The sequence below is a fragment of the Corapipo altera genome, unplaced genomic scaffold (assembly GCF_003945725.1).
Source record: "Corapipo altera isolate COAL_440 unplaced genomic scaffold, ASM394572v1 64, whole genome shotgun sequence".
In the NCBI taxonomy this organism is placed as follows: Eukaryota; Metazoa; Chordata; class Aves; order Passeriformes; family Pipridae; genus Corapipo; species Corapipo altera.
This window is the reverse complement of record NW_020884893.1, coordinates 10001239-10070828: the sequence shown is the minus strand read 5'-3', so window position 1 is coordinate 10070828 and position 69590 is coordinate 10001239. Positions and strand designations below refer to the sequence as shown.

At 51.1% G+C, this 69590-nt stretch overlaps 3 protein-coding genes and 1 long non-coding RNA gene across 7 annotated transcripts in view; 2 read left to right on the top strand and 2 right to left on the bottom strand.

Moving 5' to 3' along the window:
- Positions 1–16148: 16148 nt before the first annotated feature.
- Positions 16149–16585, top strand: LOC113948297. Its single transcript, XR_003528086.1, has 2 exons — positions 16149–16303; positions 16401–16585. It is a non-coding gene; the product is annotated as an uncharacterized LOC113948297 (long non-coding RNA).
- Positions 16586–26349: 9764 nt separating this feature from the next.
- Positions 26350–36758, bottom strand: MAPRE1 (microtubule associated protein RP/EB family member 1). Of its 2 annotated transcripts, none has more exons than XM_027645908.1 (7): positions 36657–36758; positions 35839–35962; positions 33102–33247; positions 31315–31519; positions 30837–30946; positions 29996–30148; positions 26350–29621 (listed from the first exon to the last, which is right to left on the bottom strand). In XM_027645908.1, the coding sequence occupies exons 2-7, from the start codon at positions 35957–35959 to the stop codon at positions 29565–29567; spliced, it is 792 nt and encodes a 263-aa protein (XP_027501709.1). In that variant the 5' UTR covers positions 35960–35962; positions 36657–36758; the 3' UTR covers positions 26350–29564. The 2 variants fall into 2 exon arrangements, with proteins under 2 accessions (XP_027501709.1, XP_027501710.1); XM_027645909.1 differs by lacking the exon at positions 36657–36758 and adding an exon at positions 36175–36196.
- Positions 36759–39835: 3077 nt separating this feature from the next.
- DNMT3B (DNA methyltransferase 3 beta) lies at positions 39836–56576 on the bottom strand. Of its 3 annotated transcripts, none has more exons than XM_027645905.1 (19): positions 56472–56576; positions 52710–52848; positions 51926–52029; positions 50718–50798; positions 50053–50241; positions 48725–48883; positions 47818–47925; positions 46967–47108; positions 46463–46591; positions 45973–46017; positions 45528–45607; positions 45155–45267; positions 44587–44770; positions 44250–44334; positions 43604–43845; positions 43355–43445; positions 42963–43111; positions 42232–42317; positions 39836–41082 (listed from the first exon to the last, which is right to left on the bottom strand). In XM_027645905.1, exons 1-19 carry the CDS (start codon positions 56574–56576, stop codon positions 40941–40943), a joined length of 2373 nt encoding a protein of 790 aa, XP_027501706.1. In that variant the 3' UTR covers positions 39836–40940. The 3 variants fall into 3 exon arrangements, with proteins under 3 accessions (XP_027501706.1, XP_027501708.1, XP_027501707.1); XM_027645907.1 differs by lacking the exon at positions 56472–56576 and adding an exon at positions 53122–53215; XM_027645906.1 differs by lacking the exon at positions 50718–50798.
- Positions 56577–64674: 8098 nt separating this feature from the next.
- Positions 64675–69590, top strand: part of COMMD7 (COMM domain containing 7) — a 5743-nt gene continuing 827 nt past the window's right edge. The window contains exons 1-8 of the mRNA XM_027646343.1: positions 64675–64798; positions 66118–66171; positions 66252–66354; positions 67916–67972; positions 68052–68089; positions 68649–68739; positions 68863–68912; positions 69396–69444. Coding sequence (XP_027502144.1) covers positions 64715–64798; positions 66118–66171; positions 66252–66354; positions 67916–67972; positions 68052–68089; positions 68649–68739; positions 68863–68912; positions 69396–69444 — 526 coding nt within the window. The 5' untranslated portion in view covers positions 64675–64714. The remainder of the gene's footprint in view (positions 64799–66117; positions 66172–66251; positions 66355–67915; positions 67973–68051; positions 68090–68648; positions 68740–68862; positions 68913–69395; positions 69445–69590) is intronic.

The following is a 69590-nucleotide window of genomic DNA, read 5'->3' as shown; positions in this document are numbered from 1 at the left end:
TCTTCTGGAAGTGAAGATTTCAGGTTTTCTGTCTTATTCTCAGCTTTTAATAGAGACTTGACACGATCTCTTTGGACACATCATCAGCACAGGTGGCAGAATTAGTGCCCTGCTTTGTCCGGATGCTCCTCGGGGGATAAATTACAGTCCTGCAGGCAGGCAGGGTTTGGAGTCAGCATTATGGAAATAAATGCTTATATCCAGGAAGACACCAACTGCTCTAAAGAAAATGCAGCTGAAACTAGAGAGCTCATGTTAAACAAACCTTGCTGATGAGTTAATTATCCTGAGAGCAGTTATAGGTCTAATTCAGCCATGTGCCATTTCCCTTCCATGATCAGTCTAGTGTCAGTGTGTGGGTCCTGTCTCGAGCAGAAGCATCAAAACACCGAGGTGATGCTGAAAGGAGACAAAGAGGCATTGAAGAAAAAGCCTGGAGCAAGCTGGATGGTAAAGAACAGGGTCATGCCATTCAGGCAGGCAGCTGTCCTGCCTCTGACCCTGCTGGGCTCAGCATCCCAGTTCACACCTACAACTGGTGCAGACAATTGTGAGCACCCATCTCCTGTCCTGGGCACCGGGGAGGCACCAGTGCAGGCAGTGCTGGGGGCCCAGAGCTAACCTGGGGCCAGGCCTGGAGGGTCGTCCCCATGGGCTGGTGAAATACAACCATGTACCGCAGAGGAGAACAAAGGAGAGACCTCCGGGAACAGGGCGGGCGCAGGGAGTAGAGCGACCCTGCGGACACACCCAGCGCGGGACTCGAACCCGCGGCCCCCGGAGCTCAGGGCGCGGCTTGGGCTGTACCGCCCCCTGCTGGCGGCGGGCGGGACCGCCCGGGGACCCGGAGCCCGAGCCGGGACCGGGACCGGGACCCCCCCACGGGCCCCGGGGGCGATGGGAAGGGGCGCACGGGGTCAGGGCAGGGCGGCAGGAGGGCTCTGCTGAAGCAGTTGGGGGTTTTTGGAGCTGGGACGGAAAACGCGCCGGTTGGGAAGGTTCCACAGAAAATCAAAGCGCGCAGGGGATAATGCTACTTCAAGTGACTCTTGGTTGGGCAGATCCGTTCCTTTGCAACAAATGCAATAGAGACAAAATAGAGAGGGAACATCTAATTTCCCTTTCACTCTGAAGAGTGTTTTGACACGTACCTGACGTGTCAAGGAATGCAGACTCAGCCCAGCAGCCAGGGCCGAGTACTTCACACTGCAGTGTGACAGATACATGCTCAGAGTGATGGGGACAGACTTTTTAGCAGGACCTGTTGCAATAGGACAAGGGGTAACAGCTTTAAACTAAAAGAGGGAAGATTTAGACTAGAGATAAGGAAGAAGGTTTTTACAACGAGACTGGTAAGACACTGGCACAGGTTGCCCAGAGAAGATGTGCCTGCCCCATCCCTGAAAGTGTTCAAGGCCAGGTTGGAGTCAAAAATGTCCCTGCCCATGGCAGGGGAGTTGGACTAGATGACTTTGAAAGGTCCCTTCCAACCCAAACTGTTCTATGATTCTAAGTTATTAAAAAAAAAAAAAAAATTGGTTCAAGGCCAATTTCACTCATTGACACAGTAAAAACAAGACTTTGATAGCACAGATTGATCCATTAACAACATCCACTAATGAGCTCCTCAGCAGAGCTCCTCACATGCACAATGGGGTGCACTCACCAGCACAGACATGCCAAAGGCCCTGGACACCTGCGAGCACTGCAGGAAAGCACCTCACACCCCTCCCTTGCACAGCAGCAAGAAACGAGTCAGGGTTTAAAAACTCACTGCAATACCAATTAAAACCTCAATAAGGTTCCACGCTTGCTTTTGGCACCCCATCATTGAGCAAGAGAGACCCTTGTAAACATTTGAGGGCACAGGGGCTCACAACTGGAATTTGCGCGTGAAATCGCCGCCTGCTCTGCCGAGGTGTTTTAGCTGGATCGCCCCAATACCCAAACATTGAACCACACCATGCAGCCCTCCAAACTTCCTCCCAAATGAAGAATGGGATTATTCAAGGCGCCACCAGGCTCTGGTAATTTCCAGAGGCCTCTCCTGACTGAGGATGCTCAGACCGTAAATAATCACTGCACAGTTTTGCTGCCACTGATGTTTTCTTGCCCGAGGCAGCCACTCTCCATCCTGCCTCCGAGATAAGGCTGGGGAGTTTCACAGGGTTTGGGTGCTTTGAGTGGAATCTTCTCAACATCAAAGTCCCAGTAGGGTTTTTAGTGAGGCTTTAGAACGTGCCATACAGCACCCAGCATCAAAGCGACAGCGTCTGCAGGGACCTGCTGTTAACAAAGTCACCGACAGCATGGAAATACAGCTGAACTAAACAGCTTTATCACCAGCATTCTGAGCAACTTTTATGTACAGGAGATGAGCACCCTGGAGGTTTACTCCGAGCAGAGAGTCTGAATAAAAAAAACTGACTTCCCTATTTGCCATGTAAAATTAGCCAGATAGAAATGAGGACTTGAGAATCTTCGAGCTTGTGCTGCGCAGCTCGGTATAAATATTCTCATTGAATTATGACACTTCGCAGCCCTCACACACAGAATCAAGGTCATTGCCAGCAGTTGGCAGGAGAGCTCTGCTATTTCAGGATACAATTGGTTTTTCTTTTCCAGCAGAAGTTATTGTAAGCAGGGGCTAGCGGGGCTGTCAGGGGAGGGGCCGTGTTCGACATGGCCACGGGCAACAGCAGCACTGCTGCATGGAAAACACGGCTGTGCTGCTCAGGAAACAAACCCGTGCTGCTCAGGCTCAGCCTCTGGTAACACCAGCAACCTGCAAATCCTTCTCTCCTGTGGCTCATTCCTTCCCAGGAGGCCAGAGCACCTTGTTTCTCGCACCAAATTCTCCACGTGCCCCCCACAGCCGGCTCATGGTGGAACCCCAACACCAGGGGTGATGGTGCTGCCTTGGCTGAGTGACGGCGACGGGGAGGGCAGCGACTGCACCTCCACCACAGCCAAGAGCATGGGTTTGGCAGCCAAACCCAGCTCCCACAGAGGAGTCCAGCCCTGCTCCTGCAGCATGAGCTGGAACACTCTCCGCAGCACAAGCTGCTTTTCTGAGAGCTGGAGCAAATATACATTTTCCGCCAGTTACCTCTGTTTTTTAGAAAATAAGGAAGACAAGCAAGGGCAAAGCAACGTGGCTGTGACACAGTGGGATTCACAGCTCCCCTCTGCAGCACTCCACACCAAACAGAGGTGAAACACCTGCTGCCTCACCCAGGTGAGCGGGGATTAAGGACATAACACAGCAATACAGTGACAGCTTCAGAGCCACAGGATTCTAATTCATTTTTGCCAAGCCCTGATGCAAGGAGGAGATAAGACATCTTGAGACTAAATTTTCTGAGGAGAAAAGCAGAATCCTGATTAGATGTTTGTCCCTGTCAAAGAAAATGCATGCCCAGCCCCACACTGCAATGCTCTGCCTTCCCACCCCTTTCCCTATTTTCTTTTTTATTTTTAAAGTAACAGCCTCCAGCATCTTTTCAGAGCAGCAGGCACCTTCCCTGCAGATGCCGTGACCCCACTGCTGAACGTTACACTGCTTACATTTGTGCAAAGCAGCAGGTCTGAATTCAAAGGCTTTGGGCAGCCTCTCACCAGCCACCCTGCTTGGCCAACAGCAGATATCTGCTGTACACCAGGGCTGGGCAAGCACAGGGCTCCCAGCTGCCATGCAGATGAGAAAATCAAGTTAATATTATTAAGTTAATGCCAGCCCTGGGTGCCTCCACCAGTGATCAAAGACACCTTTGGATTCACCGGCACGCAGTGACTTGTAAAAGGCTGAGCTGAAACAGTATTTCATGGCTTGAATTGCTTCAAATCCCCCAGGAACAAGTGTCAGGGCTTTCAATAGCTATAGTGCTAATAATAAAACAGGGACCTCTTCCAGTATCACAGCACAAACAGTAGTTATTTCTCTCTCAAAGCTTTGATTCCTAAAACCCTTCTTACATTCAGTTTGACATCAAAACACCCATCTCATTCACTCAGGCTGTCACAGGAGAGTTGTGTGCCGCTATTAGAAATAGCCCTGAGGTGAATTAAGAACAGCCTGTAATGATGTTCCACTACAGCAACTTTATTTCTACCAAACCAAATAAATGAGCAATATTTTATCTGATGTGCTTTGGCTCAGCAGAGAGCGGCAGCTGCTCCCCATATGATTTATTGAATGGATGTTTTCTAAATAGCCAAAGCCGGGCTCTGAAGCCAGCCACAAAATTTCACATTCCCTAATAGCCGAGCAGAGATAGAAGAGGGACATTCAGGTTCTGGATAGTGGCAAGTTTGGGCATGAACCGTTTTATTTGCAATTTTCCCCCCTATAAACAGAATGTGCATGCAAGAAGCTGTATAAAAAAAACCAAACCAGCTATAAATATGGATGCTCAACAACTGGCAGCAATGATACAGGGCACAGACAAACCTCTCACTCTACAGCTGCAGAAGCAACACAGTCCAGCACAGTCAGGGGAGCTTTGGCTGTTCAGAGGCACCAAGTGCTGCCAGGAGAATGGGATAGAGGTAAGGAAAGGGTAGAGGGGGCAAGGAAAGATGGACCTTGGTGTGTCTTTGGGAGTGGTACAAGCAGCACATCCCAGCACTGCAGCCACACTGGGGTGAGGCACCGTCACCCCAGTGCAGAAGCCCTGGCACTGCAGTGAGATGAGCAGAGAGAGAAAGGAAATAAAGAAATCACATAAGCACCAGCCCTCCAGCAAGCAGGACTACAGCAGACACAGCTAAAGCGGGATTTGGGGCTTCTGGAAAACTGGCAAGAGGAAATGAATGTTCACATCAGCAATTAAAACGTGGGGTGTTCTGCCAAAGGACATCACCAAAGCCAAGAAGTTAATGAGATGCAAAACAGGTTGGGACATTCACACTAAGGACACAGGGAGGTGTTGCAGTGAGCAGTAACACACTTCATGGATAACACACTTCATGGATAACACACTTCATGGATAACACACTTCAATGGGCTCTGACTCCAGCTCCCAGAGACTCCAACACCAGAAGAGTGAGGGGAGGCAGGTGGGTGCTTTTACATGCCCTGCAAAGTGCTGGTGCCCCTGAAGGGCCCAACAGCAAGAGCTGCCAGCAAGGAGCAACAGTCCCAATGGATGGAGGTGATCTAATCAGGGTATTTTAATTCTTTTAATGCCAGAGCCAAGGGAAAAGCTGACAAGGGCAGAGCAAAATCCTGACTGGGCAGCAAGTGCCCGGCGTGGGCAGTGCTGGGATTCCTGAGAGAGGAAAAGTACCCCAATATTTATAGCCTGAGGAATGCCAAGCACTTGATTCCACACACTGGCTGAATGTTTGCTCTGGGAGCAGAACTGGGAGCGAGGGATGAGGGAGTGAAGGGCCTGCCAGGGTGATGGAGCAAGGGGTCCCCCAGACCATGGTGAAGAGACACCAGTCCCAGGAGTTCCCATCTGTGGAATTGCTGGTTAAAAACACCCAGGCTGGGGGAAAGCTCCAGAGCTCTGCTTTGTTGGTGTTAGTCAGCACGTCAGCCCTGTCTGATGAAACGTCAGGGAAGCCTTAAGGGAAAATAGATTAAAACCTTCACAAAAAACTCACAAAGGCTTGTCCTGATGCCAGTTCAAGTCCCTGTCAGCAGATTCCCAAACCAAAGCAGCCTTTGATGCCAGCTGGGCACACATTCCCCACAATATTTCACTCCAAGGCTATAAAAACAACAACAAAAAGAATTTCTCTGATACTTTGCCCTTGACTAATGTGCACTTACTGAAATAAATAACCACCTGGTCTTGCCATTGAAGAGCAGCACAAACATTGCCACAAGCAGATTATTGACCAGAAGTACAGAAGCCAAGTTATAAACAGGTTCATAATTCAATAAACAGAACTGTAAAGCATTTCCAAACAGACCATACAAACCTCACTCTACCTGCACTCCAACAAAGGAAGTCAAATACCTATTTATGAGATTCTAACTCCCTATTTTCTATGCCATTCAACACAAAGAAGGAAAAGAATCAAGATAAAGAGAAGGCATATTTTAGCTGCACAGGATTTATTCGTTCAATTTACATTTGAATCAATTATCCAGGCGAAGCCCGAACGCTGCCAACCGTGATTTAGGTGGCTGAACACACATCATAAATAGTGCAGCATTCAAGTCATATAATCCATGCCTGGCGTTCCTGGATCACTCCATGAGCAGGGAGAATATCCCAACCCGCAGCGTGCCGTTATTTCCGAGTAGCAGCGTGTGCTTGGCTCCAGCTCAGAACAGAACCTCCCAAACCTCTCTAACAAAGCCCTGGCTAACATCCAGCCTGGTGGATTAGGGATAAACCCCTGGAAGGTTGGGCCAAGCCCCCAGCTCGGACAGCTCTGAGCACCAGCTGGAGGGACAGGAGGGGCAGGGTAGGATCCCGCCTGGCTGAGCTGGACATTTGTCCCCCACTCAAGGAGCTCTGAGGTCATTGATGGCTCCTGGGGTGGAAGAGCCCCTTGCTCGTGCTGTGCCCACAGCAAACGGCCTCTTTTGGGTTGTGACAACTTACCCTGTGCCTCAGGATTTCCTTTTCCTGGTGGTTGTCACAGCACACAGGGCAGCTCTCTGAAAAAAAAAAGAAAAAACAGATGAAAAAAACTTCAACTAATTTCACAGCCACAGAGCGAATCCTCTCCCCTGCTCAGCTTTTCTCTAGTAGAACATATCTATGCTGCACTAGAGTTTAGCCTTGAACCAATTCAGGAAGGGAGACAAAGAATTATGGAGCCATGTATCCCATTAGCATCCAAATGCAGTTGTGGAGGCAAGGGGTTTTTCCAGAGATAAGGTGTTTTTGAAACAGTACCAGGAGGAGGAAAAATTTCTTTTATGAAACACATTTTTCACAGACCTGAAATCCGCAGCGTGTTATAAAACTGAATTTGTTGATGTTGGTTTTGCTTTACAGCATTAATCACTAAAGGCTTGCTCGGGTGGGCAGGAAAAATCCATTTCCCATTGTATTCACATCATTTTAGAAGCCTTTCAAGGCCCACATAAATGCAAGTAAACACCCCCAATTCTGGTTGGTCCTGCACTGGCTGGGAGCACTGGCCAGACAAGGAAGCACTTAAATTCTGACAGCTCCATCACCCAATACTTGGTTTAAATGCACATTCCCTGGATGCTGTTTTCTCTGGGACAGAGAACAAGATGAGATTCACCCTTTGTCCCAGCGGATTACCTATGCAGGGGGACAGCAAATGCCTGTGTGTGTCAGTCCTGGGATCCTGAGCACTGGGATTTTTCCAGCTTTGAGATTCCATGAATCAACCTCACACCCTTGGCCTGCCCTGTCTCTCCATTAAGGTTTCATGAGAACCAGTACACAAGGTGAAGGGAAGTGCCGGGAAGGTTCAGTGCAGATATCTGACAAATCTCTTTTGTATTTGCTAAAGCAGATGTGCAGTTACAACACAGGATTGTTACCCAGTGACAACATGTTCCTTTCAGTCAATTCTTAGTAAAATTACCTTATTTCAGTGTGAAGGAACAGATGGATTTGGTGCATAATCTGGAGATAAACAGACCCAGGTCAGGTGTAGGCAGAAACACGATTCAGAGCTTTGGAATTGTACTGTTCAGTCCCCCAGACAACCACATCTTCATACAATATATATACAAATATTGCTTTGGCATGTGAACAGCACAGCCTAGGAGCCAAACTGATGGTTGTGGATGTGTGAGGTTCGTTATGCCCAGCTTGCCTTTTAGGAATCAAAACAAATGCAGTGTGCAATTGCTCCAGCAAAAACAGACACTTGGACTGTTCCAGAAGGGGGAGAAAACACAAAACCCAACCAAACCAAAAAACAACAACAACAACAACAGAAACAAAATAAACCAACCAAACAAAAACAAAACAAACAAACAAAACACAAACAAACAAATAAACAAAACCAACCAAAAAATACCCCAAAAAACCCAACTCTTGGCTTGTATAATTTGGATTTTGAGTAAGGAGCAATCAGGAAAGAAAACATCCCTGTGGACTTGCAGCTGATTTCCAGAACAAAAGTTCCCAAGGGATCCTGAAGGAGGGTCATCTGAAAAACAGAAGATGACCTTCTAGGATAGTCACAAGAACACATTGCTGCAACCCTGCCCCCTGTCATCTAGTAGGAAAGGGATTTCTGCTAGGAAGGCTTTGCACATCATTGCCACGTTAGCAGGAGCTGGTGTGAAAGCTGTCCTGGCGCTGTCACAGCTCTGCCCCAGCCGCTCTCACGCAGCTGCTGCAGAAACTGTCAAGAAACTGTTGTGAAACTTCAGCCTCGCGACAGACACTGAGCTCACATTTACCTCCCGAGGCATTTTGGAGGAGTAATTACGGGTGGCTCGGGCACACGTGCCTTTCCCTTTCTCAAATGCAATTACAGCTGCAGAGAAACAGAAGGAGATTTATGGAGGAAACACCAGCAGAATCAATATATCAGCCCAGGTGGAAGAGCGTGATTTTGAGCTGCTGCTGAACTACACTAAACCACCTAAATTAACTTAATTAGGTGTCAAAACAAGTTTACCTGATATATAAAAGACATTTGTTTAAAAAAAAAAATAATCTCAGTACAATTTAAAAAAAGCAGGCTTGGCTCCCAATCAGCACAGCTCCTCTCCTGAACTTTTAAAGACTTCACGTGCCATGAGGCACAAGCCACCTCTTACAGCATTTTATAGCTCATCTCGAATTTATATTTCCATAACTGGGATCAGCAATTTAAAGACAAAAACAAATCAGAAACAACAGCCAACAACTGACTGTAGAGAAAACAGGGAGACAGTTTAGGATGAAAGCTGCTAACCTTTACATGCCTAAGCTTCAGTACTGCCACAATTAGCTGTTCACACATTTGACTGGAGACAGCCACGGCAGAAGACGTTTTATATCTATATATTTATATATATATATTTATAAAGCTTTGTCCATGCCCTCCTTCCTCCTTTCCTGTAAATTTTTCACTTCCCATACATTTAGGGCAGCATTTAAAAACAGAGTAACTTCTCCAAATAATCAGTGAACATTCCCACCATGGTACACTCTGTCCTGAAGCCTTTCACAGATGTGTGTGCAGCTGGAACAAGCACACTGCTAAGGGGGTGCCCACAGTGTTACAGCCCATAACAAACACCCAACAGCCCATAACAAACACCCAACAGATCGGGAAAGTACCAGGACACCTTCCCACCAACATCATCTGGGGCACAAGGACACTGAGAAGGAGCATCACTTAGAATTTCTACGGTACAGCAACTCCTATGCCCAGTGGAGAAGCAGCCTGAAACATGAGAATGTTATTGCATTCCAGGCTCAGAGATTTAAGCTTAAGTCAGGGAAAAAAACCCAGGCCTAATTGTTTTTCCTTTAGAGGTGGCAGGTTTTCACCCCTGCTGTCACACATCGTTTCAGAGATGCTGTTGTTCATTAGCAGAGCAGGACCGAGCAGAGATCTCCTCCTCCTGCAGAGCAGGAGGGCACAGAGGGGAACACAGACTGCTCGGGAGGGTTCAAGGTGTGATGCACCTACAGCTCACCCTCTTCCCACAGGGACCTGCCCTCTGCAGCCCCGGGGAGGTGACAAGCTCATGGCCAAGGAGGCAGACCAGGCTCCTGCCCTGTTTCAGCAGCGGGGCTCTGCAAAAGGAAGACGTGCTCCACGTCTACATCATGGAGCTGAGAGAGAAAAATCCCTTTTTCTGGTCCTCGTGGCCCCAGGGAAAGTCATTAGAAATGAGCTGTGCCTTGGTTTGTAACTCGAACGGGATGATGTTGTTGCTTAACCTGCTTCCACACTTGCATCAATACTGCTGCAGACAAAATGAAACTACTGTGGAACAAAACAAAGTATTAGCAGACAAGAGCAATTAGAGAAATAAGAGACCAGATCATCAGGAGACAATTGGAACCCAATTTAATGTTTTTAAGTGCTGCCTCAGGAGAGGGCAGCCTCAGCAAGCAGATGGACTCTACTCTTCCCCCATGAGTAGGGAGCACACAAACCACAACAAACTCCATTTCAAGGCTCTCCTGACCAGCCAAGATCACAGGCAAAGGCTGGTCCAAACCCTTGCCAAGAGCCTGCTGCCAAACCCAGGGTCCAGACCCAAGGAAATCCCAGCTACCAGCCTCACCACCAGCACTGCCAGTGCATGTTCCTCCTAAAGTCCATGCACAAGAGCCGGATCCCAGCTTTTCTCTAGAATAATCCACCCAACATCAGTGATTTCAGGGACTGAAACAGTTTACAAGGCCATTCCAAGTTGCTATTTGAAGTACAATTTTAAGCAGCATGAGTCTCTATTTTTCTACCTAACACACTCAGGTCTCTACAGGGAACACTCCTTTATGGAGGGTGGAAGCCAGAGGTCCTTCCCCCAGGCACCTACTGCAAAATGCAGCCCCGGCAGGAGCTGCTCAGACAGCAGCCACCTGACAGACATTCTGGGTGTGCCTCATAAAACCCACCCACCCTGCTCCTCTGGGCAGTTGTTACATCATGTTCTGTTATGATCCTCGGTTCCCCAAATCACGAAGGAAAGATCATTATGTACAAAACATTCATAACAAACACAGCCGACCCTGTAAAATACTAAGGACCTTGCCCTGCTGCTTTACTCTTACCTCTAATGATGAGAAAAATGTGCTCAGAGATGAGAAGGGGAGTGATGAGACCTGTACACAAACACCCCCACAGCACAAAAGCTGAGGAATGCAAGAGATCAGGAAAATGCCCCAAAATGTTAGGAAAAGTAGAATGCAAGGCCCATGAATTAATGGATTAATGCACCTTCCCAGAGGCATCTCTTGGGCCCCTCTTCCTCCAGGCAAACGAGGTCACCTGCAGATCTCCCTGGCTGCACCACCAAGCCAAAGTCCTGCCTTCTCCCAGTAAAATGAGCAAACAAGGATGAATTAATAAAACACCAAGGCACACTGTACAGTACACGGCATTGTTCCACCACTCGTGTTTACCTTCGTGTTCAACACACGCAGTAAAGCTCAGGCTTAGATTAGGAAAAGCAACATCAACATCTTCTTAAAAGCATTTATGGTCATGCCTTTATTTCCTTACTACCACACAGGTGAGTTGGACTCCCAGGGTGACACCTGCCCACCCAAAAGCTGTCCCTCTGTGCCTTGCTGGGGAAGCTGCTCCCCTTTCCCTTGCACTGCCCCTTCTCAAGCTGCAATCCAAGCCTTGCTGGTGATGTAGGGGAAGCTGCCACATGTTTTAGCTTTCCTAATTGTCCCCTACGGTCTACTAAGTGTAATTACCAAATAATGTCTGTTAACACAACTGTGTCCTTGGCAATTAGGGCCACCAGCCCCCCGGTGTCTCCTGCTGCAGGTCCCTGGCCACCCACCCTCATCATCTCACAGGCGTGAGCAGAACAGCACCAAACACTCCACCTTCCTCTAACCAGAGCTGCTGACAGGCCCTGGATTTTAGGCAATAAAAGTAACAAAGTGTTGGTGTTCTAAGGATCAAGTGCTCAGAGGAAGGATGATGAGCCTGTACAAATGGTGTGTTCGCACTTCACACCAGCTGCTGCCCTGTACAAATGTGTCTGGCGAGGTCTGTTCCCCACTGCCCTGAGTCTTACCTGTGGCCCCATCCTGCTCCACAGCCAGTGGCATAGGATGGAGCTGTGGCAGAACCACTCTCAACACCTGCAATGCCACAGGACCAAAAAGGAGGGGCAGAAAGCCAGAGAAGACTATAAAGGAGACATTTTAGCCATTTTTGATAAAAATAACAAAGCTCATGCATCCTTTTCTTGCTCTCACATCCCTGCTCTTTCCGGCAATCCTGTGCCTGCCCCCAACAGATTTCCCTCTCAGACTGGGGGCACTGACATGTCCACACAGTCTGTCAGCTCTGAGCAACCTGCTCAGCCAGTTCTCCATGAGCTCAGTTTTCATCCTTGGTGTTTTTAAATGATCTATTTCAAGAAACTTCTCTGCTTTCACTGGCAGTCCGGGCACACCCACACCAGGCACCTGAAAACCCAGCCAAGACAGGGCAAGGCTGGTGTGGCTCCTGCCCAATGGTTCTGGCATCCTGCAAGGGGAACATCCCCTGGGAATGGTCTGCTGGTGATGGAAGCTCCAGAAACCTGCCCCACCTGTGCCCTGGGCTCGGGAGCCAGGGCAGGGTACATTCACCAACAGTTACAATGATTGTAAACACGAAGATTGGTTTTAAATACTTCTGGTCAAAAATGACAATATGAGGTGACAAGAATTGCAGCATTTTCACACTGATTTTAATTGTATTTTGGCCAGGCTGAAGTTAATTTTTACTTGATATAACTCCATCATTTAAGTGTCTGCCCCTAAAATTATGCTGAACACAAGATTTGTTTGCTCAAGAGCACAGATTTCACAACATCTTAGGAGATCAAAAGCTATAGGCCAAAACAACTAACTCTTTGGAGACATGGCAATTAAAAATAAACAGAGATAAATATTTATGTGTTTCTTTTCTTTTTAAAACCTATTTTAAGATCTGTCAGGGACCCTTCAGAGAAAAGGGCTGCTCCTGCTCCTGCCTCATTTCAGTGCTTCCAGTTTCTGCACAAGCCCTGGATCTGCTGGCACCTCACCTGGGCTCCAGTCCTGCTCCTCAGCTCCCACAACTGGCCAAAGACTACGAGTGTTTAAGAATTAAACCCTTTTGGTAGGAGCCAGGCTTCCTCACACACTTTCAAATAAGAATATACGAAGTACAAACAAACCACGGGTTAATTATAAACCTGGTCATAGCAGCTAAGAAAACACTGGAAGGTAAATATCTGCTCAGGTGAGATTATTCTGCCACAGAACCAAGGTCCTCCTCCACAAAAGGCCAGCTCACATTAACAAGGGAGTATTCCATGGGGTTGTACCTGCCTATCTCCTTGAGAGCTTCTGCTGCCTGACACTGCAGCTGCTGCTGAAGTAATGATAAGCCTGAGACTTTTTATATACAAAATGTGAGATACGTTCTTCAAGTGACCCTCCAAGAGTTCAGGAGCTTTGAAGGGACCAGGAATGAAATCCAACCATAGGCAATCTGGATAAAATAAAATGAATTCACAAAGATTTTCACTAAGGACAAGCTCAATAATTTGACAATTCTTGTCGGTTTACCCTTTGTGACTTTAAGAAATCAAAAGGAAGTTACGGGGGGGGGGGGGGGGGGGGGGGGGGGGGAGTAAGAGAAAAAGGAAAAAAAAAGAAAAAAGGGGACTTTCATTGCTTCAGGGATATGGACAGCAATAACAAACCATTGTAGAGTTCAGCAGTTCACAGCAAATATTAGATCAAAATTTATGACTCAGGCACAGCGTGGATCAGCTGAGCATGGTCTTGTTTAGAGATTTATCTGATATAAAGTCAGGAACCTCCTGAACCATATTTCTGATTTCAGTGCAGGTGAGTACTGGAGTTTAGTTTCCTCCTGAAGATACTCTAATTCTCCTTAATGTCCAGGCAGGAAGATGCATCCATAGCCGTGGTCTGGGCACCTGCACTCCCCTGACCACGCTCTGCTCATGCTCCTGCCCAGGAGCCCTCCTTCCTCAAACACTGATGAAGCACAACTGCAGCCTTCCTCAGCACTGAGGATGAGGATGGTCATACCAGGATTTTGCTCACATTTCTGTTGCAAAATCACCTAGAAGGGAGAGCACAGTGACTCATGTACTGTCTGCTCTCCTTCCTCTGTGCCCAGCATGTGGGCGGCAAGCACAGGACCAACACTTCCCACCTTTTGTACTGCTGCTTCATCAGTCCTCAGATCTTTCTGCCAGTTTTGCTCGTTTTGTTTTTGCTAAAACTTAAAATTTTAGCAACAGCTCTCTGGGTCTTGAGAGAATCAGCTCTTATCTTGACATTTTCACCTTCTGCTGGTGAGGTTTTCTGCAAATGTCAGAAGCATCATCACATTCCTAAAGCTCCTACTCTTCAAATCACACCCCATGGACCATTACAGTCCTGCTTTTATCTGAAGTACATTCAACACGTTTGAAGTCTGACAGCACTTCTTGAGGGGCATTACTTCTTTTCAAGATTAAGCACAAGAGAATGTCATGCAAAGGCAGATTCTGTGGCAACTTTACTAAGATATAAAATAATCAGAATTAGAAAGTTACACTGCTGTCCAAGACAAGGCAGAGAGAGAAGCAAGGGCACCAGGAGGTGATGCTTCCTCATTTCTAAAAGAATCTGTTCCTTGGGAGCAGGATTCATGGAGAAGCAGCAAAGCTGCTTAGACACTGAGCAGAGTTTGGATCGAGCCTGATTTCACTCCAGCTCTTACCCAAAGCCCAGAACAATGCTGGCCTGATGTCCTTTGGCTTGGGCAGTGTCTTCTCCTTTGGGCTGTTCTATGGCAAGGAAAGCAGATGCCAAGTCTGCAGAAGGAAAACAGGAAATGGGATTCCCTCCAGCACCTTGAGGCGCCGCTGAAGCCTGGCTGTGTGAGCCCACCCAGCACATGTTCCTCCCATCAGCTGCACTCACAGCTCACACAAAAACTTTCTGTTTCTTTTGCATATTTCTCATGGATTCCTCTGGATTCTCAGTAACTGTCTGACCACTGGAAATAAGTCATGTTTCGCCATGAAAGCCTCTATTGTTTTTTCCTTCTATCTTTCAGCATACTGAATTAAATACCATTCATTGGCTCCAAGAGCACTGAGAGGAACAGCATCCACCACTAGAAGCACTTGGAAAAGTCAAATCACTTGTTTAGGGACACTCCTGGCAGGATGGGTGCCACGTTTCCATTGGAGTCAACTTCTAATGGTTCCACTGGGAACTGGACAGAGCCATCAGCTCAGCACAGAATAAGCTCCACATCCAAACAATTCATTAGAATACCAAGAAGATTAAACACCCCACCTACTTCCCTCAAAATCAACTGCTTTGAGAAACTTAGGGCAAAGAGCATGATGCATTTGCAAACAACCACCCCACTCAGGTGCTGGCAGTGCCTCTGGAAGCTGGAAGAGATTCTGAGCATCAACATGTAAATCAGAGCACTGAGTCATGATCAGAGCTTTAATCTAAATTTGTTCCGTTGATGTTGCAGGAGATTTGTTCCACATCAAGCTGTTTATGTTATGATGTGCAAGTGAGTAGATTTAGCTTGTGTTTCAGTCAGCTAGAAGTCAGAGTGTTTCTTAGAAACGTGGTCCATTTAATTCTGCTTGTTTTTTACTGCTGGAACACTATTAATATGCATACTGCCTTTATTTGGATAGCTTTCCCATCACTCTCCAACTACTTTGTAGTGGGCACTTCTCCAAAACTGTAATACCTCTGCAAATATTCACTGTGGTCCCAGCCCAGGGAAGGCCAGAGAGTGCCTGGACTGCAAAACTGTGATAAAGCAAGCATAATGTAGCAAAGCCCATCTCCATGTGTTAATTAGCACTGATGAGAAACAAATTTAACTTTTTTCAAATCTCCTAAGCAAGCGTAAGTGTAATTTGATGAGCTGGACAACGTGTAATTGGAGTGTCTGAATCAACCAAAGCCTTCACCAGAACTGGTGACATCCCAGCCCAGTGAGGGAGGGAGCAGGGACCTGTGCACACCCAGGTCTGGGACGAGTGTGTGCCATCAGAACTGGGGTGGTGTCACCACAGACCTGATTCCAACTGGAGATCAGCTCACCCCATGCTAACAAAGGATGCCTTGGCAGCCCTGACAGATCATGAGGCTGGGGCTCAGGTGAGCTGTTCCCAGGAGGAGAGGGGCCATCCAGATCCCATCAGCTACACACCAGCTCTTTATAACGTATGACTTCAGAACTATTCATTATTCAAATTCACAAATGTGGACAAGGAGCAAGCCCATCACTGGCTCTGGCTGGAGACAGGCTGTGATAACCATCAGACAGGTGCAGTAGCAGGATAACTGGATTAGGAGATCCGTAAATACAGCTTGTTGGGATTGAAGGCTGTTACAATTTTAAAGGAGAAAGGAAACAATGCCTTAAGGGCATCTGCAGTGCCATGAGAGGAGGGAAAAGCTGTTAAAGACGAGCACATTCCGAAATACTGGTCATGCAGAGTCTAAATCATTATCTCCTTGCAGGCACGCACTGAGAAGGATTTTTCCTCTCATCCATGTCCCTCTCCCACCAGGAAGGTGGGGCACATGAAGTTGCCTACTGTAGTGGAACCATCATCAACAACAGGACAATGATCCACCAACATATTCCTGCCAGGAATTATTTGCAGACAAAAATGATCCATCAGGTGCAGCCCAGAAAAATCACATTAACATGCAACAAAGACGTGGAATCAAGAGGCAGAAAAACTCTAATTGCATGAAGGCTGCTTAATTCTTTTTAAGGTTACAAGAGAAGCCCTGACAGAATACAGGCTCAATACAGCAGACTTTGCAGGAATTTTTATCAATCCTATCACAGTTCTGCCCTCCTACTGGAGCAGTACAGCCATGAATGCTGACCAGCATCAACCAGCTGATTAAGACACAAATCTCAATATTACTAATAAAACAGCAAGTGTCAGAAATAATAGCCACTATGAGCATGTACAGTTTCAGCTGCGGAATGGAGAAAAAAGAACTTTTATGGTGTCTTGCCAATAAATTCATCTCTGGGGAACTATCAAAACAGAGGATGCCTTTCTCTAAAGCAATCACTGATGGCCTACCAGCACAGAAAATATCCAGCTCTGCATGACAATGACAGTGGTGCGTGAGCCAGGCAGCAGATCCTCAGCCAAGGCTGTGTGGGACAGGTCTGTGTGTCTGACAGGCTGCAAGGAGGAGACAAATTCCAGGGCAACCAAAGAAGGCACAAAAGAGAAAGGTATAGAAAAATCAGAGAACATTAAAGAGGAGAGATTGGATTTAAAAGCAGCAGGACAAAGAAGGGAGGAGAAGAGAGACTTTTATAAAAGTATCCAAACTTCGAACCTCTGCAAAGGTCACAGGCAGAAATTCCTGACCTAAACAGATTTAGACATTATTGATTAGATCCATATCCAGGTAAAACAAGATTTCAGAAGAGCAAAGGCCATTGCTGGCCTTCATTCCATGCAAAGTCAGTGCTACATGCAAGTGCTATGCAAACCCTTTGCTCTGATCCCAGAAGGAAAACCAGAAAAACCCAGCACAGAGCTGGTCCCTTCACTCCTTTAGGAGGAATAAGGGAGGAAGAGGAAACCTCCTTTTGCAGTGGGAGGCAGTAGGATTTCGGAAGCTGTTAAAGACTGCAGGAAGGAAAGACAAAGATCCATGATCTCATGATCCATACAGAAAAGGCAGCAGTGAAAAAGACGTGGAAAGGGCAGCTCAGGAGAGGGACACAGTGTTGCTCTTCCCACAAGCAGGAAGAACTGGGAAGCACAAGTCAAGTGCAACTGCTCTTCATACAATCCCTCAGACAGCAGAGCAGCCAGGACTTGTATCTGACAAGTCAGTGATTTACAACCTAAAATCAGAGTCCTAATAGAAAAATAACATCCTGTCAGTGTAAGTGATGGTGCTTGCAGAGACCTGCCAGCCTCCTGGAGCAGCTGCTCACCATGACCTGCCAAGGAAGGGGAATGACCAGCAGAAAATGGGCTGTTCTGCCAGGAGGGATGGGGGATTTCACTGGTTTACTGTTCCTGGATATCCCCCTGAGCAGAGAGCTCAGACACCCAGCAGTGCTCTCCAGGTCAGCAGCACCTGGTATTCTGATGGAAGAAACACAGTTTTCTGCTAGAAACTAGAATATTGGTGAAAAATTAGGTGAATGCTGTGAGCACAAAAAGAGAAGGAAGCACAGGGCCAACTGATTAAACACCAAGATCAAAATTTGGCTTTTAAAAGGGGCCCAGACAAGAAGCTCACACCTTAGCAATGTACCAAAATGTCTGGAAATTAGTATCTCCCTGTACTAGAGAAAATTGCTTTGCAAACAGAAAAGGCATTTCTAAAAGAAACCTCTTTTGGCCTGATCTCCTCCATTCCCTTGCCATGGAGCACACAGGAGGGATGGCTGAGGAGCAGCTCTGACCCTGCAGCACCATCCCAGGTTTGCTCAGTTCCTGGGAAAATTAACACAAGCCAACCGTGGTTTGAAAGGATCCAGGCATGTGGATTAACAGCAGCAACAGGCCCCCAAAGAAACAGTTCAAACAACCAAATTCCAAATATTTGTAAGTAGTCAAGAATTTGCAAGCCTCTCATGGGCTGAAATTCTCTCATATGCAAAGCTTCTGTGCAAATAACAAAACAAACCCCCAAAATTCCGCAGAGATGACCCAGGTTAATCCCACCCTATAAATCCTTCCCTGAAAGCCGTACACAAACCCCAGGCTGGTCACAGCACAAAGCAAAGCCCAACATTACCACCTGGTGGAAATCCTCTTCTGCTACAGCCACAAGCAGAAAAAAACACTAAATTGATTCAGTTTTAGGCAGTGGCAGAGTGTTACACCAGCCTCGAGCTCAGTCCTGCACACCGAGGGACCACCAGCAGCTGTGGGTTTAAAACCCACAAGTTTGGCAGCACAGCAAAATTACCTTCTCTGGGAGAAAGGCAATGAGCCCACATGCAGAGCAGTCTCCACGTGCCCACACTGTTTCCCTTGATTTCATCTATAGATGCCAGAGAAGATGCCCGAGAAGGAATTTTTTTTTTTAGTAAGATAAGACAAAATTTACAGATTGATAAATTGTGACAGCCACAGAAGACTCAGTGTTACTCTAAACACCAGCATCAAACCCAGCCACTTAGGAGCCCAGGTGTCAGCAATGGGGATTTTGGACTCTTTGAAGCAATAATTTAATATTCACATCTTTTGTTATTGCCAAATTGTTTGAACCCCCTGTTGCAGAGAGCCCCAATTCCCAGACATTGTTCAGCCTGCATTGCTGAACAGCAGAGCACAGCCCAAAGAGGAAAAACAGGGAGGAAAGAGTGACTGCTGAGGTTGAGAAAAATAGCACAAACAATCCAGCTGTAGCCAAAAAAAAAATAAAAAAGAGGTCATATGTCCCTCAACTTTATAGCAGCCCAGATACAGAACCCTGTTCGGGCAATCTCCAGCCTGCTGAACAGTGACCACGGGGCTCTCTGCTGGACCCCATCAGCATTTGGGAGCTGGTGGATGGCTGCCAGGCTAAAGGCACCAGGAAAGCAGAGAAGAGGGATGGGAGAATGCAGAGCCAGAGAGGCAAAAAGTGAGAAACAGGAATGAGATGCAAATAGAGACACAAACAACGAGTGTGAACTCCGAAAAGAAAGAGGTGGGATGAAAAGGAAAAGGGAAATTTAAATGGTGGGAAAGTAGAGTAATATTTGTAAGAAAAGGCAGAGATATATAACTGGAAGGTAAATTGGAAAATTGAGGAAAGGGAATGACCAGGAAGACCAACGTGTGCAGGTGAGCAAGGTGACCTCATACATCCCTGCTGAATCAGCCCTTCCCCTGGGCTCCATCCTGCTCCACTCTTTTAGGAAGGCAGAGTCCATATGTACCTCTTCAGCACAACCCCCCCTTCTCTCTGACTGGAGACCCACAACCTCACCCTATCTCCCTGCAGACACCCACCCCTGCCCACACTCACCCTCACTGAACAGGCTTCCTCAGCTCCACTCAAACCCAGTGCGAGCCTGGGGCCAGTGGCAGCTCAGCCTCTCTGCCCCAACCCACCCTCCAAGCCAAGTGAAAAAACCAAACCACAAGCTATAACACACACACCCCTCAAATTTCCCAGCACCTGGAAGGGTGGTACGAGCAAGTTTTACTTGGAAGGAAGATAATATTAAAATGCCAGCAGCACAGCCTGTTACCATTGTGCAATGGAGAAATCCCAGAGCTGAAGCAGGGACCTGTCCTACCAGAGCCTGCCCTGTGTGATTTTAATGGGAGTGAGGGAAGTGCCCTGGCTTTTATCAGTGGCTGAGCAGGAGGCAACAAGCTGGAGCTCAGGAATGAACTTCATCTGGTGGCACCAGTTCCCAAGGAGTGCCTGCAAAAGAGGAAGGATCTCACTTAATGGCATTGTGGTTTGAGGCTCCATGTGTGTTACTGCAAATGCCTTGCTTTTGAGAGAAGAGAGGAGAAGAGGGTCCATTCAGTCTAGTCCACTGCTGCTCCTTCTTCAGGAGAGTCCAGTGGAGCACAGACAGCACAGTGTGAGTCTGAGGGGAAGCAGAAAACAAGAGGGAGTGGAAGAGACTGGACACAGACAGTGGAGAAAGGAAAACAACCATAAAAAGCCAAATGAGGATAGAGGAGATGGAGCATTTCTGTGCATAACTGTGGCTCAGGGCAGACTGAGCACTGAGGGTGCATCACTGGCACTGAGGAAAGGCCACGAGAGCATCTGAACTGCAAAAAGCGCAGCAACATCCCCCCAGGATTCTGCACTACAACCCAGTGAGCAAAGGCTGTGTGAGGATGCAGAGCCTCCCAGGGCAGGACTAGGCAGAGCCCAGAGCTAGAGAAGGATCACAACCAAGTCCCTGCTCTCCAAAGAGCTGGCCTGGGGGTGCAGCTACCATTCCCCAGGGACTCAGAAGGCACGGGAGCATCAGTAGCAAAGTACAATTCCCATTTTGATATGGGAAGGTACAAGGCAAGGAGAGGAGTAGAAGTGCCACTGATCCACTGTTATCAGTATTTATATTATGCCAGTAGCTTATGAGCAATAAAAATATCCAAGGACAATTTTATAGGCCAGATTCACTGCCCACTTGAGACACAGCCACAACAACAGTTTGCTGCTCTGTCTTGCACAGAAAGGATCTGAGGTCTTCCAAGTCCAGAGTTCTTGGAGAGAATCTCAGAGAGATTGTCTCCTGGCAGAAGACAAATGCATTGCTGGGAGACCTGGAAGAGATATACAAATGATTGAAAAATATATGTAAAATGGCAGAAGTGATGTTTAATTGTTTCCACATACCATTTAGCAGTGAGTAGTAAAAAAATTAAAGCATGACGAGGCCTTGCCAAACATGAATGAAAAATGAGTGGGGACCTGAAATAACCCACAGGTAAGAAATTAGCGATTACCTGGAACTTGCCATTGTGACCACGTTGCACACAGCAGCCACACTCAGTGCAAAGCTCAGTCCCGTGAACTGGAAGCAAAAGTTCCCCCCCCAGCAGGGAGCAGAATTGTCAGAGAGTGCTGGGAGCAGAGTTCCAAGGAGCTGCGAGCATCACTTTACACCAGGGAATGCAACCAGAGCTCAGGGCACTGGTTTACCCCCCTCAGGGACCCCTCTCACAGAAGTGAGGCTGACCCAAAGTCCTGGTGTGAAGGAGGCGTTTACCCCTTTGGAGCAGCGTCCTGCCCGTAACCCAAGGCCGTGGCACAGCTGTCCCTGCAGCGAGGGAAGGGATCCCCACACATTTGTTGTCACCGATATCAAGGAATTTGGTGCCAGGTCTGCGCCGAGAGATCCCGTGACACAGGACTAGTGACACACTGGTGGCACTGTGGCTTCACACGCCTTTAACCTCAGGCACCCACAGCCATTCAACAGGCACACGTGGTATTAGAGGTGCTGGTAACATCCCCAAATCACAAAACAACTAACAAAGGCAAAATTCCTGTGACTTCCAAGAAAAAGACGCTGTGCACAGCCCCAGAACAGGCAGCAATTTTGTAAATATCACAGAAGGGTTTCAGTTGGAAAGGACCTCAAAGCTCATCTCATTCCAACCCCCTCTGCCACAGGCAGGGACACCTTCCACTAGACCAGGTTGCTCCAAACCCCATCCAACCTGGCCTTGAACACTTCCAGGGATGGGGCATCCACAGCTTCTCTGGGCAATAATTCCATCCAGCAAGCTGACATTGCTCAGGCCCACGACTGTCAGTGCAGTCCTTGATTAATCTCCCCAAGATGCAGAGAAGAAACAGGTTGTTTTCAGAATTCAGGCAAAGGCTGCCACCATCTGCCTCTCTAGACTTCACTGTCACCCGAAGTGACAAACGGGCTTCCTCGGGCCTCTGCCCTTGGATGAGCTCCATCCCAAAAGAGCTCCAAGTCAAATGTTTTTCAGCCACAATAACCTTTAGAGACAAACAGAAAAACTCCATAAACCATGTTAGCCTACAGTGGAGTTGAGATCTTTATCCTTCTGCTAAATGTCCGTCAAACTTTTGCACTTCCATCAGAAATTCATCCTCTACTCCTGCCCTGTTGTATTAGAAAGGAAAAAATTATCTAATATGGAATTTAATTCCATGAGTTTTCACCACCATGGGTGTGGTCAGACTTCTTTTTGCAATAGCCTCTTACAATTTTAATCCCCTCCTCCAGCCTCAATTCAGTCTCTCTCCAGGTTGGATTTAAGCTCAGTTCTTTTAATCTTCCTGAATAGGCCATTTTACCTCTGTAAATCCAGAACCCATGGAGGAGAATAGCTGTCATAACTTATATCCTGCTCGCCTTTGTAACAGGCACAATCTACTACTTTCATGGTTTTACATACAATAGCCAAACCAGACTGATTAAACCCATAAGAGAACACATTTAAAGGAGCCATTTATCACCAAACCTATTACTTTATAGTAGACATTCTTAAATGAGAGACTGGTTTATTAAGCCAGTTCCATCAGGGAGGATGCTCATGTTTCCTATTTGATGGAAAAAATGAATGCTTAAGGAGCAGACACTTTTCAGGGCAGCACAGGAGAAACAGTTAATTGGAAGCAGCTCTGAACACAGGATTGGGCCTCAGAAATACCCTACAGTCAGATTACTTTTTGGGAGCATTCTGGAGAGCTTTCCAGCATGGGATCACTGAATTTGGGTCACACATAGTCCAGATCCTTCCTGCAGGACAGACAGTCATGTGCACAGTATCAAAGGGAGCAGAATTAATTACTGAGGTTCTGTGGAGCTGACAGAGAGGAGCTATGGAAGACGGCTGTGAAAATAAACACTGCCTACCACCAGTAACAAATGGTGTTCCCTTTCTTTCTTCCTTTTTTTTTTTTTAATAAATCAGGAAATTACTTTTGCAACTGCTACTCCTTCGCCCTCATCTCTCATCCCAGAGGACAGTGTCATTACCCAGGCTGTGAAGCATCACAGTCAATGTCAGCCTTCAGAATGTGTGTCATTGATATCTCTATTGTTAGTATTACCTATAATTTCTTTCATTGCCTGCAGAACTCACTCAAACCTGTGAAAACAAGCATTGCAAATTCAGGCCTAGACTCAACCAGGTAATTCATAACTGAGAAAAGAGATCATAAATATGGCAGGCTGTAATAGATGTATCAAAGGTGAAGCCCAAAAGAGCCCTGCAGCACACTTCCAGGGTTTCCAAACCAGTAAACACATTTATTGGAAGGCTGAATGGTGCAGTTCATGGCCATTACACACCTGGACAGGTATGGCATACAGTTATTTTTAAATTTGGACACGTTGCTTTCCAATTTGCACATATATCTGCAATGATTTTGCACACAGAACAAACCACTACTTAACTCTGAAGTGTTAAAATTGCGTTGTGATTATCCCTCCCTAATCAAAACTTTCCTAAATTTATCAAAAGGGAATCACAGGTTGCAGCTGTTTTCTTGCCTTACTACTGGAAACCTCCAGCATGATTGTTATTGCCTTTAAATATCGAATGTTTGAAGGAGGAAGCAAAAGAACATTTTTCATAAGAAGCACATCATAAACTAGGAGGTGATGGAATTCATTTCATCAAGTATTTCCAGAGATGTTTCCCAGCCAGTTTGTTTTGTTTACCTTAAGTGATCAGAAATAGTATCTTCCACTTGTTGGGCACGGGAGGTGTCTGTGAAAGGCCATCTTTGACATTTGTCTGACAATTTCCTATGCTGAAAAGCACTCTGATTCCCAAATGGACCACGTGGAGCTTTTGTGGCACAAGAATCATAACGAGGGAGGAACAGTTGCAGTACAGTCAATGCACTGGAAAAAGCCTAAGTTGTACCAGGGGAGGTTTAGGTTGGACAACAGGGAAAATTTCTTCCCTGAAAGGGCAGTCAAGCCCTGGCACAGACTACCCAGGACAGTGGTGGAGTCACTGTCCCTGGGGGGATTTAAAAAGACATGTGGCCCTTGGGGACTTGGTTTAGTGGTGGCCTTGGCAGTGCTGGGATTGGACTCGATCTTAGAACATATTTCCAACCTGAACAATTCTGTGATTTTACAGGTCACTATTTCTGGCACTCTCTCTGTAAGATATGGCCTCTGTTTGCAAAGTTTTACCACCCCTGGTAACCCCCTTACCAGCTCGTGTCAGTGCAAGCACAGTTTTGCAGAGATCAACCTTACCTGAAACAGGACGAAACCAGTTACCACCAGTTCCTCATGTCCCACCTTTCAGCACGGTGTCAGAGTAAGGTGGTTCTCACTTGCTGTGGTGCAACTCACCCTTGGAGCAGCACATTCCATCTGTTCCCACCTCCCTGTGCATCTGCAGCTCACGGGGTGACAGCCCCACCTCCCACCCCCTGTGTGGGGCTGCTGTGGGGGTTCACCATCATCCTGACAGCCACTATCACAAACCTCTGTGGTCATTTCCCTCCTCACTCTCCCAGAAAGCCCTTCCTTGAGAGACAAGCCAAGATTAAACACAGGTTTGTGTTCAGGTCTCGAAAATGGACTCACTTCCAACATCCCTCCTTTTAACCTCGTCTGTTCATCACTCCATAAATATCAACCTGCAAAGCTCTGGACATGTTGCAGTTTAGATCCATGCTATCCCCTCAGATTTAATGCCTCCCAAATGTCCATTCATCCTGATGCATCCCCTGGGGACAAAATCAGAGTCAGAGCTCTATGAGAAGATTGACAGGCAACCATTTTATGAAATATTTTTCAGAGAAAAATGTCCGCAAAACATCCGTTGGACTTTAAAACAAAAATTGCACCAGCTCATGTGTCCTACAGTTCTGACAGGTCAGACAAAAGCATTTTTAGACATATATGTATACATTATATAAAAATAATATAAATGCCTATAACTTAGTTATATTTAATATTATTGTATGTTGTCACACTGTAGAAATATTTCTACATCGCTTAAATAAATATTTATACATATAAAATACATATCAATGGTAAATATATTATTTAAAGGTCACAGTTCACAAAGCCAGCCAGCTGTGTTGAAAAAGAGAAAAGGGCAATTTTTACAGAGAGTGGCCTTTGCCCAGAGCTGTGTTGCCTTCTGGAAACTGCCTTTTTGGTCTTAGAAAGTTTCAGAAGTTTAGTTTAACTTTGTTCCTTATCAAAAAGAAAAGGAAAAGTAATACTTTCTTGGAAGATAAAGACTGTCTTAAATGATGGTTTAAATCTGAGCAACCTCAAAGGAGCGTTTTCTTCCAGAGAGCCTGATTCTTCAGCTTAACAGGTGTTACTCAACAGAGAAACCCCATTTGTTTTCCCTTTCTTTACCCTGTATCAAACCCAGCTACCTGCTCACACAGTCCTGCCAAATACTTGTGCACCCATCACTCCTCTTTAGCCACAGAGCAGTGCACTTTTCCTTCCCTTCCTTAGGGGTGTTCTCCCACATCAGGCACCTTCCCAGTTTTCCCTGTCCAATTCCACAGCATGACTTTGTTCTTATGCATTTATCCTTTATTACTGCGACCTTCTCAAATTTCTACTCCCACACTCACCTTCCACATTCTCTGGTCACACGTGTTTGACACTCCTCCTTCTGCTGACTCCACGCCCAGTAACTCTCCAAACAGGATTTCTGTGAGGAACACAACACCTCTTCCCAGGAGATCTCACCAGTTCATTCAGGTCTCCTTCCTGCAGTCACACCTCGGATTTTGCTCCCTGTGTTCCGAGCACCACCAGTGCCAGGGCTGCACCCACCCCCATCCGCTGCCATCTCACATTCCAGCTAACCAGAAGTGGTTATTATGAATCTGAAATGGTTCTGTCTCTCCTTGCTCTCTGCATTTAAAGATCAGTAATTCCTCAGCTGTCCTGACACAGCACAGGAGCCCAGACACAAATTCCCTCTCCTCTGCCAGTAACCTGGGATGGTCCCAGCCCTGGGTAACAGCCCACACTATTATCCTCTTTTCCTTGCACCAGTACAGGAATAGAGGCAGGGGCTGGGCACCACCAGACTGGCCTGGAATCTACAGTACAGCCCTCTGAGTTCACACACCAACTTGCAAAAAATACCTTTCCCTTGTGAGCAGCCTCATCCTTGGCAGGATGCTCCCAACTCCCACTTCTGAGCGTGTTCCTGAGGAAGAACATTCCACCAGACTATGAGATGACTGAGTGCTCAAGCAGCCACACTAAACAGCGATGTGATACGACAGCAAGGAAGTTTCTGGCCTTTATTTGAAGGCTTTTACCAGTTACAGTAAGAATTGTCATTGCAAACCAGGAATTTTTTAAAAAACGAATAATAAAAGTTAAAAAAAAAAAACCAAAAACATCCACGAGTCCACCTGCAAGTAAGACATGTTGGTACAGAAAGGAGATGTGCGCTTTTGCTTCTTCCATCCTGTTTGTTTTTCAAATAACTGATAAACTAAGATACTAGGAAAGGTTGGATGCTATTGGAATCATTCCAGCAGGTGAGCATTTAAAATTAACAGCATATACTGTACCAGGGTAACAGAGTAGCTACGTTAAGTCTATGGGTTTGAGTTGGGCTTACTGTAATTTGCTTCCCAAAAAAGGACATTAAAAAAACAGATTATGCCACAATATCTATAACAGAGCCATAAGTTGACTCTATGAGTTTGTCCCCATTCTATTTATAACTCATCTTGGTGGCAAAGAAGTGATGTAAGCAACTGGAAATCTGAGCAGTGTGTGACTGACCAGACTGCCACTGCAATTCAGCTTTATAATGCACGTCCAATATGTCCACACATCCATCAGCCTCCCAAGGCACACCAGCAGGAATTCTGACTCAGCATTCTCCTAGCAGAAAAGGCTGTTTACTTGCTTTGTCCGAAATCAACCCATTTGATGACCTGGGTGCTTCCCAGTTCCATGCACACAATCCTGTTAGAAAGAGATTTGAAGCAACCAGGTCCCAGTGCACAACTTCTGGCCTCTCAAAAGTCATCTTCACCTTCAGCCACATCCTGCTGCCATCTTTTGCTTTCAGTTGCTGGAATAATGGAGTATTTAGAGTCGAAAAAAATATGCTTCCGACTTCAAAGCAAGGAAGTAATGGTAAAGAAGATTTTATGTGCATCAAACCCCAGTTCTATGTCTGTGCTTGTGCAGTCCAGCCCCAGCTGTGCCACACCAGCAGGCAGTGCCAGCAGTGCCTGTTCTCCAGAGTAAGGCACCCACAGAGCCCTCAGGGGCAGGGAGGGTGCTCCCCAGCACAGGAGCAGCCCTGCAGGGATCACTTCCCATTCCAAGGTCAGATAAACCCCACGAGCACTTCTCTGCAGATGCTGGTCTGTGCACACAGCTGTGACAGGAGAATTGAAGCTCATCTATGAAACGCACTTCAAATCAAACAAATCAACTCAGTTTACAGTCAGTCTGCTCACAGAGCCTGTTGACAGAAACAATTAACATCTCATTTGTTTATAACTAATAAACCAGTGTTTTAGCAGTTTTAAAACACGTTAAACACACATATGTGGCAGCATTCCTGTTACACAGCCCCATTCCAACACCATGAGGAGGAGGAAGTCAACACCACACTCACATCCCATCCACTTGTGGGAGGGAAAAATAAAGAGGAGGGGGGAAGAAAAAAAAAAAAAAAAAAGAACTCAAGCAACCATTTCCCCCCAGCACACTCCAAAGAAAGTTCCAAGATTACTGTTACTGAGGTTAGCAATGCCTGGGGCTGGAGAATGGAAGCTGAAATTCCAGGTCCTGCAAGCTTCACCACAAAACTACCACGAGCTTCAGCTCTGCCTAATGGTATCTGAAAGCACGAGAGACTCCAGCAGACATGACACTCTTGAAATACAGAACTTTATTTAGAAACTGCTTAAAATAGAAAAACCCTGTCAAGAAAAATCCAAGTCAAATATGGTTTCTCAGTAAAATGGAGTTTTAGGGCAACAAAAGTCTAAAAGGCCACAAGAGAAATAGCACCACTGCAATTTTAAACAATGGCTAGATACTTGCATTTTTGGCATTCACTGAATTTGGGTTTTTCTCTGAACTTCACAAAGATTCATGCACTACACAATTACCATAAAATGCTCTCCTACACACATTTTAGGACAAGCTACCACCAGAAACAAATGAATACAAGCACAACAGGACTGATCAATCTCAGTAGTGAAGGGGGGTCAGAAGTCTTGCAGGATCTTGCCAAACACAACAGTAATGAGGGGCATGATAGCAAAAAAGGACAGTTAAGGAAAGTACTTTAAATATTAATATTTAAGTTAGTCTCAGTACTGTATTTTCTGCAATAACATTAGCTCTGTTAGCCAGCATCTTTTAGTTTTTACCCCAGAAGACTACTGAACTGGCAAGTATTATTAATATGCCCTGGTTTGAAGGGAAAAAGAAAGAAAACAGAAAAATATCATCCTCATATGCTCAATTCACTTTCATTCAAAGCCAGTTGCACAGTGCAAGTCCTGTTACAACTGTTGGGTGTGATCAGCATTCCTTGGGATGGGAAAGGGAAAAATGAGAGACCAGAAAGGACTCCAAAAGAAATGAAAATAAACAGAACAAACAGAAACAAGAGCCAGGAAGAAAAATCATTTCTGAAGGACATTTTAGGCAGTGAGACTGGATGCCCTTTGCTTTTGTTTTTCTTACAGAAAACACAGTACGTTTTGGCAAAGCCACAATGCCACAGAGAAAGGCTTCAGCACTCTTCAAGGTAATTTATGTGTCTCAGCTGTTCATACTCCCTCTAATCTTGTGACAGGCAACGTTAAGGCCCATTTCATCGAGAACTAATCACTTAGTAAGCAGCTTTACATAGGAATGGAGTTTTGTTTTAATAGCCCCTTTTGAGCACTTGCTGACACAGTGAGATTGCCGCGCAAGGCCTCTCGGACAGCAGTGAATGGAGTTAAACAAACGTCTACCCCAATATGAAGCACATAAAATCTCCCATCACATTACTTCAATTTGGCATATGGAAGCATATTTTAAATACTCTTAAGGCATTTATTATAATTTCTGTGCTGCAATTTCACATTAACTCAATCTTTTCTGTGAGTCAGAGTCTTTAATTTCTCTACTACACGCCACCTTAGATACAAAAAGAGTCTTCCCACAAACCAGTGTTTTACCAGCAAACCATTCTGCAACGAGTTCCAAATATTCAGCCTCTTGCTCCCTAAATATACCACCTCGATGTGAATACTGCTCTGCTACAGCGTGAGAAAGAGCTCCTAACTCAAACCCACTGTAAAAGTGAAACTTCCGCAAAGTGCACTTTAAGAAGAGGTACTTTTTGCTTATGAAAAGAAACCAGTGAGTCCTCTAAGAATAAAGTGGAGTATTTTACAGTTAAGCACATGATCTGGGGCAAAGAATTCTGATGTTGCTGCTCTGCTGGTACAGTATGTGGTCTGTTAATACTCTTCTTGTTCCTCCTGCGGTGCTCCTTCGTCAGGTATCACAAAGCCTTCCTGAAGGGGAAGAAAACAAGTGCTTTAATGAAAATCTGATGTCAAACCAGTTCCTAGCTACTCTGTGTGCCTTTTCCCCCCCCTTTTACTTCAGATAGTTACCCTTAAGTCACTATTTACAGTGTCAAGATGCATTACCAGAAGTATTTTCCTCACCTTTGATCTATTTGTTACACACTTCTCATGAAAGGCCAACCTTGTTTGCTGCCTGACTATAATTATGCTATCTGCTCCTTTATTACAGGAAAAAGCTAGGCCATAAACCTCATGGGGAAAAAAAAAACAGAACTAGAAGGAGCCCTGGAAAGCAAACCAGCTTCCAATTACAAGGGCAGGGTGGAACTGTGCAACCCAATTTATAACAGATTACTTACATCTGTGGCATAAAGAATTTCCACAATCCTCTGCAACACTGGATCATTCTCCCCTTCATTCTCCTGGCAGATCAATTCAATGTTCCTCAATTTGCCAAAGTAGAAGTCTCTCTCCTTCTCCAGATCTTCAACAGTAAGTTTCAATACATTGATCTGCCAAGGGGCATCAATAATAATTTATCCACCAGAGACAGAATTCAGTAGGATCTATGCAAAAGGCGGGTCCCCAAAGTTCTCAGAAGGGTGTTGATATGCAAAGCACTTCAGCAGTAACCAAGATATGAGGGGAGGGGGACTGTGAGAGGAGGAAAAGGGCTATTTCTCAAATTTTAATATTATAATATTGCCACAACAAACATCCAGTTCAACACATGCAACAACACTTGGAAATTCTAAAGGCTGATTCCATGAAATAGGTAAAGCACTGCCTGATCTGCAGTTCTCCTTGCTCACACATTCTTTCACGACAACTCTCCCGCTGACAGCAGTTTCAGTTGTGTTACACTCAGGGCTTCAGTGAAGGAGCAGCTGCTCATAGCTCTGTTGGAATGCTGGGAGAGCTGCAACACAGCTGTGGAAATACTTACCAACCATGCTATGTGTGACACGGCACACACTGGGGTTAAATGTCTGGGCACTCCTGTGCAGGAGGGGTTTCACTCCCATCAGGAGAGCAAGACATTTTAACAAAGGCTTCCAACTACGTGAGTTTAAATGAGCTGACTAGATTCAGACAGTTTTCTGCCATTTGCCCAACACAGACACTTCACACTGTTGGAGGAACAAACCTGCACACAACTCTGCCAAGCAGAGGTCACTGCCAGGGCTGTGCTGTACCCACCTGCTCGATCAGTCCGGCCGATTCATCGTCTCCTCCACCCTTTTTGACCATCCCAGACCCAGCTTTGGGAGCTGCTGGGGTCCTCTGTGCAACAATGGGCCTCTGTGGGGCTGCAAGATTAATTCACCAATTAACTCCAATTAATTCTCCCTCCTATAAAGGTACTATCTCCCCTCCAAACATGCTTAGGCATGCAAGAGAGTTTGAAGATATGTTCCTTCCTTAACTCCAAGTGACACGTGCTTTTTTTTTTGGCATGCCTTGGCACCAGTCCTTGCCATTTTCTCTTTTAGAGAAGACTGTTCTTTCTGTAGCCTCGACACCTGGGTACTACAGCAGCCTCAGTGTTTGAGCCTAACATCTCTGAAACAAGATGCAAAATACTCTAAAGCCCATACACTAATTTTAAATAGCAACCCAGTCTTCATTTCCCCAGAGTTTTTGATGATCTAGATAATCCTTTAACTAGTTTCTCTACCTGCACTGCCAGTTCCAAGAGATTTTCTGGGTTTGTTCATGACTGGAGCAACAAGATTTGGTGCTATTGTGTCTTGGCCTTGTCGAGCAGCAACAGGATCATACTCCTTCCCATCATAGTTTGCATCAAAAAATTTTTTGAACCACTGAACAAATTCAAAGTTGTCCTGAAATTTTCCTTTCACTAGTTTGTCCACAGGAATTATCTGAAGCAGGGAAAAAGGAAAAAAAAAAAAGTCAGACTCATATTAAGGGTAAAGAACCCCTGTACAAAGTTTTAAAATTAATGCACTCAGAAGACATACAAATCTAATTCTTGTCCAGTCTAGAGAAAATCCTCCTTGACCACAACTATGTCAAATAGTAGGATTTTTGCTAATAATTGGAATGAAAAACAAATCAAGCTCACTGTGAGAGTCCAAATAATTTTAAATAATTCTGCAGCAAGGTTTCTGCTACACCAAGCTCACACACAAATCTTCCTGTCCACGTGAAGCTGGTTCAGGCAGTGCTGAGTGTGATGAATATGAACTGCTGACCAAATCCACAGCCTGCCAACACACAGAACTGCTACAAGAGCAAAACATCACCTTTATAGCAGATTCCAGCTTCTCTGGAATGGGATGTGTAACTGAAGATTATTAAAAAGATGCAGCAAATGGTGAAGTCTTGTCTGTAGGTCACGAGCTGAGGTCCATGACCTGGTAGGGACCAGGAGCCACGACTGTTACATGACCACAGATTCATGGAATCATAGAATGGTTTGGTTTGGAAGGGACCTTAAAGCTCCTCTCATTCCAACCCCCTGCCATGGGCAGGGACACCTTCCACTAGCCCAGGTTGCTCAGAGCTCCATCCAACCTGACCTTAAACACTTCCAGGGATGAGGCAGCCACAGCTTCTCTGGGACACCTGTCCCAGTGCCTCAGTATCCTCACAGGGAAGAGTTTTTTCCATAATGACCACTTTCCAAATGACCATTCAGCATTTGGAAGCCACACTGGTTGTCCAGGTGTGGACAGACTGCACAAGTCACTGTCCCCAAGCAGAGACTGACTCTGTGTTGGAGCTGCTGCCAGCACACAACGAGTTGTCTTCTTAAAGAAGGAAAAAGCTTTAACACAGGATGTTCTACATCCTACCCAACACACTGCCTGTCACTATCACCTGGATAAATCCCCCTTCCATAAGCAGAACTGTCATTCGATCTGAACAAGCTTTTTCACAGATCTCATTTTCACTCGCTAAAAATCACAGGTTTTAATACCTGAAGGTATTTAAAAGCTGTGTAGATGTGGCCCTTGGGGACATGGTTTAGTGGTGGCCTTGGCAGTGCAGGGGGCACAGTCAGAATCAATGGTCTTAGAGGGCTTTTCCAACCTTAACAATTATATAGTTCTATATACTGTTAAAGAAGAACTTGAAATCCTTTGGACTATCACAGCAGTGGGTTATGGGAGCACACCTCATATAAACGTGGTCCAAAAAAGGAAGTTCAGGCAAACCTTATCCAATAGAAATTTCAATATTAGTCAACATAAGTTGCACAGAATTAAAATGGAAACATTCACCTCATCATTAAGAACTAGAAACCTGCCCTTGGCTGCAGTAAAGCAGATCATGTCCTAAATGAATTGAGGACCCCAATGCAAACCAAAAACAAAAGTTTTGAGATTTACAAACCAAAAGCAAATTCTGTTCCCAGATTTAGTCGACTCTAAATCTGAAAGTACATCCCATCTACACCAACATTAAGAGCACAGAGAAATCAGTTACAGCCCAGCTTACTTTGTCAACACCCATTCGTTTAAAACCTGCTTGTAGAACCTTGAAGTTTTGAATGTACTCATGTTCCAATTTTGCTTGAAACTTCACTTTCTTGAGTGCTACAGAACCTGGGAAGAGCATGTCCATGAACTGACAGTATGCAGCACCTGCCAAAAGGAAAAGAACACAAATCCTGGGATGAATTAAGTCAGCTCAGCTCACTCACCTTCACAAGTTAGATCAGCAAACTGACCTGACTCCTCAGCTACACAAGCCCTTAAAGGCAAAAAAGGCAAGAAAACAGGAACCTTCAGTCTCCTTTTTTGTGCAGCATGGCCACAGATAAGCTTATGGGAGCTGCAGAACCAAACTTTAGGGCTCATTACTTGAACTCTTATGAATAAGAGCAATCCTGCCTCCACAGTTCAAAGGTAAAAAGAAAAATCCAATGAGTAATTTGACTTGCCTTTCTTCGTGGATATCAGCACAGATCTGAGATGTTACATGTGTCCAACAGGCATGTAATCTCCTCTTAACAACACTAATAGCACTAAATCAGAAAATGCATTATTCTAAAAATCGCATTTCACCATTATCCAAATTTACTTCCTAGAAATAGAAGCTATACACAATTCAAGGTGCCCTCCAAGATAAAAGGCCAATTAAGCTGGATTATATTTAAAACAGGCCTTAATCAAAGAACTGAAATAAGATAGTGTTTCTATTAATTTTAAATCCTTCATGTCCTCTAATTCAGCTCTTGTTGTAATAAGAGCAAGAGAGGGATTCAGTTCAGCCACAAAGAGCAGATAATCACCTCCAAAAATCAGGTTTTGTAGAATATACACACACAGTAAAAAAAATTTTAAACTAGATCATCACTCTGAAGTGATGATGCACAAGCATGTGCCACTGAAAACACCAGCACAACATTTGGAGCATTATTCCCCCACCAGCATGAATTAATTAAGGAGTAATGGGAACCCTAACCTAAACCATCAAACAGCTACACACCAAGCTTTTGGGAGCTATCTGAAAACCAAGAAGTAACATATAACAGCATTGCCCCAAACTACTCTATTCATCTCAACCACATTCTATAATAGTTCACTTTCCATCAAGATATTTTGCAGGGGCTCCCACTTTCACCTGCTACCAGAAGACTGACATCATCCACTGATGCAAATTAAAGAAAAAAAAAAAAACCACACCAAAAAAAACAACTCTTGCTGTTTGCTCTCCACTGTCTCTCAGTTCACTTGCTGCAGAACTCCAATCCCAACTCAAACACAGAGGACTTGCCAGAAACCAGGGGTTTGCTCACTACTGGCAGTCTGAGAGATAAGCATGATCAAAAGAGGGATCACAGCGTAAGTCAAAGGTCATCTTTTGTGCATTTATGCAACCTCAAACTGTTGCTGTTACTACTGCCCTTGCCAAAGGCAGCAAAGCAAGCTTGGGAACTCCTGCTTCCACAGGACTATGACAGCAAAAGCCACTTCATACCTGCCGAGGCACAAAGCATTTCTGCAGACACAGGAAAGGGACGTTACTCAGCGTGTACATCAACAGCTCTCAGTCTTTCCCTCAAAACAGGTGAGCTGAAATTCTGCAGAGCCAGCACTAAATACCCTCACTTCAACACAGGGCTCTCCCAGCATTCAACACTCACACCAGTGCACAACCTCTCTGCTGTGCAAATCAACCCTGCACACAGCAGGCTTTTAACCTGCCCATCCGAAAGCAGACAGTGCTTATCACTTCCCTTCCTTCTGTGGGTGTAGATCTTTAGTTCCTTCACCCTCACAGGTTTTTTATCCATCATCAAACTAGACAAAAGCCACCACAAATACCTGTTCAGATGTCTATCTTGAGTCCTCTGCTACTCTGTAATCTTTGGGATTGTTTTTTCCACGCTGTATTGACAGTCCCAAACTTATTTTAAATTTGTTCCTCCTTTTATTCCACATCTCTCATCCCATGAGCAACACCTTAAGTCAAAGACACTGTATGAGCTACACTTCCACTTTTCACTGAGTGCCTGTTGCAGTCACCCAAATTATCTCCTACTCAGGCTGCATTTCTAGCCTTGGTTTTTTTCAGCTCTACTAACTACTATCTTTTATTCATTCCTACAAGCCTCCTCCTTCCACACTTCCCTCCCTACTATGACACTTGACTCCATTTCTGTACCACAACAACTTCCCCTTTTCTGCCTGTAACTGTACATGAGATTCAGCTGTGCTGAAGTCAGCTCAGGCCCAGCTAAGCTGGGCTGACACAGACTGACGTGCCCTGGGACCAGAAGGAGCTGTAAAAGTCCTGCAGGTGACCCCACAAGTCACCAGTTTGCCTTCCTCACACTCCAGTGCTCTTCTATAATTCACAATTGTCTTTGCTAGTTACACGTGTTAAGACTTACTCTACCCATTGAGACTCAATGCTTAATTCCTCATGGGAAAGCACCCTCTTCCTCAGTCTTTTTTTCACATTATTGCCCATTCCTTATGGCACCTATGCTGTAATGAGTCAGGAGAACATGCCTTTTCATTACACTGCCATTATTAACAACCACTTCAATAACACTCCAACCATAACTGGCTCATAACGCTGACCACGAATCTGTTCACACCAGGAACTAAGCCAGGAGCAGGGCTACAGCAGGGCAGCACAGAGAGCTCACACTGCACAGCTGCACCTCTGCAGAACCAGGGTGCACATCCCATTCGGGACTCTGCTTGGGACACCGACTCCTCACCTGAGCACAGCTGTTCGATCTTGGTCAGCGTCAGCTGCAGAGACTCATTGATCCACGCCAGCATGTCATGTCGGCTCAAGTTATCGCTGGTCACTGAAGTAGAATACACATTCACTGCCATTTTCTGAAAGACACAACCAGAGGTGTGAGTGCCGCAGACGCCGGTCCCCCCACGCTCAGGGGCTGCGTGGAGGTGGAGCCGCTTCCTTTCGAGCCTTCCCGACACGCCAGCCAGCGCATCGCGACGGAGCTGCCCGCTGCCTACAGCTGGGCGGACCCTCCCTCCCCACGGCCGCCCGGGGCTCGGCTCCGCGATTCCCCAGGAAAAATTCGCACCGGGGCGCTCACGTGGGAACCGCTGAAAAGGAATCACGGCCGCGGCAAGTCACTCATCCCCACTCTTCCCCCGCGCCCCCGGGAACGGCCGGAACACTTCCTGCCCGGCTCACGGTATCTCCCGCGGGATCAGCCCCGAGCGGCCGCTCCCCGCCCAGCCCCGCCGGCACAAAGCGGAGCCGCCGCCGCAGCTGCCGCCGGGCAGGGCCGCCGGCACCGCGGGGCGGGGCACGGCCCGCTCATACCCCCCCCACACATACCCCCCGACCCATCCTCACCGCCCCCCCCGCCGGGCGCTCCGCTCCGCCACCGCACCCCCGCCCGCCGAGGGGCGCGGCCCGGCCCTGCAGGCCTCGCGCCGGTCCCCTCACAGCGGCGGCGCCCCTCCGGGCCGCCCCTCCCCGTGCCCGCCGTGCCCCCCGGAGCGCGGGGTGTCCCCCCTCCCTCCTCCCGCGCGGCGGCCCCGGGCCCGGCCCCGGTACCTGCGCCGCGCTCGCCCCGTCGGCCCCGCGTTCAAACCGGCCCCGCCCGCCCTGACCGGGACCGCGTCACGCGCTCGCTGCGCGCCTGCGTCACGCGCGCGTCACGGCCCCGCGCGGGCAGCGCCGCGCGCCGGGACGGGCCGGCCAGAAGGGGAGGGAGGGCGGGGGCCGGTTGCTAAGGGGCGGGGCCAACGGCAGCGTTGCTACGGGGGGTAGGCCACGCCCATCCGCCCTGCCCCGCCCCGCGGGCTCGCCCGCCATTGGCGGAGCCGGTGGCCCCGCCCACACCGAGGGGTCCCGCGTGCCCGAGGGGTCGCGCGGGGATCGGGAACGAGGGAGCGGCGGGGGAATGTCGGGACCGACCCCCGGGGACAGCCGGGACCGACCACCCTGCACCGAGCCCCGGGGACAGCCGGGACCGACCACCTTGCACCGACCCCCGGGGACACCCGGGACCGACCACCCTGCACCGACCCCCGGGGACACCCGGGACCGACCACCCTGCACCAACCACCCCGCACCGAGCACTAGTTACCGACCTCCCGGTACAGCCAGCCCCGACGCTTCGGTACCGATCACTGGGTACCGAACCCCCAGCACCGACCCCCGGGTACAGCCAGGACCAACCACCACGTACCGACCACTGGCCACCGAACCCCCCCCCCCAGTACCGACCACCTGGCACCGACCACCGGGTACGAACCACCCGGTACAGCCAGGCCCAGACCCCAGCACAGCCCAGCCCGGACTGATGGGCTCTTGTATTTCAATCTGAAATTAAGGGCATTTTTTCTGAACTAGTACAATTCTGCAGTCCTGCTGCCACCGGTGCAATCCCTCTAGTGGATGGATGGCTTGAACTTGTAAGATACACATTTATTTTCAGTTATGTGGTAAAAGCTGAGATGTCAAGGAGAGGTAAATTATTATGCCTTGCTGATTTCATGACTGAGTCCTTACTGGTTCCCCAGATCTTTGGATAATGAGACAGATTTCAATTTTTTTTTTTTGAAAAATAACCCTAGTCTTAACAGCTATTGACTGACCATAACTATGTGTTGGTCAGAGCTGATGGGGCTTTGAACAACCTGGAGTAGTGGAAGGTGTCCCTGCCCATTAGGTTATATCCCTATTTGGGATAGACTACATCTTCACTGAGTGGCTGCAGTTGATTCCTAGCCCAGCCAGAGATCAGACTCCCCTCTACAGCCTGACCTCCACCACCCAGCACAGCCAGGGCTGGCCACCTTGGTGTCACTGGGTGTCACCTCAGCAGCAGTGGGGAAGGGGCATCCTGGCTCCCCAACTGTGCCCCTCCTCCTGCTGCAAACCCGCTTTTATTCACCCAGTAAAGACAGTCCCACCATACAGAAATACTCCTTTTTAATCAGACATGATAAATGGTAAACTATCGACATGGATCCCCTTTCTTTCCCACGTGGAAACCAGTGGAATCATGTGGACTAGGAAGAGTTGGGGGTTTCCACACTCTGGATACAAAAAAACATGTAAAATGTGTTCAAAACGATACATTTCTTTTATTTTTAGAAGATTGTACAAAAACCCGCAACATGTTCAACATTAAAAATCCTTAACCTAAAAAAATAGCACCAGGGAGTTAGAAACCTTTAAAAAGTATTAAAAAGGCATTTCTGAAATCCCCCTCCCTTAACAACATTTTATAAACACATAATAAAAGGCGGCTCTTAACAGGGAAAAACATTTCAAGGAAGACTTGTCTGCTACAATTCTCATCAAGTGAGCTTAATGCCAAGACAATTCTCATTCCTCTTTTATCTTTGTTTACTTTCCCCAAGTCCTTTTTTTTTTTCCCCCTCATCTATTTGTTTTCCTTTTGATCAGATAGGAAAGGATGTGAGATTTGGAGTATAAGATCAGGGATGCTGTGGAGTGAGGACACCGTGTTTGCCCAGTTTGGAAAAATCAAACCCATCAGAGGGGTCCAGAGCAGAGGATGTCTGTCACCCACAGGCCCCATGCTGGGCTCTGAACAGGGACTTCAAGGAGCTGGGATGAGGAATTAGTGTTGTGGCTGGGCTCCAGCTGGACACAAGGATCAGAGGTTGGCAAGGGGTTCAAAACCAGCCAGTGCAGCAGTGGCAATGCCAAGGCTTCCCAAACACCTTCAGCACACACAGAACCCACCCTGCCATCTTCCCAGCCCTGGGGCTGGTGACAAGACAGTGCTACATGTCCCCAGGAAGTGACATGGAGCAGCTCACTTGGCTTTCTCCAGCGTTTTCTTGACTAAGGTGTGGGGCTTGAATATATGTCATGGAGAATGAACCCCTCAAGGAAGACTTTAAGAGTAACCTCCAGGTTAAAACAGGAAAAAAAGCCTTTAAACTACCTGGGTTTCCTTTTCTGCCCATTCCCAAGTACAGCCTTGGGGTGGAGACCAAGAGAAAATGATCGTCAGAGCTGGGGTGGAAAGCTGCACATAAGGGTGGAAAATGAGAAGCTGCCATCCTCCACCAGCTGAGACAGGGGTGCCAGGGGGTCCCAGCGTGTCAGAGAGGTAGAAGGAGCTGGGAGAGAGGCTCTTACCTCCCACTGATGCTGTACAACACCTTGCAAGACAGCCTAGCACCAATCAGGGAGGTGGGTTGGCCCATGGTTTGGACCCAATTAATTGTGAGAAGGCACTGAAGGGGCTCTGCCAGAGCCAGGTGACCAGCAGAGGTAGGGGAGGACAGAGGAGAGGGGAATGTCACAAGCTGTTTCAGTGCATTGAAATGTGCATTGGAATTCAGAGTCTTTAGAGATGCCTGCTGAGGCAGCAGCCCAGTGGCTAAGGAAAACCTGGCAGGAACAGAGGCAGGCACCCACACCTCCCTGGATGCTGGCTTCATGGACAGCGGGAGAGTCAGTCTGGCAAAGTCGGGGAGCAGAGGAAGGCAATCAAAAGTGAGCACACTGGTGGCTGCAGGAGGTTCCAGTTCGTGTGCACATCCACGGGAGCCCCCAGGGCACTGCCAGGCTGGGGCTGGGCACACAAGCACCAGGAGCATCCCACCTCTGCCCAGGGATGCACAGGGAGATGAGTGCACAGAGGAGGAGAGGTACAGCCCTGCCTGCATCCCCCCAAAACCCCCCAGCAGTGGCAGTGCCCGCAGTGGGGGGACACACACAGCCCCCACACAGCTTTCTCACCCCTCAGGGTCCACTCCCCCTGCCCACAGTGCGGGCAAGAGCAGTGCTGCACTCCTGGACCTTGCATCCCCATAGGGGTCGGGTGGGATTTTCCCTATAAGGAACCCCCTGCCCCACAGCCAACACCCTGCCACTGCTGCTCAGGTTCATGACATGGTACATGACATTTGGGGGGCTGTGGTTTGAGGATGCCATTGACCACTACGCTGTCCTTCCTGCTGACATACCACATTCATTTGGGAAATGGATGCTCCAAGAACATCTTCCTTTACAGACACTGGAGACCAAATCCTCCCTGCTCCAATTACTGTGTAAGCTTTCAAGCCATTCAGCAGGATTTTAAAATGTAAGGAAAGGGTTTAGATGCTTTAAAAAGGAAGTAGTGAATATCTGTAAACTACAGCCAAACACATAAAACAGTATTTCTTCAGTTCTAGCTAGAAAAGTAATTCTATCACCTCACAGTTCAGTTTCAGCTACATTCAGGTCTAGGAATCTCCACATTCTTATGTAATGCCTTAAAAGCAGCAATAGACATTAAAACAACAAAAGTAAAGTTTATAAAAAAAATAAAAATAAAAAAAGATTTGGTTTCTGTATAATCTTGTGTTCAGTGTGTAACCTGAGCAGGGTCCCCTACACCTGCTGCTACGGTTTGGGGGTTTTTGGCAGTTGCTTCAAGAGGTTTTGTTTGTTTAGGAAAGGCATTAATTCACTGTAGTTCAGGTTTGCCTGCAGCTCCCTGGCAGCTGCCCCCACGCTGACTGCTCAGCAAGTGGTGACTTCCCAGCTCCAGGCTAAACCGGAATAGTTAATGCTGTGGAGGAGACTCCCCATCTCATCAGTGATGCATAGAGCTCCTGTGCTGGGTAATTAAAGCTCCTTGTCCATCATTTCCTACGAATCACTGCCCGTTAGTCCCTTTAAAGAAGTGACCCTGCCAGGTTCTTTGGTTACAGACGGCTCTCCCTGCAGGGCCAGGCTGCCGTCCCGCAGCACGTGGCCGGGGAGGGACGGGGGTCCCGGCAGTCTGGCAGCCGTGCCCGTCCCTCTCCCGCCACAGCAGCGGTGCTGTGCACCTTTACCAGAGAGACAGGGACGCTCGGCTTGCTATTCACAGGCAAAGTAATCCTTGAGTGGGGAGAAGAGGTGCCGGATGACCGGGACGCTCCACGATTTCTCCAGCACCTTCTGGTGAGCCCCGCGGCCGATGTTGGAGACGTCCGTGTAGTGGAGGGGGAAGCCGAAGATCCTGAGGAGTAGAGGCAGGAGATGGTGGGTGAGACAGAGCAGAAGCAGGAGCCCCTTTCGCTGGCCAGCCCTGCTCCTGAGCCACCAGAGACACAGAGCATCTGGAATCTCCTACGGGAAGGGCACTCTGCTCCCCACATGGCCTGAGCAGTGTCACCATTCTGAATGGGGACAGGCAGTGGCAGCCCACCTTTCCCTGTGCCCTTTGTAGCTTTTTTCTGGCAAGGCTTTTGGAGAAGCCCTGTGCCAGTGGTATCCTGCCTGCCTCTGCTCAGCAGCACCTTTGCAAGCACCACCTCAGGCTACTCCATGGAGATAGGAATGAGTAGCTCTGGGTAGCTCTGAGTCATGGGCCGGGCACTTCCCTTACAATCAGATGAAAGTCCAAGAGCCATTTCACATGACAAAGGCTCAGGAATTGTTATTTTACTTTCAAATGCCTTTAGCTCAGTGTTAACTCCAACAAATACTGGCAATTTAAATAAACAAATAAAAATATTTAACCCCAGTCTGTGTTTACTGGCCAAAGCATCCGCTAGGCAAAAACTTCAGGTTCTGTTACTAGGAGTATTTGGTGTGCAGGATTACTCCAATTGGATTTTATCTACTCAAAGTCCTTCTGTTGTTTTTTTGCCATGAATTCAGGGTGTGAATAGGGTTTGGAGGAGCACAGCACTACCATGCTTTGCATCAGCAGCTGCCTGCTGCAGTATGAGCTTCCCCACGCCACTACACCCAGCTGAGCCCCAGTGGCTGCTTGGTTCACCTCCAGCAAACCCCCCCATCATGGCACAGGGCACAGGGCTGCCATACAGCACCCCCACATCAGCCTGGGCCTTACACCAAGGCTGGGGCACATGCACACCCACCACACAGCACCCTGTGCAAGCCCCATCATTCTTCCTTCCACATGCCTCAGGTCCAGGGCACAGGACACTACTACACTTTTCCCACAGTCATTGCTCATTAGTAAGTGCATTAATTATCATGTGCACATCACTGCAGGGAAGCTGCCCCGTGCGGGAGCTGCGGCTCCTCACTCCCAGGAGCTGGGCTTTGAGCCAGGGAGGCAAAAAAACCCACGAGCAGCACAACCCAACAAAAACTACAGCGAGAGATTCAAGAGGACAGCAAAGGACTGATTGATTACCTGTCCATCCCCGGGAGGTTGCCCCAGAAGTAACGAGCTCGGTGGGCAGCCGATATCTTGATCGCATTAATCATAACTGGGTTACACTGGGGGCCAGAGAGGGGGGAAATAAACGTTAAAGGAGATGTGGGTTTAGTCCTCTCCTGCAGGAAAAGCCCTTCCCACTGCACTGCAGGGACTTAAAAGTCTCCAGCAAATCCTCCTGAGGATGTAGCCCCCACAAACCCTGTTCCACACCACAGCACATCTTGGTTGGCCACATGGGCTCCCAGGTCATGGCCATGGCCAGCAGCTAATAACCCTCTCAGGGTGCTCAGTGCTGGTTCCCCTGGGCCAGGATCAGAACTGTCAGCCTCTGATGGGGCTTTTACACCAGGGTCCCTGCTGACTCACAGCCTGTCCTGGCTACCACAGAGTTAAAAACCCTTCCCAGTCCCTGACCTCCCTCTCCCTGGAAATAACAGGCATTGCTCTGAACAGATGCTTTCTTCAAGGCTGGCATAACCCCTCCCCCGGAGGACTAGTGCTTGGGTTTGACCTGCTGAAAGCCAGAGGGGAGGATCCAGAGCCAAGACTAAACTTGATTCCTCGGCATGTGCACCAGGCAGGGGGTTTTCCAGCATTGAGGCCACAGGAAACCATAGCCAGACCCTCACAGCTGGCACACCCTGCACAGCCCAGCAAGTGTCACCTGCTGTGACGCCTTTCCTGCAGCCAGCAGCAATCCCTACCTCCAGAAACCGGGAAATGTCCCTCTTGTCATTGACCCTCATGGCCACCACATTCTCAAACATCCAGAAGAAGGGCCGCTCCTCGCCTTCCTTGGGACGGGCGTAGTTGAGCAGGTGGTAGAACTCGAAGAACAGCCTCCCGCTTCCTTCTGCAGGGAAAAAGCAGAGCAGCAGGTTGGGACCAGCTGAGGCACCGGGAATGGGGTGTCGGGGTGGGGCCTGGCTGCTCTCTCTACCACAGCAGGCATGGAAACAGCCCGTGCTCTGCAGGTGCCACAGGGAGCCACCACCAACACAGCCTGGGGCTGAAACACTTCCCTGGGCTGTAAGGTGGCTCCATGACCCAGGAACACCCCGGGGTACCTAGCTCAGCAGAGGTGAAGCAGCCTTACCAAAGAGTGCCTTCCTGGTTGGGTTGACAAGGGAGAGGTCGTCACAAGGGGTTCCGCCGATCACCAGGTCAAAAGGACCCCACTCTTCAATCTACAGGGAACAGACACACCAGCCCATTAGGAAATGCCACGGAAGTGCATCTCTCCTCCCCAGTGGGGTAGGGGACGAGCCCATCCCAGGGCTGGTGGGGTGAGACCCACACACCCACGGGGCCACATCCCCTGGCTCCCCACAGAAGTGGAGCTCACATTTCTCTTGGTTATGTTCCTGACATCATGCACATAGGTGATATTGCCCTCGGGCCGCCGCACGGTGCCCGGCGCGATGGGGTCGTCGCCGATCTCCGAGGCAATGTACTTCTCCACTTGGATGCCCAAGTCCTTCAGCACCATGTACCCTGCCAACGGACAGAGGTCTGAGGTCGCACTGCTCTCTTTGGCCTCCCGGTCTCCTTCGTCAGCAGAGCTTGATGTGGCTGCTCCTGGATGTCCTAGGTGGGGGCAGTCACACAAGACTTCAGGATGAGCAAACTTTTTTTTGACCCATTCCTCCAGTTTGCTCCCAGAAAGCAGAATGCCAGAGCTGAGTGAACTGAGCCAAACCAGTTGCCCTCAGGCATTTCACCAGAGGGCAAGTTGCTGTTCTCCCCACAGCTCTGGCTTCTCAGGGGAACCAGCCACCTGAACCTCTGTGAGCAAAACTCCCATGCCTCCCTCCCTCCTTCCATCCATCCTTCCCTTTCTCCTGCTCTCGACTCCTGCTGATGGGGATCCCTCCTATCTTCGCCCCCTTCTCCCCAACAAGCTTTCAGAGACAGATCTGAGTCCATGGAATGATTCATCTCTGCTGCCCAGTGCTGAAAAGCCATCAGGCAGTGCTTCCCTACAGCCTCACCTGTTGCTATCCCATCGAACAATGAGAGCACTCGGATTGGTCTCCTCTTTGCTGGTGGGACTGTTGGGTAGATTTTGGGTGCAGCCTGCAATGGAAACAGCCATGAAGCCCCAGCCCTGGCAGTGCTGCATCACCTTATGAGGCCAAACTTCAGCTCTGCAGGCATCACCTCTGCCTTCAGGAGGGCATCTGCAGGGCCAAGAGCCCAGCACCCTTGGAGAGGGTGAAGGAACAAGACCGAGGCAGAGGGAAGAGGAATTCCAAGCCACTTGCCCTGACCTTCATGACCCTCTTCCCCACACCCCAGCATGCCAGGCTCCCTGCCCACAGCCCTTACATATTCCTGTCCCTTGTCACTGGTGAAGAAGTCCAGCAGACGGGCGTTCCAGTCCTGCCGGCGCTGCAGCAGCCCGTAGTTCTGCTGGGGTGAGCACATGTAGCAGTTCCAGGGCTCCTGCACTTTTGCTTTGGCCGACGTCCCTCGCCCCACCAGCACATCCAGACACTCCACACAGAAGCACCTGCCCAAACCACAACACCTTGTGCTTGTCACCTCAGGGACCCCTCTGGGTCACCTCAGCCTCTCCTGGAATCTCCCCCGCCATGCACCAGAGCCCCTGCCCTGTTGTACAGGATATTTTTCCAGGCAGTACCTTGGTTTTTAGGGCTGCTAACACAAGCCAGTGACCCAAGGCATGGGTAAATCTCCTGCCAACCTCCCCAGGGCTTATTCAGGTGCTGCCTGGCTCAGCAGGGAGAAGTAGGCTGTGCTGGGACATGCTGCATGGCAGCCAGCTGGGGAGCAGCATAGCCCCTGCACCCAGGGTCATGCAGGACCCTGCTCCCCACAGCTCCCTGGAATGATGTCAGGGCCACAGCCCCAGGAGCAGAGACACGGGGCCCACCTGCAGCAGCTGGAATTGCTGCAGAGCAGCAGCTCCTTGCCCGCACAGCAGACAGCACAGTAGGACTGGTAACCATCTTCATCATACATGTAGAAGAACTCCAGGAATCTATCCTAGTGAAAGGACAGCCAGGAGGAGAGAAGGACAGAGAATCAGGAGCTGTGCTCAGAGGGTGAAGAGAGAATGCAGCTTTGGTCCATCCCTGGTACCCGCCCAGCACTCGGAGATGCACATCCTTGGTGTTTCAGGTGGCAAGAACATGCCAAGGGACAGCCCCGTGGAGGACACAGCATGGCCAGGACCTGGTACAGCCACTCCCTGTCCCAGCAACACTGGATGGATCCCGGCCCCATCCTCCAGCCCCAGCATTTACCCTGCACGTCTGGCAGAGGCCTCCTTTGAACAGTGGGTGGAAGGTGGCCGGGTTCCTCCTCCCGCAGGACAAACAGCTGTCTGTGGGACAGAGAGAGCTGTGTTCACCCAAGGCAGGGAGACGTCGGGGCAGGGAGTCCCCAAACCCCCAGAGGCTGGAGCCTCCCTTGGAACAGTGTCTGGAACAGCCTGCCCTTGGAACAGCATCCAAATGGGGTCTGCCCTTGGAACGGCATCCAGATGTGGCTGTGGCTCCCCATGGAGGATCTGCACAGCACCCTGTTCCCCTCAGCACAGGGGGACCCCCAGCACCCTGCAGTCACAGCGTTTTCCCCCCTCCTGGATGGTGCTGTTAAAAAGGAACCCACAACCCTTGCTGAGCACTGCCAGCCAGGATCCCACATCACCCCACACCTCTTCCCAAGGGAGACAGGACCAGTGATTACCTTCCAGCTTCCCGCTGTTGTTCGTAACTTCGGAAACCATTTGTTCTTTATAAAATTAAAAAAAAAAATTTATCATTCCTTACATTAGAAACTCTAAATGAATTCTGCTTACAGCTGCTTTTTTTCTTGCATTTAGAACTGCTCCAGCTTTGCTGAGCATCACACAGAGAAGGTTGGCCATGGGCATATTAGAAATTTTGGGGCAAAACCCACATCCTTTCACTGAAGGAGATATTAGAGCTCAGCACAGCAGCTCATGGATCATGTCCAAGCTGAGCCATTAGTGAAGCCCAGCCCCTATCTTGCAGCTGGGTTTGCTGGTGTCTAATAAGGCACAACTGAGCACCATGGGATCACAAAAGCTTCTGCCCTCAGGAACCAAGCTCATGGCCACCAGGGAAGAGCCAACCCCTTTCCCAGAATGGTTTTCCAGTGCTCTCAGGGTGCGCAGCCCAGGCCGAGCCACTCCCCAGCTCTCTCTGTTGGTTACCTCGGGTCTGGTCCTCTTCCATGCGCTGCTCCTTGCCATTGTTGCAGGGGTAGCTCTTCAGCCTCTTGGTGGGGGGATACTGTTCAAGGGACAGCACCTCCTCTGTCCCATTCCTCAGCACCCCATTTTCTGCAAGAGAAAGGCAGCTCCCTGGGCACGAGCCTCCAGCCCCAGGACCACCTCAGGGCAACGGGAGACATCTCCTGCCAAGCCCAGTTACAAGAAGAACCCTTCCTGGCCACCCGGGCTCCCCACTCATGGCACAAGGCTCAGCCAAGTCAGATTTCCAGGACCAAGGGCACAGAGAGTGCTTTGCTCTGGCTTTTTGCAAAGTCACTGTCAGGGACCCAGTGAGGAGCTCCAGGACCACTTTGGGACTGGAGTGGCATGGCCACGGCACAGGATGAGCAGGCTCAGCTGGGGCCAGATACTGGTGGCTGCTGACCACACCAGCCCCCTGCCAGTGCCATGCCAGCCCCCATCCAGCTGATGCCACTGCCTCACCTGAGGTTTTGGGTGGCTGCAGTCCCTTGAGCCCCAGGGGTTTGAAGCCAGTGATTGCCCAGTCAATCATCGGCTTCAGCTGCTCCTCCAGCGAGTCCCTGGGGCCAGTTGTAAACGTCTTCCCTGACCGGCTCCGGGCAACCTGCCGAGAATGGACAGCATGGGATAGGGTGACAGGGTGGTCTCTGTCTGGGAAGCAGCCACACCCCTGTCAGGGCCACAGCCCCAGGCCCCCTCCCCATCCGACACACACGGGTGTGGGGTTTGGTGGCCCTGGGATGGCAGCAGCTGATGGATTCCTGCTCTGGGTGTGCCCTCGGCTGTGCTCTGGTGCCCCCATCCCTGCAATGAGCCCATCCATCCTTCACCAGCCTCAGTGGAGCCAGGAGCATGGACAGCACAGCTCCAGCTTTTGCCCAGACTCTTGCTCCCTGGCAAGCGACAGGAAGGCAGAAGAGGTGCCTGTGGATCTGCAGCCCTTAATCCCGGTGTGTGATGCACCCCCTGGATGTGGACTGGACACATAGGGTGCTCAGCACCACCTTGACTCCAAAGGGCACCTGGCACTAGCCCGGGACACCTCAGGCCAGCCTGGCACTGCCCTGCTGCTGTGATGCTCCTGTGTCTGAGACAGTGCAGGGAGCCTGGCCTGGGGATCTGGAGCAGCAAACCCTGGAGCAGGAGCAGTTACCCCTGAACCCCGATGATAAGCAGAGTTTGGCCCCAAAGCTGCACTTGCAAATCATCCTAGCAGAGAAAGGACTATTTTCCTGAGCCCCATCCTGCTGCTTTCAAGTCCAGCTGGTTTAGCTGGCACCTCACCCACCCACCCACCCACCCCTGGTGGTTACCTCCAGGGCATGGTATATGGCACGGCGGTAGGACACCAGCTTATTGAACGTGGAAGAATTGAAATGCTGCCTAAAGGCCATCAGTCCCACCAGCTTGTCCGCAGAAACCTGTGAGAGAGTGACAAGAGCTCACCAGCGAGACAGGACAGGAATGTCCTGCCCAGCCACTTCCCCTCCGGCACCACATTCCCAGCCCCGACCCTGCGGCACTGCAGCCAGGGGAGGAAGCCCAGCGGCAGCATGACAAGGACGGGTGGGTTGCACCCTCTGCTGGCACTGTGACACCAGGCACTGTGACACCAGCACGGCACTTCCCTCCCTCCCGCCTGCAGCATGGGAGGGGTTGGATATCCTGGTTGCATATTAGAAAAAGGTTTTTCACTCAGAGGGTGGTCAGGCACTGGAACTGGGTCCCCAGGGAAGTGGTCACGGCATCAGCCTGCCAGAGCTCGAGAAGCAGTGTTGGACAACACTCCTGGGCACATAATGGGATTTCGGGGTTGTCCTGAGCAGGGTCAGGAGTTGCACTCAACGATCCCCATGGGTCCCTTCCAACTTAGGATATTCTGAATCTGTGTGGGGGGTGATGGGTCTCTGATGGGACATCCTTAACCAGGCAGGGCTCCTGGGCAGCCCTGGAGCGCAAGACCTGGACAAAACCCTGCGTAGGGGCCAGGCATGTGTTCCCACTGCTGGATACTGTCACCGACCTACAGTGTCCAATTATTAGTTACAGACACCAGAGCCATGAGAGCCTGCCAAGGCCTGGCTATTGAACACCAGGGGCCTGCCCAGGGAGGCTGCAGGGAGCACACACCCCACAGGCAGCCCCAGGAGCGGGGCAAAAATGTGCAGGGGAGGGGGTTTGGGGCTGGGCACAGCAGGCAGGGGCAGATAACAGGCTTACCTCAGAGAACTTTCCATCTCCAAACCACTGCACCCACCGCATGCCTGACACAGCCTGGCGCTTGGCCGTGGCTTTGTGGGAGACAACAATTGCAGGCCACCAGGAGAAACCTTTGATCTTCCCCCAGACGAGCTCCCCAATTCCAAAGTCCTTCCCATCCTGAAAGCAAGAGATGACAACACAGATCTGCCAAAAAGCACAAACGCCCTATTTTATCTGGGCAGCTCTGCAGGAGAGCCCTGGAGCACAGGGGATGGACCCAGAGCGCCTTGAGGAGCTGCTCTGCCACGTGTGTCACACACTTAGACGTCTGTGCAGACAGGCTGCACCCCCTCCTTCAAGCACATGGCCCAGCACCTCCTGGCAGCACTGGCTCCCAGCCCTGCACCATGCCAGAGCTCAGTGGGGAGGTCTGTGTGTGCCAGCCCCACGCTGAGCCCATGCCTGGCACACGGCATGGTGCGTGCTCTGTCCTGCACAGCCCTCCTGGCACCAGGCCCTGTGCATGTCCACTCCTGCCTGCCCTCCCAGGGTCTCTGCAAACACTGGGAAGCCTTGCCCCGAGATTGCTCCCTGGGTGCCCCGAGGTTCCTCCTTGGCACAGGGCAGCCCGTTCACAGGGCTCACAGCTCAGCCCACCTGGCTGCAGCCCAGGGAGAGGGTTCCCACCCACCCATCCCTCTTGTTCCCACTGGGGAGAGCAGGAAACAGGGCAGAGTGAAAACAGGGAGATGAAAAAGAACCAAGAATTTTGATGTGACCCATTGAGGGCCAAGCTGGGTGCTTTACATGGGGAGGGCACCTCGCACAGAGCGGAGTCACCTCCGCCTGCAGAGCCCTTCTTTCCAGCTTTGTTCTGCAATTAGGCTCCTAATTATGCAGCAAGATGCAATTGCCCAATTCCTGCAAGTCTGGGGCCTTGCCCTGTGGCCTGCAGGCACTGAATCCCGCTCTGCAGCCCCAGCAGCTTCAGTTCTCTCCAGCATCCCCAACAGAAATGTTTTCTGCACATGCAACTGCCTGTCTCAGCGGGGCACAGCACGGCAGGGCACATGCCACGCATGCGTGTCTCGGGGGCCTGTGTGTGGCACTGGAGGCAGCTTGCCAGGACTGATCCCTAAAGTGTCCCTCGGCAGTAAGCTGCCCCCACAGCCTGAGACATCACACCCCAGGCACACAGGGAAGGGCAGGCAGGGAAGGGGAGACAGGAGAAGCAGCAGTGAGGTTTCCAGAGGTTCCCCACGCCTGCAGGCTTGGGACAAGCCAGGGAGGTTCATCCGAGCCCCACACCACCGTGGATCCAAGAGCAGAGTTCAGCCCCTCCGTACCTGGTATTCCAGCGCCATCCCCACATCTCTGCTCTCTGACTCCTCAGCCCCCAGCTCGGCAGAGCCATTCTGCCCCTCCTGGGAGCTGCTGCCAGAGAGTGTGCTGCTGCTCTGGGATGAGTCCCGGGAGTCATCCTCTGTCAGGTCGATGGTCAGCGGTGTGGACACGGCTGAGCGACGCCTGGAGCCCTGCATGGCAAAGGGAGAGAAGGTCAGTGCTGCAAGGAGAGGGGCAGTGGGGAACAGAGACCTGCTCCACATCATCCCCCAACCTCACAGTCAGGACTGGAGAAGGGGAGCCAGCGATTGAGGGCACTGCTGCTGCCACAAGCAGAGAGGAGAGCCCTTAACAGGAGATTCTGCAGGAGAACTGCTCGGCTTTTACTTGTCAGACCCAAAGCAAATGGCACACCACTGCTCTCTCCCCTTTTACTGTCCCAAATCCACTCCAGAGTGTTCAACCCACCCAAATCATAGAAAGGGCAAGAAACAGCAAACTCACTCCAATCTACACAGGGGAAACTGAGGCTCTGAGAGTCTGCACCATGTCCAAAGCTGCTTGGCCAGGGTGCAACAGGAGTGCAGGTCTCTGGAGCCCCAGGGAAGCCCCAAGGAAGCCCCAGGGAAGCCCCAGGGAAGCCCCAGGCAGACCCGCAGACCCTCACCCGCACAGGAGTTCGCAGGTCCCTGAGAGCTTCCACACTGCTTCGATCCTTGATCCTCGTCACGTGCCGGGCCTGCCCTGCCTGGAAGATGAGGTGGACTGTGGGCTTCTGCCTGAGGCTGCTCTCCCACCCAGCACTGCCCCGGGGCTGCACCTGCCACCAGAACAGAGAGGTGCCATGGCAGGGGTGCCCTCCCCATGCAGGACACGGACAGCCTGTGCTTCACGAGGCCGAGCACCAGCGGCACTGGAGCCCTGGGGAGGGCAAGAGGAGAGCAGACGGCTGCTGGAGGCACCTTGTGCTGAGCCCCTCTGGGCAACCATGCACTCCACAGAGTCTCTGCAGGGTTCAGGAGCACCCATTGCTGCAGCCCTGCATCCGGCGTGACTGACAGCAGCAGGAGCCACAGCCATGAGCACTGCATGCCAGGAGAGCCACAGGCCCCAGCAGAGCACCCCTCAGACCCACTCACATACCCATGGATGCTTTCACACACCCGTGAGTGCTTCCTCTCACAGCTGGCCCTGCAGCAGAACCCTGCAGCACCCTGCAGCAGCCCTTCCCCAGCAGTCACAGACACAGTCCAGCCCAGGCATGTTTCCTGCATCCGGCATAACGAGGCTCAAAATTAAACGAGATTTTGCAGCGAAGAGCCCCTGAACCAAACACAGTGGGAAAGCTGAATTTTCACCCACTGGATTTATGGCTCTTTCTTTTGGAAGCTGCCTCATCTCAGGCAGATCTCCAACCTTGGGGTTTGTTTCTAACTCAAAACAATAAAGCAAGAAGGCAAAAATGCTTCCAGATCCTGGAGGTTTGTCAACCTAGTCAACAAAAGAGGGTGGGTAAAACTGGGGTGCAGCCCCGAGGCAGCTAAAAGCAGCCCAGCCCAAGAGAGGGAGACACGAGATGGTTCAGTCCATCAATACAGACAAGACTTTTCAAAGAAAACATCAGCATAATAATTATGATAATTATTAGGCTGCTGCAACACATAGTGGGCATCACTCACACCACCCCCTCCTGCTGCTGTGGTCTCATGTAAATCAGGAATTTAAAAATTACAATTTACACTGGTAAATGAGTGCTGCATCCACCACTGGACTGTTCCCCCAGCACAAGAACAGCTCAGAGGGAAAGAGATGAGGATTCTGGCACTGGATGCCCCCACAGACAGTCCCTGAAGAGCAGCCTAGGTGATATCTTACCTTCTGCACCCCTGCCAGGCCAAGTGGCCAGGCCAGGTCCTCCTTGGAGAGGTCTCCATTGCTGTCCTTGTTCTGCAGAGGCAACAGCGCGAGGTCCATGGGATCTGTGCAGGGACAAGGCAGAGCAGCTTTAGGCTCTGCAAGCCCTCCTGGCTGTGTCCCCACATGCCTCTGCATGTCCCACTGCTCTCAAGAGCATGTCGTGATTTGGAGAGACAGAAATCTCATCTTGGAGAATTGTGGCCAGGAGCAGAGACAAGTGGTGTTCCCAGGGCTCCCCATCGTGGCACCACACCCCCGGATCACCCATCTGTCCCCAAAACTGGGAGGGACTAGCAGCAAGTGTGGTGACATTCTTATCTACTTCTTAGTTCCTGAAAGCTCAGCTATTCAGGGCTTGTCACCAGGTCATTTAAAACAGGACCTTGTTTACCCAAGAGGTGGGATTTGGAAAGCCCAGACTGGAGCATCTCAGGAGCAGTGGCACCCCTCAGGCTGGTGGGGCTCCCCCTCTTCCCTTGCTCCAGGGGATTCAACTATCAAGGGGCAGAGCCAGCCTCCCTCTGTGGCACCCATTTCCACAACCAGGTCATGGCCTGGATGGGCTACAAGACTGCAGAAACCCAGTGGACTCACATCATGAAGGGACCCTGGCCATGGCTGCAGCACTGCAGCCACCCCCCCAGCCACAATGCCTCATACAGTGGCTGGGAGATCCCAAACCCTGTTTATCCTTGCACATCCCAGGCAGGGTGCATTCTGGGCACACCATGGTGACCCTCACCTGGAGTACTGGGCTTCCCATTCGCCTCCAGTACAACGCTGGGCGTAGCAGGATTGGTGCAGTCCCCGTTGAGGAGGATCAGCTTTGCCCTGCAGTCTGCCTCATCCTGCCCGTGGCTCTTGTCCTGTTTCATGGTCGCCTGTGGAAGCCAGAGTGGAAAGGAAATTCAGCCATGAAGGAAGATTCAAGGAGGGCAAAGCAGACAGTGTGAGCTCCTTGAGCCAGCCACAACTTCACACCCTTAGCAACGGGGTCTGACTGGAGACGCATCTAGAGGGGTCCTGGGAGCTAAATAGCACTTGGACAAAACCTCCCCACAAATGTGGTGGCCTTAAAAGATCCACCAGCTCCAGCTAACAGAGGCTCCAGACACAACTCGCTCATCTTTAGGGAACACGAGGTTTTTCCCCACCATCCATATGCTGTGGAACACTCCTGGGCTCGGTGCTGCCCAGCCCCACCTCGCTCTGCTGGACCCAGTCTGGAGGGGAGCTGCACTTCCCTGCCACCCTTCAGAAACCAGGGGACAGCCCACCCCAGGGGACAGCCCACCCCAGGGGCACCATTACAGCTGCCCAGGTGTGGGTGGGCTGTGCCAGCAGCAGCAGGACAGGCAGGCAGCCCGCCCGCCATGAGGGGCAAAGTCCTGGAGCCTGCAGCCAGTTAAACTCCCCCAAAGGGAGAAAACTCCTCCTGCCCCCCACTCCTGGCCTCAGCTTCCCTGCCCCAGGGCGAGGGGGCAGGGCAGGGGGCTGTGCAGCAGCACCCCCTGCCCTGGTGTCCCCCTGCAGAGCTGGGGCTCCCCTTGCCTGAGCTCAGACGCCTCCGCCTTCCCTTGGGTGCCCTCCCCGGATCCTGTTTTTGGAAGTGGAAGGTCTGGCTCTCCTAGAGGCACCGGGATGCCGTGAACAACACTGCCTCATTGCTGGGCTATGGGTCTGTGCTGCAACTTGCCCCTTCGGCAGCACAGTCATTTCAGGAGCATGCAATGCAAGAGCTGAGGAGCGCACAGGGCTTTGCCCACCTACAGCCCTGTAAGGAAGCCAAAGCAACACCCCCCCCAGCCTCAGAGAGACTCCAGCTCCAGCCCACCACCCCTTTTGCGTCACTCTCACTCCACATTGCCTCCAACCACTGCCCTAACAATTGAGATTACTGCTTTGAAATCATCTGTCAGCACCTCTGGCTAACAAAGACCAGTTGGGGTTTGATGTTTTGGATGCCGAGGGCAGAGTTAGAAAACCTGCAACACCCAGACATGAAGGAAAACAGGTGTCTGGCGCCCATCTCCCCAGGCAGAGTCCCCCATGAGCGTCCTGCCTCCCCCCTCAACCAAGGGAGAAGGAGAGAAATTGCACCAGACAGAGTCTGAAGCTGCATAACCCCCTAACAGCTGCATGGGGGATTTCTGTGTGCAGAAATCCCACTGCTGCAGCACATCTGCTCCCAGACCCGGCAAACAATTCCTGGGAGCTGCCCAGACTCGCTGCCTGCCCCCAGTCCAGGTGGACGGTCCCACATGGCCCCGGATGCAGCAATCCACCCCAGCACAGCACAGCCGGGTCAGCTCCTCCTGGTCTGCTCTCCTTTCCCAGCCCACAGACGCTGCAGAGCAGCAGCAGCCACAGCCAGGGATGATGCTGCCACCAAAACCAGCAAATCTCATCAAACAGTAGTGAATCACCCTTGGGAATCCCTACAGGGAGGTGTGAGAGGATATGCTGCTCTCCCAGCATGAGGGTGACCCAGAGGGGACAGGCAGATGAGGCAGCATGAGGCAGGTAAGATTCAGGGAGGGTAGGCAAGGCCACTGCCCAGCCCTGCCAAACATCTGCAGCTACAAAACCCCAGAGGACCCCTGCATTCAGTCCTGTGTCAGGAGCCTGAGCCCAGGAAGTTCAAACCCGCACCTCAAAATGTCTTTTCCTCTCTCAGCTCCGGGGCTGCCCGATGCCCAGCATGGCCAGGGCTCGCCAGGCCACCAGGTGAGGGTGTCCTGCCAGCCCCTTGCCAGGGAGGCAGCAGGGAAGGGTGACACAGTGGCCAGGTTTCCCCTGGAATATGACACAACCAGGACTGAGCACCCAACACATCAAGCTCGGCTTTGCCACGTGCTCAGGGAGCTCCCACATTGTCTTTGTTCCCATTATAAAGTGGGGGAAAAGGAGTTATCCCTTTGGAAGGAACTGCCCCCTGGCAGAGCAGAGACCCACAGGCCACAGCTCTGCAGGTCCATGGCACCGGGCTGGAGGCTCTGCTGTGAGCAGAGGCAGGTCAGCTCACTGTTTGCTGCTGTGTTCTCTCCAGCTGCACCGCCCAAGATCACTCGAGGACATCCCCATCACCATCCTCTGACGGGAAAGGGAACAGCACACCACAGCCCAAGCTGCTCGTTAAAAGTCTGGCTTTCCCAAAATCCCACACCTATGCAGCAGGACTGTAACTCCCATCCTTTCTCCTCCTACTGCTGCCGTTCGCACCAAGCACTGAAGCCTCACGCCCAAGCCCGTCCTGCCGCTCACAGCCCACCCCAGGTCCCCCCACAGGAGCCACGTCCTCCTAAGCTCACCCACTCCTGCTTGGAAGGCTCGGTTCTTTGTCCTCACCTCCCCTTGCAGAAACACACCAACATGTGCACGCAGGGCATTACGAAAATAATAAGAAACAGAGCACTGCCCTCACATGTGCTGCCTCACGGGAGGAGGAGACCAGCCCTGCAGTGTTTGCATTGCCCGGCGCCCTGCAAACACACCGGGTGCTCCACGGCCATGCGCTCCAGATGGGAACCCACGAGGAGGAAAACAACGCAGAATTCCAGAGTTGCCGAAAGCTCCCCAAGAGCCTGGCGCCAGCGGCAGCCCCGGCACTGCCTGGTGACCAGGACGTGCCCTGCAGCCAAATCCCACCGAGGAGACAATGAACCCGCTGACTCTGGAGCCCGCCCTCATTTTGCAATACCAGTTTCTTTAAGATTTGCCAAACTGGTTAAAGACCATGCCACAGTATTAACTGCTTAGAGAGAATTCTGGTCCCTGTCTGGCCATGCTTGCCAGAGACCCTGGAGCAGGCAGAGCAGTCAGAGTGGGCACGACAGCTGGACTCACCTGGCAGAGAGGGCAGGGTGGGCAGGGAAGGCAGAGCTCACCTGGCCGGACTGTGCTCTGGACTGGACCCCTGCCCCTGCTCCCGGGGCTGCTCCCCCAGCCTGGCCCAGGCTGGTTTCAGTTTTCCTTGCTGGGAAAACAGGCTGCCCTGTTATCAGGTGCGTGTCCCCAGGAGGTGGGGAGGTTGCGGACTTTGCCTCCAGACAGGGGCATGCATATCAAAAGGCTGGAGGGAAGCTTTGCCGATGGCTGGGATGGAGCCATCGCCCAAGCCCTGTTTGAATAACAAAAAGAAATAAAGGACCCTAATGGCCGGGCTGGCTCTGGGCTGCGGCGCACACTAATGGCCTTTAAGTCTCCCCAAACCGAACATTTCCCTCTAATCCTGGAAAGAAAGGAGTTGCTGGGTTGGCAGTTCCGTAAGAAAGGCGCCCATTTCGCAGATGTGCTTGCTGGGAAGGGCAAGGGGCGAAGGGCAGGCTCCCCCTGCCCGCTTCCTGTGCCTGGCCCCTCCGCTCTCCCGCTCCGGCACTTCCCTCCATTTCCCCCGGTTTCCTCCTGCCCCGTTCCGCTCCCCCCGCAGCCCTCGGCGCCCACCCCGGCTCTCCCCGCTGCCTTTCAGCAAAGCTGGGCTAAAGAAAAGAAACAAAACACAAACCAGCCCCTCCTCTCCCAGTGCAGACCAGGCTGGAGACGTCTCCGGGGCAGCCACCATCCCCGCCAGCCGCTGCTCCAGCCGCTCCCGGCTCTTTACCATGCTCATCCCGGTGGGATCCCGCCGGGCCGGGCCCCTCCCGAGCCCCCCGGCGTGGGGCAGGGGCTGCCTTCGGGCAGGGCTGGGGGTTGCAGGCAGGGAGCTGAGGGCAGGGCTGGCACCTTTTGGGGGCTGTGGGGGCTCCGGCGCTCAGGTGGGTCCCTCTCAGCAGTGGCAGGTCCTCTGTCCGGAGCGGTCACTGCTTCATCTTCCCCCTGCACAAGAGGACGTAAAGCCATGACAATGACACCTCGCTGTCCCCATCGCCCCTCCACCCGGCCCCGCACAGCCCCAGAGCCGGGGCTGGGATACCCGGGCTCACTCCCCCACAGTTCATTAAAAATTCTCTGGAAACTAGAAACTTAGGCAGGAGAGGCGAGTCCTGCTCCGGGCAGCACGTTCCAGCCGCCCCGCTTTTTCCCTGTCCCGTTTCGAAGGAGGTCGGTGTAGGACCACTGCTCGCCCCACTTGCCATGGAATCCCCCCGTTCCCCTCTCCCGGCTTCCCGGTATTTGTGCCCCACGTTTGGGCCACTCCGAAGTTCATTCCTCCTTCTCCGATGCTCTACTGCCCCCCGGACTCCCCCCCGGGCTCTACAGGAGGCGGATGCCAGCAGAGCCCTCCGATCGGTACCTGCCCCGGCCGTCCCGTCCCTCCGGCCCGGCCCCGGGGAGGCTTCGCGCCTGAGGCTCCGCCGGGATGTTTTCCTGCCAACAGAGAAGGAAGATGGGCTGTCAGATCCCCGACCGAGAATCGAAAACAAAGGTGTTCGGCCCGACCAGCAGCGCCACCGCGTCCCGGTACCCCCGGCAGCTCCCCCAGAGCCCCCGGCCTGGAGGCGGCGCTGCCCGGGGCCGCTGAGGCGAGGAGGGGGACCCCGGCCCCCCCGAACCATCCCCGCCCCGCAGCCATCACTCGCCGTGTCAGCGAGGGGACCCTCCCGCCCCAGCCTCTGGCTCGGCCCCGGCCCGGCCCCGCGGGTCGCTGGGGGTCCCGCACCGGCCCCGCTGTGACAGTCCCGGGACGCGCCCCCGGGGCTCGCGGCGCCGCTGCGGGAAACTCCGAAAGTTGCGACGGGACCGGAGGGGTGGGCGGGACCAGGGGGACCATGCCCGGGGCTGTAGGAGCACCGCTCCCCTCAACTCGCCCCGGAGCCGAGCGCCGGCAACAAGTGGCGGCAGGACCCACCGCCCCCCGCCCGCTGCCCGAGCTCCCGGGGCGGGGCCGCGAGCCCTCGGCTACCGGGCACCGGGGCCGCCGGACCGGCCGGGGCGCTCCCGCCGCCGCGCTCCGGTGCGCCCGGTGCCGAGTCCCCGCCCGCCCCATTGTCCCCCACCGCCTCCGCGCACAACAAAGCCGCCCACGAGGATGTTCCGCGGCTCCAGCTCCGACCCCCCGGTCCCCCCGGTCCAGCGCTCACCTGCGCCGCGGCGGGACGCGCCGTCCAGCGGGGCCGCGCCGCCGCTCGCCGCCTCCCGCGCCCCGGCCGGCCCCCGACAGCCCCGCGCTCCGGTTACATGGCGCTTTAACCCTGCCCGTGCTGGGCAGCCCCTCCTCCTCCTCCTCCTCCTTCGCCGCCCCACGGCGGGGGAGGGGAGCGCGGGGCCCGCACCGCAACCGCACCCGCCCGGCCCCCCGCGCCCCCCGGGCCCGCAGCCCTCGAGGTCCCGCATTCCTTCAGGGCCCGCATCCCCCGGGGCGCCGTATCCTCCTCCCGCCACTCCGCACCCTCAGCGTCCCGGTGTGTCCCCTCCACTGCCCCGCATTATCCGGGACTCCTCATCGCCCAGTGCCCCACATCCCCCCATGCTCCCAGTTCCCCTCATACCCTCCCCGGTGCCCTGCATCTCCTCCCCGAGGCTCAGCATCCCTCTCCCGGGGCTCCACACCCTTCTGATGTCTCACACCATACCCTGGTACCCGCCGGTGTCCCGGTGTGGCCCCCACTGCCCGGCATCCCCCTAAACTTCAGTATTCCTCCGGGGCTTGGTCCTCGGAGCCCCCCGCAGATCAGCCCCCGAGGCAGAGGAGACACCCCCCCTCCCCGGAGAGACAAGGGGAACGCCGGGGCCGGGCAGAGCCCTCACCCACCCAGCCACCCCTCTGCCCACCAGTTTCCAGCAGCGCCATGCCCTGCACAGCCCCGTGCAGCACAACCCCGCGCAGCCCAGCGTGGGCAGACAAAGCCTCACAAGTTTTACACTCAGTTTTTGTTTGTTCTTCCCCTTTCCCGTCCAGAGGGGAGACACTTGCGGGGCTGTGCCGGGGCCAGGGACACAGCCCGCGCCTCTCCTGCCCCAGACAAAGCATCCGGAGTCCACGTGGGGTATAATCTTCTCTGCTCGTTTGTTATTACTTCTAGATCCAGCAGAAGAGTATATACCAGTAAGGAAAGGAATATGATTATCCTGGTGTGACAGAAATGAGCTTTCAAGGTCAGGAGGAAAACTTAGTTAACCAAAGTGTGTGAAATCTGCAGGAAGCATGTGGACCAGCCCCAGGCCTGTGCAGCAGGTTCCCCCAACCCACCCCTCCATCCCTGCAGAACACAAGCATGAAAAATTTGGCAGCAAAGGCAAAAAAAATTCTGCAAATGAACAGGAGGAGCTGAGAAACCTGCTCTGGATGAGCCCTTGGGAACACTGGACATCACCGTTCAAACAAACATGTATTGCATAAACCTAAAGGCAATTCGCAGCTCAGGGGAGGAGATTAAAACAAACAGACAGATTTTACTCCTGTTTCTTTTTCCAGATTTGGGAAAGGGAAATGCTTTTTTGAGCTGTGCTCATTAGAGTTTCCAGGGCACTGTGAGGCTGGAATCAGCCCTTCCAGCATCCATGGGCTCCTCTCCCTTTCTGCGGAAACCTTCCTGCTGCTGTTGGCCTCGCTGACCTGCCATCAATCTCCTGCCGGCTGAAACGCCCTCTTTCCCTCTCTGCCCCTCAGTTATCATTTAATTCAGGAGAGGATGGCTGTGCAAACTGCTTGTGGGAAAGGCCTGGTACCAGACAAAGCAGCTCTGGCAGAGGATGAGACAAACCCTGATTCTTTCCCTGTCTCTGCTAAACACACCACAGAGAGATGCTGTGAGTTTATTTCTTAACAATCAAGTGAATTTGTATGTCATTTCCTGGGAAACAAGGTACCTCTACAGAGGATTTTATATCCAGGCTCCTGCCAGACATTCCCAGTATCCCACACCAGGCTCTCAGCAGCTCCTGCTGAGCCAGGGCTGGCAGCAGCAGCCTCTGCCAGGTGAATACCAAAGCAGCTCCCTTACTGCTCCCCACCAGCCCTATGGCTCTCCAGCACGGACTAGGAATGGGACATGGCCATGGCGGCAAAGCCCCTCTGCTCCATCACTGGAGCAGCTGCAAAGAGCTGGGCAGCATGGCCAGGGCTCATGTGAACATGGAGGGAGAGGTGGGGAGTCCCTCCCTACCCCTGGGCTTAGGTGGCATGTCCTCTGCACATCACATCCCTCCCCATGACGGAGGAACTCCCACCAGCAGCAAGGCTGGGCTGCCCAGCTTCTGCAGGAAATCATTCCAGCAGGAACCATTCCCCCATCTGGCTGGCATCTCAAATCCATGGAGCTGGACTGACCAGCTGAAGAAGCCATTCCCTGTCACTATCACACAGTTGGGATTGGCAACACTCATTCACATCAGAAATGACTCCTCATCTTTCACATGCTTCCCAGCGACCATGCCAGCCCTTCCATGCAACCCTCAATCCTCCTCCTCACCAAAGGCTGCTCAGCCAATGCCTTTTCTGAAGTGCACCTGTGTTATGGCACCAGGCCCAGTTCCTCCCTGTCCACCCAGTTCCCCCACTTCAAATTTCTTCCTAAAATTCTCTTGGTCAGGCAAACCAACACCAATCCCTGACTGCAGCTCTGCTCTGGCTCCCACCACCTCCCATCTCTTGCTTTGCACCCAAGGCTTTGAGTCAGGACCTGCTCCATGTGTCACACCAGCGTGCCTGGACACCCTCCACAAATAAAGCAATTGAGCAAATATGTGTCATTACCTACAGCTGTCAGCAGTGCAACCTTGTCACCTCTGGATCTGTGGGTCCCGGATTCCCAGGTCTCAGTAACAGCCGAGTTCTTGTTTAGTCTTCTCACAGGTAGGGACGAGCACCAGCACCATTAAATCACCTCAGACAGTTGTGAGCCAGGACTGAGAGCAGGAGGAACTTCTCTTTTTGAAGTCAGTGGTGATGCTCGTGCTGGGTTCAGGCTTTGGGGTCCCCATGTCGGTGCACACACAGCTCAGTGGCTCTTTCCCAGCCTGAAGTAACATCATTTTCTCTGCCTGGCATTCTTCTCTGCAAGACCCCATAGGATCATGTCCCACAGGATGTGTCCTCCTCTTCCATGAGCTTCTCCATGGTCTGAGCCCTTGCCCCAGCCCTGCACTGGCCACCCATCTCTCCACCAGCTCCACCAGTGCTGCTCCATCACAGCTCCCAGAGACCATCCGCTCCTCACCACGGCTCCTCAGAGCAGCTCTCCCATCCCCAGCACCTCTCCTGAGCCTGGGGAGAGCTGTGCCACCCAACAGGGCTCTGGCTGTTAGAAGCAGGGTCTGTCCCTGCTGTGGGAGAGCCTCATCCTGCTGCCATATGTGGGAATACAGCCCCAGCTTCCCTTACAGCTGGGCTGGCTTTTCCCATCTGGGGGAGAATTGCTGTTTACACAGAGATAGGAAGTGTTATCCCTCCTACAAGAAGTTTCTAGCCCTTCCTGTGGGCTGGCCAGGCCCACATTATACAAACCTCTAATAAAAATAAGGTTAAAAATAAGTGTCATCCGTGTAACCAGAACATCTAGAAAGTCTGCAGCTACCCGTCTGTAAACTTCAAACGTGAAGGCACACAAAGAAAAACCTTCAATGCCTCTCTAACAAAGCTGGCCACAAAATCCTCTTTTTCCTAGAAAACAGGATACGCCTGCTACAGCCTAATCTGAAGTGACGAGGCCTCCCCAAACCACTCTCCTAAGCACATATACTTTTATCGAGAGGAACGTTGCTCCTGGGGGGTGGCTGCCAGCAGAGCCCCCTCCCTCCGTGCCACCTCCAGAGCTGCTCCTGCCTGCCCGGGTCAGGGATTATGGTCCCTGCTCAGGGGCAGGGGAGCCAGCGGAGGGAGGCAGGGTTTTGGCCAGTGGTTGCAAGGCCAGGAGTGTGCCAGAGCCCAGCAGAGGAGCTCCCAGCTCTGCTCCACCTCCGCATGCAAGGCTGGCAGACAGTTGGTCTTGCAGCGGTGCCTGCCTGGGAGCAAAGGGTGAGAAGCGTGATGTGGGAGAGGAAGGGGCATTAAACTGGAGGAGAAACTGAAATCCTGGTCTCAGAGGTCTCATATATCCCATGGGAACAGAACTAGCTCCTCCAAAGTTTCAGCTGAGAAGAGTCACAGCATCCCTCAGACTATGTCCAGAGACCTTCTCTGAGTGCTTCCAGCCCAAAGCAGACACTGCGGGTGGGCAGAACACCCAGACAGCGGGTGGGCTCAGACCAGCCTGGTGAAAGCCTTCTGAGTTTTCCCCCTGGCTCCTTCACACACTCTTACCTTTTCTAGGCCTTTCTCAGGCTGGCAAGTGCAGGCAATGCTCCCCACATCAACTTCAAGGCTGACCTGGGAGCAACCGCAAAGGGCTGGGAGAGCTTGGCATAGGGAGGGGCATCAGAGAACAGGATGGGGACACCCGAGGATTTGATCTCTTGGGAACACATAATAAGGACCCTTACCCAGCTAACACTCTCCAAGTACTGAGGAAGCTTTTCATGTTTGACATGTGAAATGAAGCTAAAAAGGTACATGATTCCTCTGCTCAGACAGGTCAGCACCATTTTCAGACCGTAATTCCCTGCATGTGTGTCTGTGTATGTGTGTGTGTGTGTTCCCATTGCTTTATGTTGCTGCTTTTATGCTGGTATTTATGGTGAACAAGGGCACATACCTGCAACTCCAAACTGTCCTTGGCCTGTCCTCAGCTCTGATGAGTCCATCAGCGACAAGTTCTGCATGAGAATGGCCTGGCAGGAGCACCCATGGACTGATGGCTGTCTGCACCCCCAGAGCAGCCCTGGGGCTCTGCCTTGGATGCTGGTCACCATCTCCCATCAAGCGCACCCATAACTGTGGCCATCACTCTGCAACTTTCTCTTTTAATCGAGTAAATCTTTCTTGATTTAAGAATTAAGTTAATTCTGGCATCACAGAACTGCCCGTGCCGTACCGGGGCTCATGGCACTCACATGCCACAGTGCAGTCAGCTCATAGTCAGCTCATAGTCAGCTCATAGTCAGCTCAGGAGGAGGGACCACCGAATTTCCTGATGATTGTTTGAGCAGGATGTTATGATCGTGCAATTCAACTGAGACTCCTCTTCTTCTTGGATCCTGTCACTCAACTTCCCTCAAGAATTTGGTTCGCTGCCTGAAAAATTGTTCAACAGCGTTGGCGTCACCGTCCTGCCGAACCTCCGGCGTGCTCGCACACGCGAGCACCCAGACCGTCCTTAATTAGCTCCTAAAGCATCACCCTGGGAAGACAGGGAAGTAGAGATCCATCACAGGCTGCTCCTGCATGGCTGACTCCAGGTACAAACCGGGCACAAAACTGTCTCTTGCCTGGTTTCAGATTTTTGGCCGCATGATACCGGGGAAAAAAAATTCTGGTGGCTATGAAAATGTGCGATAATTAACTGCAATTACTAATTTGCACTTAGGAAAATTTTAAAGCCAGAGAGGAATTTCGTGCTCACACACACTGGCATCTTGTGGTACCTCCTCCATCCATCTCCCTGAAGGAGTTTTAGCTCAAATTAACACGTTTTTAGAGACAAGAATGGTTTAAGCTGACTTGGACTGTTCCTATTCACCACAGAAACGGATAAATTTTTCCAACATGAAAAACCTGCACCACGTTTTAAGGTGTCCTAAATATTTAGGGTCAAATCCTCCAAGCACATCCATAGCCAATTTTTTCACCTCAAAAATCGAGGTGCACCTGGGTGTATGAAACAGAAACTCTCCCAGCTGGGCTGCGAGGTAGAGGGGGAAGAAAAGGAAGCTGGATGCTATTTCCAGCCAGACCACCAGTAAATATCTCTTAACTCCTCATCATTAGTGGTACTTAGCTGCTTATCTCCTTGTTTATAAACTGCTTCTGGGATAGTCTTACAATGAAAGGGCTATAAAATTTCCTATACTCTCATTTGCAGTTGCAAGTGCCAGTAATAAACCAGAAGCCTCGTGTGCTGCCGCAGTTTTACCTCCACAAAGGCTTTTACACTCTGTCCTCTGCCCCGACAGCCAGGGAACACCTTCCCTGATAAAATGGATCAGATGCTTTCACACTGAGAGTGGAATCCTGGGAAGCTCATGCTCCTGCCCAAGGAAAGGTGTAAAATACCAGCTTAAGGTAAGGGAGTCCTGATGGGATCAGCTTCATTGTTCGAGAAGGTGATTGCCTTCCTACACGTCTCTGAGTCAAGGAGACCTCCTGCATATGGGTTATGGTGAGAATCAGGTTAAAATCTCCTGATGGAACCCTGACCCCATGGACATCTGGGCACTTTCTGCCCATGAGCTGGCTCATCCCAGAGCTGCTGCTTCCTTACCCAACCCCTGTCCATTCCACGGAGCCCACAGATCCCTGCCATGGGACCTGGGATGTCTGACCCCGGGCCACCCATCACCCCCCAGCCCGTGCCAGGCTGGGCAGCGGGCAGCGCTCGGGAGCAGGAGCTGGAGAGGGAAGAGCACACCCAACTTTCCGTTCCCAAGTGGAATTTTCAGGGGAGAAAAAGAAAACCACTCACCTTATTAGCTATGGGGTTTAAACATTTTTTTTTTTTTTAATGGTTTTTTTTGTACAGCAAAAAAACTTAACGCTACTCAGCTGCCAGCCGGACCCCCGGCCCCGCTGGCCACCCACCCCCGGCCCCGCCGCGGGCTCTCGGGCTGCGGCTGCAGCCGCCAAAGGGGCCATCCCGGGGTGCCCCGTGGCCACCGGGTGCCCTGAGCGCGGGTCCGGGTCCGCGGCTGAGCGGAAAGTGCGGCCGCCAATGCTCAGGCTGAGGCGGCGGCGGCTCCGCCCGCCCGGCCCGGCCCGGCCCCGCCGCTGCCGCCATGGGGCTGCTCAACTTCACCCGCGACCCGGTGCCGGAGGCGGTGAGCGGCGACATGCACAACCTCAACCAGCTCAGCGCCCAGGTGCGCCGGGCCGGGCCGTTCGGGGATGGGCGGGCGGCGGGGGCGGCGGCTCCGGGGGTCGGCCTCAGCCGGGCAGGGCGGGCCGGCACCGGGGAGCTGGACCGGACCGACACCGGGGAGCTGGAACGGACCGACACCGGGGAGCTGGACCGGACCGGCACTGCATCCCCGGAGCGCCGCCGGTACCGGGCCTGGAGGTCCCCGCGGGCCCCTCCCAGAGGTGGCCCCGTCGGGCGTGTCCCGGTGCTCGAGGCAGGGCGGGGACCGTGGCCCCGCTCCCGGCGGGACAGCCCCGACCCAGCCGGGCGAGCCCCGCGCACGCCAGAGCTGTTTGCGGGGTGTGAATGGAATCATGGGATCCCAGAGCGGTTGGGACATTCTGGAAGGTCCCTTCTAATCCCCGGAAGGGACCTTAAAGACCATCCAGTTCCTGCCGTGGGCAGGGACACTGGCGGAGCTCCTGGTGGGGGGCTCAGATCGTGCCCGGTGGGCAGGGGGTCTCTGTCAAACACTGGGGTTTCTGGTGGGGGCCACGCAGCCTTTGGGTTGTGATCCCCACCCCACACCTCCTGCCCCAAGCTGATGCTCCCAGTCGTTGGTATCGTCTGCTCCCAGATCACTGACACACCGGGTGTGCTTTTGGGGCTGAGCAACTGGTTCAGTGTGGGCTGAAGTTGTGGAAGCGCGGAAGCTTTTCCAGCCCAGCTTGCCCAGAACTGAGGATACCAGCCCAGTATCATCTCCATTACATGTCTGAGGATGAGGGCAGGGCAGGAGGAGCCATACCCGAAAGGTCACAGTTGGTGCTGGTGCCAGCAGAGGAGGGTGCTGGTGGTGCTCTGCCACACAGGCAGCCTCTCCAGCCCTGCCAGCTGCACCCTCAGAAAGCTGAAGGCAGCAACTAGACCCTTAACCAGTTCTCTTCCTTTCCCGAGTTAGTCTGGTTACCCCATGGGGTTTGTGAAACATGAGAGTAGATGTTCACAGCTTTTCCCACTCACAGTTTTTGGATTGCACAAGAACAGCAGCTTCCGATTAGCCACAAGTCACAAAAGCCCTGTGCAGTGCCAGCTACCAGCTGCACAGACCCTTTGAGAGGCTCTGAAAAGCATCCATGAGCAAATCCCATCCACAGGCATCACAGAATGCCAGGGACTGGGTCACCCCATCAGCACGGGAGGTCCAGCTCTGGGACCAGTGTGCTGGAGGCAGGTGGAGCTGGATCAGGGTGGTACATCACCACCTAATCGTGGTGGTGATGGGGTGGTGAGGTAGTGGGTGGCTGATGCCCGGCTCTAACACTGCCCTGTTTCTTCCAGCAATTCTCAGAGCTGACTGAAGTGCTTTTCCGCTTTCTGACGGAGCCCAAGGAGGTAAGGCAAGAGCTCCGGAGGTGTGTGAGTGCAGAGCTGGCCAGAAAAAAGATTGTGTCACTGCTCTTTTTCTTGAACAGGTAGAAAGGTTTCTGGCTCAGCTCTCAGACTTTGCCACCATGAATAAAATCAGCTTGGGCCCCCTGAAAAACATTGTCAAAAGTATTCTTCTGGTACCCAACGGTAAGTGATGCATTTGCGTATCCTGCCCTGAGGCCAAACTGTCCCATCCATTCCTGCATGCTGCTAAGGTGTGTCTCAGAACTGTGGGGGCTTGGTTTGCACAATAACTACCTAATACAGCACTTAACACTTAAGAATCAAAACTTCCCCTGTTTGTTGACTCTTTGTATTCTTTATACCCTGCCTGTACACACATTTCACAGGCTTAACTAAATTCCCTTAAATACCTGTGCATTAAATGCAGCACAACACTGTGACAGAGCTTGGTTTAACCTGTACCTGTAAATCCCTTTGCCAGACCAGGGCAGCCTCCTGTTAGCACTGAGTCTCTGCAGGAACTTCCACCCAAGTGACCCAGTACTGTAATTCCTCCAAGGACAAGTGCTGTTGGAGACAGATAAGACAGTGTACACTCATTTGGAGTGGGCTGGGGACTGGTGTAGTTCTAGGCCATGTGAAGGAGACATCTGACCTTGTGGTCTGGACTGAATGTGTCCAGCACTTTCTCATTCATAAACAGTGGGGAAGAGGTTTGGGGGGATTCCCCTGGAATGCCCCAGACTCCAGCACTTTATGAGATTATTGTGATGTTGTGGCCACCGTTTGACATGGTAATGCATCAAACACTCCAAGGCATTTTCATCCCATTGATCCTTCCTGTTATTAATAGTCCCTTGCTATTACTCTTCAGCCCTGAGTTCCCTGTAGCTTCCTTCACAGCCCTGATGCTGAGCACAACTGTTTTCTGAATTTGTTCTAAACTTGTTCTGCTACTTCAAGCCATTTTTCCTATCCAGGCATAGTAATAAATAATTCCCTTTCCTACAACCATCCCAGGGGGATTTAATGTGGAATCGGCATTTTCTGCCATCCCAATTCTGGCCTTGGTGCCCTCATCTCATCATTCCTGTTCACATGCTCTGGCTTCAATCCCTATTGTGACTTTTCCTTACCTCTGGGATGCCAGGGACAGTATCAGAACGGATCACAGCAGATAACTTTGCCTCTGTGCTACACAGCCGGAAAGCCACGTGGGGCTGGCAGTCTCCTTGAATTTATGAGATTCCTGCTCTTGGCTTCAGAGAGCAGAATCCTTGTAAAGGTCCCTGAGCTGCCTGTGCCCCAGAACAAAGGGGAAAGGCGCAGCGGGGGAAAGTGTTATATGCACACGTTCACACCCATCATCCCAAACACAGCAGGTAGGTCAAATTAGTAGCCCGCCAGCCTTAACAGTTCTCCTTTAACAAGCAAAGCGGCTACAGGAGAGAAAGCAGCAGCTTCAAAACACAACCGCCGCCGCTGTTCCCATGGATACCTGCAATGGGATCTCGCCCTCTCCCAGGCACTCCCAGAGCCCGGACTTTTAAAGCACTGGGCATCTGCAAAGATACCGGCAGGCACGACTGGGTTTCCGATCTCTGAGGAGCTGTGGTTTGCTTCAAAACACAGCCTAGGAACAGAAGCTTTCCATCGCCAGGCCCCGTCCCTGCCTCTCTTTGACTCGGTAAAGATTGGTTTGACTCAATAAAAGTGATTTTTCTTCTTTGTGTTGTTTATTCAGGTGCCCTGAAGAGGAATTTGTCTTCTGAACAAGTCAAAGCAGATTTTATTGCTCTAGGTAGGTCACCTGACTTTCACAAAATAAAAGATAATTAATATTTATCACATATAGTAATCTCATATGGTCTCTCCCACAGGCCTCAGTGAAGAGAAAGCCAGTTATTTTGCAGAACAGGTATTCATATATTTTTGCTTGTTTCTAAGCTAACAAAATGTCAGTCTCTGAGTGGGAACTCATAAAACCCTACTGTGCTCCTGAGACATGTTGGCACTTTGGGTATTTTCTTCAAAACCAGCTCAGGATTTTGAACTGAAGATCCTCAAAAAACTAATAAGGAGCAGTTTGTCTGATGATTCCTCTCATTTGCCGTGGCCTCTCCCTCATCAGTGTCACAGTTCCTGCACTGCTGTGTGGCTTTCACGTGATGTTTTTGTGCTTCCCATGCTTCGAGCCCTGAGGTCATGCAGTTACATGAACACATGGCTTTTTGCACAGATATTGTTACACTGAACCAGCATTAAGACAGAACCAGTGAGTTTCCTTTACAGCAGTGCCAAGGCAGATGGAAATCCTAGTAGGACTCAAACACCTCTGAAAGCCCTCCCAGCCACATTAGTTCTCCCTTCACTCTGGGCTTTGCCATCCTCCGCCTCAGTTCTGACTCTCGTTGAAATTTCAGATACAAGCAGAGGCCTCTCTGAATTGACTGCTGGTCTGTCTTTTGCTCCTGCAGTGGAAGGTGAATTCCCCCACCCTGACACGCCTGGCTGTGGGTCAGACGCTGATGATTAACCAGCTGATAGATATGGAGTGGAAGTTTGGAGGTAATAGATCTACAGCATAAACTGAATGGGTTGGGAAGCCCACCAGCAGCTCTCAGCTAAATAACTTTTTATTTCACCGTTTAACTAACAGATTATCTGCCTTCTCTTCTTTCTGACTCACAGTGACTGCTGGGAGCAGTGAGCTGGAAAAAGTGGGAAGTATCTTCTTACAGGTAAATCTCCCACATCAGAGAGTTCAGGTTGTAGTGCAGTTAAGGAACAAGCTCCAACCAGGCATGTGGGAAGCGCTGGCTGTGAAGGGAAGGAGAGGGAAGCTGGGTCTCATAGGAACAGGCTCTGTCACTGTATCTGCTTCAGTCTCCAAGTGCCTCTGCTGGCAGAGAGCAGGCACGCTGCTGTTTGTTTCTCTTCTGAAGACATGAGGTATCACAGAAGTGTGGCCCACTCTGAAAAGCTGTTCAAAAACCTCAGTCTAGCAGAGGTCAGGCTGTCTTGAGGAGGGAGGGAAAATGGGATCAAGGGCTTCCAGAGATCCTCCCAATGCCCAGGGAATCTGTTCCTACACTGACACTTCTTGAAAAGCCCGTCAAAGATGTGTGTGCTGTGTGCAGTCTGAAACTCACAGCAGACTCCTGCTCCTGGTGCTCAGATAAAGGTCTCTGAACTAAAATACCTCTGTTTTTCCTTCCCCCAAGCTGAAGCTGGTGATTAAAAAAGGGAGCCAGTTGGAAAACGTGTATGTTGGTGAGTTGACATTCTGGACAAGAAGGAAGCACAGGAAAGCTGCACGGCAGTTCAGGGCTCTGGGTGCTGCTGGAGGTGGGCGAGTCTGGGGGCAGAACCTGGGGGGAATCACTGCAAGAGCATCACTGTGGCCACTTCTGCCTTGA

What these genes read in the sequence shown, in the direction of transcription:
- MAPRE1 (XM_027645908.1), bottom strand. Translation starts at nt 35,959, where the DNA reads ATGGCAGTGAATGTGTATTCTACTTCAGTGACCAGCGATAACTTGAGC. An exon ending in AACGAATGGGTGTTGACAAA is followed by an intron (nt 31,520 to 33,101) that starts GTAAGCTGGGCT and finishes TCCCTGCTTCAG; the next exon opens with ATAATTCCTGTGGACAAACT. An exon ending in AAATTCTTTATGCCACAGAT is followed by an intron (nt 29,622 to 29,995) that starts GTAAGTAATCTG and finishes CTTCCCCTTCAG; the next exon opens with GAAGGCTTTGTGATACCTGA.
- DNMT3B (XM_027645905.1), bottom strand. Translation starts at nt 56,576, where the DNA reads ATGAGCATGGTAAAGAGCCGGGAGCGGCTGGAGCAGCGGCTGGCGGGG. An exon ending in GGATGGCGCTGGAATACCAG is followed by an intron (nt 48,884 to 50,052) that starts GTACGGAGGGGC and finishes TCTTGCTTTCAG; the next exon opens with GATGGGAAGGACTTTGGAAT. An exon ending in AACCTCCCGGGGATGGACAG is followed by an intron (nt 41,083 to 42,231) that starts GTAATCAATCAG and finishes TCTACTCCTCAG; the next exon opens with GATCTTCGGCTTCCCCCTCC.